This window comes from Pinus tabuliformis, chromosome 5_1 (assembly GCF_031772625.1).
Source record: "Pinus tabuliformis cultivar Carrire ecotype Pingquan chromosome 5_1, CPIR1, whole genome shotgun sequence".
In the NCBI taxonomy this organism is placed as follows: Eukaryota; Viridiplantae; Streptophyta; class Pinopsida; order Pinales; family Pinaceae; genus Pinus; species Pinus tabuliformis.
In genome coordinates, this window is record NC_142305.1 from 228,533,318 (window position 1) to 228,605,406 (window position 72,089).

The window sequence follows — 72,089 nt, forward strand, 5'->3', positions numbered from 1 at the left end:
TTGAGAGCAGTGTGATACAACCAAAGCATTTCTTGACAAAGCAAAACTATAGGGTTGGAGCCCTTGGGGTTGGTGCCTTAGAATTGGAAGGATTGGTGTCCTTGGAGTTGGTGCTCCTAAACACAAGGTTGGTGCCTTGAGAAGATAGGGTTGGAGCCCTAGAGGTTGGAGCCTCACAAATGACCAAGTTGGTGCTTGGCAATAGATTGGAGCCTTATATATATTGTACCTGATTTATTGTAAAGATTATATTAATAAAATCATTTATTCCTATTGCTCATTTTGTGTTCTAAATAGAAATAATTTAACTAGTAAAAATAACAATTGAAAAGATTGATTCATCCCCCTCTTAGTATTTCCAACAATTGGTATCAGAGCCAGCTTCTTCATATCAGCCTAACAGCTAGAAGAAGGATTCTTAGTCACAATGAGAAATCAAGAAGTGTCAGGAAGACCTCCTCTATTCGATGGCACAAATTTTGGTTTTTGGAAAAAAAGAATGTCCTACTACTTAATGTCCCTTGGACCTGAAGTTTGGAATTTGGTTTTAAATGAGTACACAACTCCTTCCACTCTTCCAACAGATCAAGACGAAAGGAAATCTTACATTGCAAATGCAAAAGCCTTAAATTCCATCACTAGTGGAATCACTAATTCTGAATTTACAAAAGTCATGAATTGTGACCCGACCAAAGAAGTATGGGATAAGCAAGTTAGCTTATACAATGGGGACTCCAAAGTTAAGAAGGCGGAGCTTCAAACTCATAGAAGGCAATTTGAAAGTCTGAAAATGGATGATGAAGAAGATATTGCATCATACTTTCTCTGAGTAGCTGAAGTGGTCAACTCTCTTAAAGGATTGGAAGAAAACATTGAAGAAAGCATTATTGTTCAAAAGGTCTTAAGATCTCTCCCAGACAGATTTGACTCCAAAGTAAGTGCTATAGAAGAATGAAGGACCTAGATACTCTCAAGATGGATGAACTTCATGGAATCCTCATTGCCTATGAAATGAGAATCCTCATTGCCTATGTATATCTTTCTCTTGGATCGCCTTTCCATTTTGTAGAGTTGGCCTTCTAGGTTTTTAGATTAGATTTCTATTTTACTTCATGTTTCATGCTTTTATGTAGAAGCCACTTTCACACTCCCACTTTGTGTAGATGTATTTATACCTAAAATTATCCCATTGACCTAGTTTAATGGTCAATTGTTGGATATTAATTCATTTATTCTGTCTAATTTTATCTTATCTAAAAATGCTACAACCTCAAATGTCACACTTATATAAGATAATAGGAATTGCAAAAATGTGAAAAAGGGTTTCCATTCTTCCCCACAACTATAAGTTTAACTAATAAATTATTTTTTTCAACATCAAAACAAAATTTCCACTCTTCATTAATTGGTTCCTCAATGCTTTAGTTCCAATCAAGCTTGTGATGAAGGTCAACTATGAAATACTTGTATGGAGTAATGTCCTCTAAGTTTTTATTGACATACACAAAATTAGTGTAAGTGGTATTTTTGGAGTTGATAATCATAACCTTTGTTTTTCAATGTTTACTATCATGCTGATGATAGAACAAACATCCTAGAGAATTCCTAGTTGCTTGTCAAGATCATAGAGACACATTACCACAATTATTATTAACATCAATGTAAAGAAGAAGTTGTATGCTTAATATTCCAGCTAAAGTAGTGTTGGAAGAACCTTCATCTATTACTATTATTATTTTAGAACTTCCTTTAAAACAACAAAGAGTAAAAATGTTTATTACAATAAAATTAATGGAAAAGTTGATTTTAAAGTTTTGGAAATTAGTTTTGAAGTGAATTTTAATTTTTGAATTTCAATATTCATTTTGATTAAAAATATTTGAGATGTAGGGTGAAAGTTTCACCCTCGTGATACTTTCAACTCGTACCCCCACCCTCATGACACTTTAACTAGTCACTCCAACACTCATGCTTACCCATGGGGGATGAAATTGTGACACATTCACACCTTCACTTCCCACCCCTAATCTCGTGAAAGCATCATACTTTCAGTTACCACTTCCACCTCATGAATGTGTCTCCTTCATAAGGGTGTGGCACACTTTTAACACTTTTACCCCACACCCTAACCCTTGGAAGGGTGGGTGGGGAGTGTGAAACCCATCTCAACCTTCATGAAAGAGTCTCACCCTCATGGGAGGGTGGGATTGTGAGGTGTAAGTGCATAAATTTCACACGAGTTGGATTAGGAGGTGAAATTGTCACACACCCCACCCTTCTAAAAGGTAGAAAGGGATAGGGGGTGAAAGTATTACACACCTTGTGCTTTCATGATGATAGGGGGTGTAACACTTTCACCACCCAACCCAACACACCTTGAAAGCGTCATGAGGATGGGGTGTGTGACACTTTCATCCCTCACCTTTCATAAGGAGGGGCGTGTGATACTTTCACCCCTCACCTTTCATAAGGAGGGGTGTGTGACACTTTCACTTTCCACCTTTCATAAGGAAGGGTGTGTAACACTTTAGTGAGACTAACACTTTCATGTGCATGGGGTGTGTGACATTTTCACCCCTTATCGCCACCCTCATGAAAGTAACTATTGTTCACCATTATGAGCATAAGGTGTGTGGTACCATCACCTACCACCCCTAGACACTTTCATAAAGGTGTATGTGGGAAATAAAAGAGTGAAATTTGTTAACTTTCGTGAAGGTGGGTATGAAGGGTGAAACTATGAAAGTTCATGGAGGTGGGTGGTGAAAGTGCCGCACATCCTCAATAAACATTACACGAATGGAGTGTGAGACACTTTCAACCCCCAACACCATGCACGTTTCACAAGGTTGAGATGTGTTATACTTTTGGGAAGGTGAGGTTTTCATGCAGATGGGGTGTGTGACAATTTCACATCCCACCTACCCTCATAAAAGTTACTACTATCGACTCTCATAAGGGTGATGCTTTCAAGAGGGAAATGTGTGTGATAGTTTCACCTCCTAGTCCCATCCTTATGAAAATGGAAATACGCAATAACATAGATGGATGTGGCGGATGAAAGTGTGAAAGTAGTCAAACTTTCATAGGGGTGGGGATGAGGGGTGAAAATGGGATAGTTCATGGGGGTAGGTGTGCATGGTGAAAGTGTGAACTTTCACATTTTACTCTCATGAACCTTCACATTTTATCCTATATCCCCATGACCATCATGAAGTGGTGAGGGGTCAAAGTGTGAAATTTTGAAGAAAAATTTCAAAATTTTACTCCCCATCCCTCACGAAAGTGAAATGGTGGGGGTGAAGTGTGAAATTTTGAAGATAGTTTTCACACATTCATTTCCTAGCCCACTCTCATGAAAGTGTCACACTTTTAGCTCCCACCCCCATTCTCATGAAAATGTCATCCCCATAAGGCTGTGCCACACTTTAAGAGTTTCACCCTAAACCCTCACCCTTGTTAGGGTGGGTAGGAAAGGTGCCCCACCACCATCCCCACCCTTGTGAAAGGGTGTCACCCTCATAAGGGTGGGTGGTGGTTGTGGGAGTTGAGGGTGTAAGGGTGTTAGGGTGATGCTTTCATGAGGGTGGGGAATGTGGCACCTTTATCCCCACCCTTATGAAAGTGTATTTCACACTCTCAACCCATATCCCCACCCACTCCTCATGAGGATGTGGGGGTGTGGGGTGAAAGTGTGAAAGTTTACAAGTTTCATGAGGATGGAGGTGGGAGATGAATGTGTGAAAGTTCATGAGGGTGTGGATGCAGGATAAACGTGTAAAATTTGAATTTTCACATTTTCATTTCCCACCTTTACCTTCATGAAGGAGTAGGTGGTGAAAGTGAGAAAGTTGTCTAATGCAAAAAAAATTGGGAAATTTTGAAGAGAAATTCACACTTTCACCCCAATCTCCACCTTTGGGAAAGGATGAAAGTGTGACACTTTTACCTCCCACCCTTTTTATATTGTTTTATGTCTTTTTCCTTGTATATATTGTCAATTTCAAAATATCTTTTAAAGGTATCTTGATGCTTTGTGATTCTTTTACATATCATTGTTTTATTTTTACTTTGAACATAGTTGTATATGGTTGTGAAGATAACAAAAAAATTGCAGTAGATTTTCTGAGAAAAGGATAGCCTACAACGTGTTTCTACTTTCTCTGATTTCTGGTTATTGGTAGAAAATGAGAACATTTTGAGAACCAACGTTCTGGTTATAAACATGTTTTTTGGACTCATTCTCTAAGGTCGTTTTGGAAGGAATGATTCATTGTTTTACAAGATTTTTTCAAAGATTGAAGTAAGTGTATGGTTATATCATTCTTTGTGCTTTTTTAGTGATTATTAAATAAAGTAATATATAAAAATTTAAAATTTAAAAAAGGGCGTTGTTAAGGTGTAAGTAAATTTTGTTTTAAAAAGGTGTTATTATTTGTGATTAAGGAAATTAATTATTGAAGTTTTGAAAAATATGTATCTTGGTGGTTGGTATTTAAGGATTCATAAGCTTATTGACAATGCCTAATATATTGGCAGAATCTTATTTACCTGACGCTAACAAGCTAGATGGTGAAAACTATGCAAATTGGAAGTTTAAATTGCATACTTTGATGGAAGGCTACAATATATGGATGACTGTGTCTGGAGCTAAAGTCAAGCCAGTGCCTTGTCAAGCCATAGATGCTGCAATTCAAGATTGGGAGCGACAGGAAAACAAAGAAAATGTTCTTTTGCGGGTGTCCGTTAAGGTCAACATTATTCCACACATTAGAGAGTGCAAAACATCCAAGGAGACATGGGACACTCTCAAAATTTTGTATGAGATGAAGACTACGAATTGAATATTGTATTTAAAGAATAAGCTTATTTCAATTAAGATGGAAGAAAATGAAAGTGTCAGTAATTTTATATCTAGAATTAAGGATCTAAAGGATAAATTAGGTGACATTGGTGAAACAATATCTAGTACAGACTTGGTTACTGTGACATTAAATGGAATGCTTGATGAATATCAAATGTTTATCACTGGTCTTTCAGCTAGAGAGAAGGTTCCTATGTTTGATGAGTTGGCAGGTATACTTATGCAGGAAGAAGAGCAAAGAAGAAGACTTAAACAAAACTCTCCCAATTCAAATTTAGCATTGATGGCTAAAGGGAAGCAATTCTTCAAAGGAAAACAGTGGGAGATAAATAAAGGTAAAACGCCACAGGTAAAATAATTTCAAGGTACACCTTTACCAAGGACAAATTCCAAATCAAGTAGAGATGATGTGTGTTATTACTGTGGAAAACCTGGTCATTTTACTAAGAATTGCATGAAAAGAAGGTTTGATCAATTTAAACAAAGAAGACATTCATGGAATTATGTTGATAGAGATGAAGCAATTAGTCACTTTATCAATCTTAAATTGTTTGCATCCAATGTTGCTTTATCAGCAGAAACTGATGGTGATAAAGCTTGGTTTATAGATTATGGTGCATCAATCCACATGACATGCAAAAGAGATTTGTTTGATACTCATCATGAGGTTAATAATGGTGAACACATCTATTTAGGAGATAATAGATCACATAAAATTAAAGGATATGGTGATATAAGTGTTATGACACCAAATGGACAAGAAAAACAAATTCAAAATGTGGTGTATGTTCCAAGATTAAAGAAGAACTTAATTTTTGTCTCTACTATTACACATTGGCATCTAAAAGTTGAATCTTTTAAATCACATTGTTTGGTAAAGGATGTGCAGGACAACTACAAGGTTGTTGCAAAAGAAATGAGAGTTGGAGGATTATACAAATTGGATGTAATGAAGAATGGGCATCGAGATTTGGCATCAACAAGCATGTTAAATATAGAGCTTTGGCATCAAAGGTATGGACACTTAAATCATAATGACCTAATGTTACTACAAAACAAATTGATGGTAGGTCTTCCAAATATTAAGGGTGAACACTTTGAATGTGAAGGTTGTGCACTAGGAAAACAACATAGGGAATAATTTCATGTGCATGAAAATAGAAGAAAACATGAAATACTTGAACTAGTGCATACTGATGTATGTGGTCCAATGCAAACTAAGTCACTTGGTAGAGCATATTACTTTCTTATATTTATTGATGATAGCACTAGATACACTTGGGTGTACTTTATAAGAAACAAAAGTGTTGTGTTTGAATACTTTAAAGAATTCAAGAGTATGGTTGAAAAGAAAACAAGAAAGAGCATTAAAATTCTTCGATCTAATAAAGGTGGTGAGTACAGTTTAGGAGCTTTTGTCAAGTACTGCAAGCAAAATGGAATTATGCAACAATTTACGGTACCACATACACATCAGCAAAACGGAGTAGCTAAGAGAAAGAATAGAACATTAATTGAATGTGCTCGTAGTATGTTAAAAAGTAAAGGAATTTCTAATAGTTTTTGGGCTGAAGCCAGTAATACAACTGTATATCTTAAATATAGAAGCCCTACTAAGTATCTTGAGCACAAAGCACCATTTGAATCATTTTATGGTTCTAAACCTAAAGTTAGTCATTTAAGGATATTTGGATGCAAGACCTTTGCTCATATTCCTAAAGAGGATAGGAGAAAATTAAATGCCAAAGCTATCAAATGCATTTTTATTGGATATTGTACTGATCAAAAAGCATATAAAATGTATGATCCAATTAGTCACAAGGTCTTTGCAAGTAGAGATGTTATATTTCATGAGCATGCAAATAAACAAATAAAAGAAGATGAACATAATGTATGGCAACCTCCTTGTGACTGCTTTAAGGAAGAAGAATAATTTGTGGAATCATCTCAAGTTCAAGAAAGCATGGACATTCTAGAACACATGTCAAGAAGTCAAATTCCATAAAGAAGTGATGAAGGCACTCCAAAGAGAAGAAGAAGAGGAGGAGGTACTCCACAGTGTAATGAACCTATAAGAAGGTCAACACGATAGATTCAAACCCCTATCAGGTATAAAGATTATGCTTTAATGTCTCAAGTAATGATTGTTTTTAGCCTTTAAATTATGAACAAGCTAAAAATCATAAAGATTGGATGGAAGCCATGAAAGAATAATATGACTCTATGATGAAAAATGAAACTTGGGAATTAACAGAATTACCTAAAAATAAAGTTCCTATAGGATCAAAATGGTTTTATAAGACAAAATTTTATGCAAATGGTAGCATAGACAAATATAAGGCAAGATTGGTTGCAAAAGGTTATTCACAAAAGGAAGGTATAGATTATGAAGAATATCTTTTCTCCGGTTGCAAAAGTTAACACAATCAGAATAATGATAGCATTGGCAACTAAATATGATTGGAAGCTACATCGATTAAGTGTGAAGAGAGACTATTTATCTTGTTCAAATAGACGGATTTGTAAAGAAGGGACAAGAACATCTTGTATGTAAGTTAAAAAAAGGCATTATATGGACTAAAATGGCACCTAGATCTTAGTATGAGAAAATAGATAAATTCTTCTTTCAGCAAGGATTTAATAAAAGAAAAAATTATCCTAATTTGTATGTCAAGACAGATAGAATATAGTATTACTCTCTATATAAGTTGATGATCTAATAATAATGGGTAGTGCTGATAAATTTCTTAAGGATATAAAAAGGAAGTTATCACAGGAATTTGAGATGAAGGATCTTGGACAGATGCACTATTGTCTAGGTCTTGAAGTATGGAGAGATGATGGAAGCACTTTAATCACACAAAGAAAATATACAAATGAGGTACTAAAGAGATTTCATATGAAAGGATGTAAAGCAGTGAGTACACCATTGGAACAAAATATCAAACTGAGAAGTGATGATGGAACAAAAGAAGTGAATGGAACATTGTATCGACAATCAGTGGGATGTCTAAACTATCTCACTACCACTAGACCAGACATTGCTTATGCAGTAAGCATACTTAGTCAATTCATGGCTAAGCCTCATGAAATCCATTGGATAGCTGCAAAAAGGGTCCTTTGATATTTAAAGGGAACTATCAATTTTGGTATTGAATATACTAATGATTGTAATGTTGAATTGACAGGTCATTCTGATTCTAATTGGGCCGGAAATCCACCACTAGATACGTGTTCAATATAGGATCGGGAGCTATATCATGGAGTAGTAAGAAACAACCAACAATTTCCTTGTCATCAACTGAAGCAGAGTATAAAGCATTATGCAGTGCCACTTGTGAAGCTATATGGATCAAAAGGATACTTGAAGATGTTGGTGAAGGTCAACAAGAACCTACAATGATCAGATGTGATAATCAAAGCACCATAAAATTGGTGAACAATCATGTATTTCATGCAAGGTCAAAGCATATAGACACGCAATATCATTTTGTAAGTGAAAAATTCCAATCAAAGGAAATTGACTTAATATATTGTAATACAAATGAGAATGTAGTTCATATATTCACTAAGCCTCTTGGGAAGGCCAAATTTGAGTTTTGTAGAAGTAAATTATGTGTTGTAGAAAATCCAAACTATGTTGTAAGCCTAGCTGAGACTTAGACCAGCAAGCATGACAGAGTATGTTTGTGTCATATGTATTGTGTTATAGGATCTTTTGTGTGTTGGAATTAAGGGGGAGTGTTGGATAAACATTAATTCCAACCAACCAACTTCCGCATTAGCTATGTTAGGTAGGGAGTTTTCTCGAGAGTTCAGGAGATTGTCTCGAGGCTTCTAGAGACTTCAGATAGCTTCCTGAAGAAGCCACCGACAACCAAAATTGAGAAAATTCATCAAGCATGTATAAAAGTCATTTTATGGCAATGTAAAGTTCAAGTTGTGTTGTGTTCAGTTCTGCATTCTCTGATTTAGTTCGCCTCCAATCGTCGTAATATGAATACGATATGGGAAATTAACACAAAATATGGTGAAACATTCACCTGCATTTCAGACATATAGTGGGAGACAATGCCTTTTTTTGGAGGTCTTTTCCAAGTGTGAGAGGAGATTGATGTTGAAAATCAATTGGATTTCATTGATTCATACCCTTTATTATTCTTAGAGGAGGAAAATTTGTTAATTAACAGACCTATTACGATGGAGGAGATCTCTTGTGTCCTTCGGTCCTTTTCCAAGGACAAATTCCCTGGTCCGGATGGATGGACCATTGAGATTTTCACCCACTTTTTGGACATTAACGACCTATTGCATATGACAGAGGAATCTAGATCAGCTAGACAAGTCTATAGAGAGATTAATGTGACATTCATTGCTCTTATACCTAAGTCTTATTGCCTGACTTCTTTTTGGGATTTTTGTCCCATCTCTTTATGTAAAATTACTTATAAATTGATCTCCAAAATTATTGCAAACAAGTTGAAAGAGAATTTATCGCTCATATCTTTGGGGAACAATTCGGCTTCCTTCATAATCGACAAATCCATGATGTTGTTTCCATTGCTCAGGAGTATATCCACTTGATAAAAACTCTGTAAACGGAGGCAATTTCTTTAAAGTTGGACTTTCACAAGGCCTATGACTATGTTGATTGGAAATTCCTTCGTATGATCTTGTTCACGATTAGGATGTCTATTGGTATTTTAGATTGGATTATGGCTCATGTCTCCATGGTAAATTATGTGATTCTAATAAATAGAGTTCCATCACATTAGCCTGTAGGGGACTTAGACAAGGGTGCTCTTTATCTCCATTATTGTTCTTATTGGTAATTGATGGGTTGGGCAGAAAAATATTGGAGGCCAAAGGTGTTGCCAGATTTGATGGCTTACAAATCACTAGGAATGTCTTTTCCACCCATGTAATGTTTGTCAATGATGTGCACTTGTTTGACTAGGTTTCCACGCTCTAATGGAAACAACTTTTCCTCATCATTTCTAAATTTGGAGTGACATCCAGATTATCCATGGATAATCTCAAATCTCTCCTCATACACACTTCTTCCAAACAAGACATTATTTCTAAGATTGCTAATATCTTTGAGGTCAAATCTTCTTTGCTTGAAAAAGGATTTACCTATCTTGGTTTTAATTCGAAGCCTAACAAATATTGCTCTAAGGACTGGCAATGGCTTATCAATAACTTTGAACACAAGTTGACTCATTGGGTTCATAGATGGTTATCCTCTGGTGAGATTGATTCTTGTTCAGTGGGTGCTCTTGAATATTTCGGTATACTGCATGCACTTATATATACTACCCAACCATATCATTATGACGATCAAGGCTATCATTGCAAATTTCATTTGGTCTGGGGCGAAGGGTGGAAAAAGATTTCACTTGGCAAGCCTGGATGATATTACAAAATTAAAGGATTTTGGGAGTGGGGATTAAAGATATGAAGATTTTTGGGTGGGCTCTCATTACAAAGAGTTTTTGGCGCGCCATGTCTAGTGGTGGCATTTGGCATTAAATATTTGAAGTGTAGGTCTTTCTTGGATTGTTTCAGGACTAGCCAATTTCCAACTCGTAATGCCTCATACATATGGAATAGTTTTTTGAAGATAAAACGTGGTTATTTGAAAATCTCCATTGGTAGATTGGGAATGGCTCTCAGGTTTTAGTGGGGATTGATCCCATCCATGGTATGCATGGAGAACATCTACTGTTGGACGCTGTTATAAATTTTTTACATGATAAAAGTTACTTTTTGCGTCGAGAGGTGCATTCTACAGCACAATATGACCCCGATGTCTCAGTGCATTGTATAGCCCAATATGACCTCAATGTGTCAGTATGTCACATCATCAAAAAATAATAAAAATATTTTTTACTAATGTCGGCCAAAACATAAGCTTGAATTTTAAATTATATATAACTTAAATCTTTATATTATATATAACTTTTTAATCTTATTAAAGGACTAAGATTAATTATTAAAATATGACTATGTATTTTATATATATATATATATATTGAATGGATAATATATTATCTCATGCGTTTAATAGCTCTTTTATCATATGTGTGAATTTGAATGGATCATAAATTTACCTTTTAACAAAAAAATTACCATATTAAAATTCCAAATCACGTAAGATATTAAACATGTTTACTCATATTTACTAAAGCTAATACCATCTCTTTAATCAAAAGAAAAAAAGTTAAATCAATACAAAGAATCTAAAATTATTCTCCAAAATCTTTTAATATTTCTTTAATTAAATATTTATAAAATAAATCTTTAAACAGAAAAACCATATCCTATGGATATATTAAAGTCTTTAAATACATGAATATTTCCACATCAAAGTTCTACTATTTGAAGAAAATATTAATTTGATGTAGTTTTATTATAAATTTGTTATCATGCCATAAAAAAAGGGTATTAAATCTAATATTAATATTATTAAATTTAATAACTTTGGATTAATACAATATTAAATTTAATATGATATTCAATTTGTTATATTATAATATATATTGATATATCAAGATATATATTAACTCTCTCTCTCTCTCTCTCTCTCTATATATATATATATATATATGGAGGGAAGAACAAAGGCATAAAGTGATAGAGGTGGAAAGGTAGGGGGGGTGACAAGGGAGAGATGGAGATAAAATGAAAGGCAAGGGGAGAGGAGGAATGAAGAGAGAGAGAGAGAGAGGAGTGAGAAAGGGAGAGAAGGGTAAGAGAGAGAGAGGGAGATAAAAAGATGGAAGGGGGAGAGAGGGACAAGGTTGGACAGAAGAGAGAAAGCAAGAGAGAGGGAGGTAGGAGAGAAAAGGAGAGAGGGGAAGGACTAGAGAGAGTACTTGAGAGAGAGGGGGAGAGAAGTAAGGATGGAGAGAGAGGGACAAAGAGATGGAGTTGGGGTTCGAGAGAGGGAATGAAGAAGAAAGACATAGAGAGAAAAAAGTGGGGAGAGAGAGAGGGAGTGACAAGGGAGATATGGAGAGAAATATTGTATGCTTTAGGGTGAGATAGAAAGACAAATAAGGAGAGATGGAAGGAAAAGGGAAGAGAAGGAGATAGAAGGAGAAATTGAGGGAAATAGTGACAGAGTTGGAGGGTGAAGAGAGAGAGGGGGGTGGGGAGAGAGACAAAGGGAGGTGAGAGAGAAAGGGGGAGAGAGGAAGGAAGAGAGAGAGAACATAAAAGAGAGAAGGAGAGAGGGAGGGAGAGAGAGATGGAGTTGGAGGGAAAGAGAGAGGGAGGTAAGAAGAAATACATAGAGAGAGAAAGGTGGAGAGAGAGAGGGAGGTAAGAATAAATACATAGAGAGAGAAAGGTGGAGAGAGAGAGGGGTAGTGATAATGAAGATAGGGAGAGAGAGAGAGGAAAGCAAGAGGGAGAGAGAGAGAGAGAGAGAGAGAGAGAGAAGGTGAAGAGAGAGGGAGAGGAAGACGGAGGGAGAGCTATATAGATATGGAGAAAGAGTGTGTATGTTTTTGAGGCGATATAGAGAGGCAAAGGGAGATATAGATATAGACGGGAGGCAGAGAGAGGGAAGAAGAGAGAGATAGAGAGAGGGAAGGAGGGAAGGAGAGATTGATAGATATGGAGAGAGGGAGAGAGTGTGTGTGTGTGTGTGTTGAAGGGGGTGAGATAGAGAGAAATAAGGATAGATGGATGGAGATAGAGATATAGATGGAGTGGGTAGAGAGGGAAGAAGATTTCTTGTACTATATCCATTCATTTCAGTGTAGATGATGACTTCTAATCCTATTTGATTACTTGCACTAAATGCATTGATTCCAGTGTAGATATTGATTTCTAATTATATTTTATTGCTTGCACTTGATGCATTGATTTCAGTGTATATGGCAATTTCTAATCCTATTTGATTGTTTGCACTAAATGCATTGATTTCAGTGTAGATGTTGATTTCTAATTATATTTGATTACTTGCATTAGATGCATTGATTTCAGTGTATATGTTGATTTCTAATCTTATTTGATTGCTTGCGTTAGATGCATTTATTTCAGTGTAGATGTTGCTTTCTAATTCTATTTTAGTGCTTGCATTAGATGCGTTTATTTCAATGTAGATGTTTCTTTCTAATTCTATTTTATCGCTTGCATTAGATGGATTAGATTTTGTTAATATTGAGGTTGTAAATTATTAAAAATATTTTTCAAGATAAGATTGAGGGGGGAGAGAGGGAAGAATATTTCTTGCACTAGATGCATTGATTTCATTGTAGATGATTATTTCTAATCCTATTTTATTGCTTGCACTAGATGCGTTCATTTCAGTGCATATGTTGATTTCTAATTATATTTGATTGCTTGCAGTAGATGCATTGGTTAAAGTGTAGATGTTGATTTCTAATCCCATTTGATTACTTGTACTAGATGCATTGATTTTAGTGTAGATGTTGATTTCTAATCCCATTTGATTGTTTGCATTAGATGAATTGATTTTAGTGTAGATGTTGTTTTCTAATCTTATTTGATTGCTTGCATTAGATGCATTAGATGTTGCTACTCTTGAAACTGTAGATTATGAAAAATATATATATTTTTAAGATATATTTAGTAATACCTAAAAGGATGTTATTAAAGAATTAATTAGCTATCAAAAGTTGTGATACCTAAAATTAAAATGAAATAGATGTGCAGAATCAATCCTCCTGCAAAGTGCAAATTAATCCTTGATAAGATCATCTCCTTAATCTTGTCCCGAAGATGAATCACACTGGTTGGTTTGAAACGCGTCGACCAAATATTGGCAATGTGATTTTTTCCAAAAATCTTCATAAATTAAGTAGTTATAGATCACAGAAGCTTGAATTCGAATATCATATCCTTTCTTCATAACCAACTAGTTACTAATAAATAATTACATATATTCAAAATTACTAATAGAAAATTGCATACAACAATGTATTCAAGATATTTATACGAAGAAAAGATATATTTATAAACATTCAAAACAAATCAAAATATTCTTTAAGGAAATAAATTATTCAAACAATAGCAAAGAAACAAATTATTTCAAGAGTAATCTTGACACAATAAATTATTGAAACTACTTTTCCAAATATATTTAGTAATACCTAGAGGGACACTGTTAAGAAGTTATTAGTTTTCAGAAGTTATGATACCTAAAATTAAATGAAATAGATGTGCAGTATCAATCTTCTTGCAAACTATTGAGAACATTGTCTCCTTTCTTCATCACCTACTAATTACTAATAGACAATTATATACACATATAAAAATATAACACAACTATAACATTCACAAACATTACCATCCAAATCCAAATACATAAACAAACAAACCACTCAAAACATCCAAACACAGTTCTACAAACCATTCAAGGCGAGCAACACACACTAAATTCAAAGAAAAAAATGATATGGTCATGCCAAGCAAAAAAACATAATGTGAATTTTGAAGTTAATCTCAAACATATACATAATAATGATAATCTAAAACTGTGACATTGTTTCCGTCAACTAGAACCAACTTAGATCCATCTAACACAAGATCTATCATGCCCGCAGAGGGATCAAATCCTTCGACATGCAAACCTTTCCTTGAGGTCTACACTCCAAAAAGAAGGTTTGCATCTCGATGGATTTGACCCCTCTCGACGCATGATAAATCCGTTGTTAGATGGATCTAAACTGGTTCTTATCCCAAATTTGTGATTCCTATGATTCGTTATAGTACTATCCCATATGAAAGAGCATTTATGCGATAGGCATGTATGGTCTTAGCATTGCATGTTCGAAGCAGTACATAACACAACTTTCGGCGGGAATTACACTTTATAAGGACGACGACACTCTTAGGTGGAATGGAGTCCTCTGCCAGACCAACTTGTGGTTTCGGAGGTGTACAATCATATTTCTCTCTCGTTTGGAAGTGGCATATGCCTCTAAAGATCAAAATCTTCGGTTGGCTTGTTTGGAAAAACAAGTTCTTCACATGGGAAAATATATGCAAGTGAGGTTTTGAAGGGCCAAGAAAATGTTATTTATGTAAAGGCGCCCTTGAAATTGTGCTTCACTTGTTCATACAATGTTTGTGCGCCTCAAACATCTGGGTTCAGGTTCTTCTGATCTTAAATTTGCAAGCTCGATGGCATTTCCATTCTATGGAAGAACGCTGGTTCTTCTGATCTTAAATTTGCAAGCTCGATGGCATTTTCCATTTTAGTTGCTCTCCCTTGTAGTCGAGCCCCTCCGGACCTTATGGTCGAGCAACTAAAGTTCCTCTCCTCTCCTTATCAGTCGAGCCCCATTGCCGGTCCTTATCAATCGAGCAACTAAAGTTCCTCTCCTTGTCAGTCGAGCCCCTGCTGGTGATGGCGGCCTTATCAACCGAGCCCCTGCCGGTCCTCTCCTTATCAGTCGAGCCCCTGCCGGTGATGGCGGCCTTATCAGTCGAGCCCCTGCCGGTCCTCTCCTTATCAGTCGAGCCCCTGCCGGTGATGGCGGCCTTATCAGTTGAGCCCCTCACCATTGGAATAGTGAGTGACTCTGTCCCTCCGGTCCTCTCCTTAGATTGAGAGCCTGCTTGCGCCTCCTCTCCTTATCAGTCGAGCAACTAAAGTTCTTCTCCTTATCAGTCAAGCCCCTCACCATCGGAATAGTGAGTGACTTGGTGCATAAGACTTTACCCTTTCTTATTACTTGGGGTATATGGAAGGGTAGAAAGACTTTACCCTTTCTTATTACTTGGGGTTTATGGAAGGGTAGGAACAAGTTGATCTTGAGGATCGCCCTCTTGATATAGCTTGCATCTGTGATAATATTTGTCTTCCATTGCGAATATGAATGGAAACTTTGAAGGATACAACCTCGTTGATCCTTGATGGGTGATGCAAAAACAACGTTTCCAACAGGTTGCTTCGATGGGGCTGCACAAGGTGGATGCTTCGGTTGTGGTGTGATCGTTGAGATTTCACTAGTTCACCAATATCAATTCTATTGAAACAGTGGAGAAGTGACAAACAATCTGAAGTGGTTGCCTTGTGCAGACTCTTATATTGCACAAAAAAGGCCCTGTATCAATTCTATACACATTTTTGGAGATTCTCAGGTCATTATCGAATGGATAAATAGCAAATCCGTGTTTGCCCCTCCTTTTCTCTCCAACAAGATGTGCAAGATTGATCGATTGAAGACTTCATTTCAATACATCACCTTTGAACATATGTTGTTTACAAGGAATTTAACTCTTCTGCAGATGTACGATCAAAAAAGGGACTTTCTACGTTTCCTGAAAGAATTTTCTTTAGTATTATTCATCACAAGGCGCAAAGGAATGTTAGATCTTTTATGCTTGCTTGATTTTGCAACATGGACTTTGGCTTTTTCTCCACTAAGTAGGTTGTTTTTTAAATGGCTTTTTGTGTTGTCATTTCAAAATATAATATAGGATTTTGCACTAGTTACTATAAAACGGTATAGGTCTTTGTTTTTTATTAGAGGGATAACAAACTATTTAGATAAATCGTTGATGATTGTCTTCATGTTGCCAACCATCTCATGGTGACAATGTTGTATCATCTTTTTATATATATATATATATATAATTTTTTAAATTATTTTTTAAAATAAATTTCAAAATTAAAACGTATAAAACCACGAAAAAAATATCAAATTTTCAGGAATATAATAAATTTTCATAGATATAATAAATTTCCCTATCATTCGTATACAAACTGCTCAAATCTGTTCTTCATTAAATAATTGCATGCCACATAAAGAAAAAATTTGCTGCTTTATTTATCACTGCTTTCCCACAATAAAAACTGCTCAAATCTGTTCTTCATTAAATAATTGCATGCCACATAAAGAAAAAATTTGCTGCTTTATTTATCACTGCTTTCCCACAATAAAAGAACATAATCTTGTGACACAATTTACATTTCCACATGGTCTTCGTGAGAACAGTTCCACAAGACCATGTGATAACACTTCCACATCCTGTCTGCATGGTCTGGGTCATGTACAAAAATGAGAAAGGCCACAGGCAGCCTTTTTTTATTAACTAAATATTATCACAATCAATTCTAAAATTGAAACAAATAAAACTACAGACATAACGACGCTATTGCAACACTATCCATTAAGATCCTATTTCTTCAAAGGGAAAAAAGAGATTGAAATACTTAAATATCATAGATAAGCTGCTCAAATTTGTCCAACTGATGATTTTGGAGGGCAATGTAGATGTTGAGGCCACCGTCGTGTTTTCCATTGGAAAGAAGCAGAACAAACTCCACCATGGCGTTCACAATGGGGCCTGCATATATAGGCTTCCCAAATCCAAAATCAACCAGCTGAAATGGTATTTTCCACCATGCAGACAGAAATATGCCTCCTGGTAATGCTGGAATGGCTTTGTATGTCTCAGTGAAATCCATTGATGACCGAACATAGTCATTTGTGACTCTGGCCACCCCTTCCTGCACTTTCTCTACACAGAATGATAATGGCTTCTCCTTCACTGCCCCTGCTGGTTCGATGCAATATGAGCTGAAAACAGCATTCCCTGATGCAAATTTCAACGTATATAAATCAGACTTGGTGCACCATTGAACTGGATAGTAAAATATCAAATTTGGGTTGGCAACAAATAGCAGTTAGCCTTCTGTTTTCTATGAATGTGACTGGGTTTTAAGATGTCCAATTACCAGTAATTTTGTAAATTTCTTTTCTGGTAAGGAAAAGATGAAGTGTTAGATATTTTACACAAAAAGTTAAAAACAGGGTTGGGCCTGGAGGACTGTAGATTAAGTAGCAAATTTAATTGGTGGTAAATGGATAATTGGGTAGGCAGATTTAGATTTGAAAATATCTTGTGGGATTCCATAGAGATGGTTAATGATGGCCATTGATGGTTTCTTTTCAACAGGCATGGGCCTGGGGGACTGTAGATTAAGTAGAAAATTTAATTGGTGGTAAATGGATAATTGGGTAGTCAGATTTAGATTTGAAAATATCTAGTGGGATGCCAAAGGGATGGTTAATGATGGGCATTGATGGTTTCTCTTACAACGGGGCTGCGGTTAAGCAGTGATCTAAGACCTATGTATTGGCTTCAGAGCACCTCATATCACAGCAACTTAGCCAAATAAAATTGTGCTCACAACAACGTTAGTCAAAGAGAAGTGCATGTGATTTGCTTGTGAACTCTGGGGATCTGTTAGCACTGAAAGGATACTCTAAAGCATAGGTATTGCTTTTTATACTGGATTGGAAGTTTGAACTTGATTTCAAGCTTTTGATCAACCAATAGTGTCTTTCTATGATCAAGTGAATTTGGATAAAGCCCGAACTGCCTTGTTATCAGTCATCAAAAGCTTGTATTGAAGTTCAATTGGCTTCATCTGGCCATTATAGTATGGGAAAATGAAAAGCTTTATAGCTGCTTTGTTATCAGTTGATCAAACGACTATATTGAGGTTCAACTTACCATTTTAGTATAAGCAAAACAGTAGTTTCATAGCTAATACAAATACACAATAGCAGTTGCCATATATAAGAAGAGCACTGAGAAGTAGATTTCTTGGATTGAGTTTGTAAGTCCCACAAGCGAATTTGGTGTCAAATGGAACCATACATAATTATTTATTGACAATTCTTTTACGTATTCGCAACCATCCATAGCATCAGATCAGTATCAAAATCTATAAATCAATGTAGTAATGTGCTCAAGAAAATGCAGGATTCGTTGAAAAGTCTATGATCTACACAGTATATCATTATATGCATACCTGCGAAGCCCTTTGGCAGTGGAGGATCCATTTTTGAACGAAGATCCACAGCAAAAAGCATCTTGGAAGGTACATCAGGAGGCATATCAACAGCCTTTGTTCGAGCCTGCCATACAAGAGCTGCAATGGCATCGAATGAAGAACATTTCGTCAGAGTACCATCCTCCATCGCCTTTTTCTTTAGTTTCTCTACCATCTCCCCACTGAAAGGAAAAGCTTTATAACTATAGTCAGGTGGAAGAGAGATGTTGCTGATTTCTGAATTTGCTACATCGGCAGTTGTGAAGGAATTTCTCATCTCCTGTGGGATATCACTGAATTTCAGTCCCTCCAAATGCTCATATTTGATCTCTGGAATATCCCTTGCTTTGAAACATGTCCGGTCTGGAAGAGGATGAGTGATCAACCCCTTGCCTCGCGCCATAGAGGAGAAGTTCATCATGAATTCCAGTGCTCCAAACCCATCAAACATAGCATGGTTCATAGACATTCCCAGCACTATCCCACCGCACTTGAATCTAGTCACCTGCTTGGCAATAAAAAGAAAAATTCAAATAAACACCTCAACTACTCTTGAGTAAAGTTAAGAGGAAGAAAGCATTAGCCCACGGGGCTTTGGATTGACAGTGAATGTGTGCACTGTAAAGACACTCCATGTAAAAAAGTCACCAATTCAAATCCCCGTGGGTGTTTACCCCAAAAAAAAGTTAACAGGAAGAAAGCACATACTTATAAAAGGGTCACACATACAAAAATTAATTTGTGTAACAGAAACCATAACTTGTTTATCTAGAAAGTATAAATACTAGAAACTGTTTCATGATAATAATAATAATCTAATTTTGAGGTCATAGCCAAGCCAGACTGCAAATTGGTGTATGACACCCCTTGTTTGTGGAACAAGGGACAGATCTCCATGCAGCAATTTTCACTGATAAAGTCTATGGTAGAAACTGTTTCATGATAATAATAATAAACTAATTTTGAGGTCATAGCCAAGCCAGACTCCAAATTGGTGTATGACACCCCTTGTTCGTGAAACAAGGGACCGACCTCCATGCAACAATTTTCACTGATAAAGTCTATGGAGCTGTACATACCCTACCCCTTCTGGATAAATTCTACAGAGGTGTATATACCCTTTCCCCTCTGGATTTGAACGTGTGACCTCTTAGGAGGAAATACATGCCCTTAAAACTGTTAGGGTCACTCAAGTTGTACCTTCTTATCAGCCAAGAAATATATGGATAAGGTTTTCCCTCTCCATAAAAAGCAAATTGGAGAATTCCCCAGGTCAATGAGAACATTCATTGTTACATCAGAAAAACCATCCCAAGCCACAAGAAATTTAAACACCTAATAAGTATGGAGTTACATTTGAACCTTGATTCTCACTAGAAAATAACTATTCAAGTGCATGTGTTTGATATTACACTATTACAGTGATTACTGAAATAAAATAACTACTAGGTCCATATTCTCAAGGGTTGGCTCAATCGGTTGAGCCATCAACCCAAGGCATGTTGCTTACAAAGAAGCCATGGGTCACAAGTTCAAACCCAGTTGAGTCCCTTGAACTGGGGAAGAAGAGATATCCCACAAGACGGTAGTAAAACCCTTAGCTAGTTCCGTTACAAAAAAATAATAAACAGCTCTATTCCGATGAAATCAACTCCTGCTACAGATGATACTTAAGTTAGAACTGGTTATATAGAAAGTTGAAACTAATTCCATAACGTCGTGATGGTCCTACAAAGAAGAAAGAACGTCATATGATGGGGAGACGAGAGAGGCCACAACATCATGTAGCTTAACCAATTACTGGAAGTGTATGCCAAGAACTTAAGTGAATTAACTAGAAAATGATTACATGGAATTTCAAACATCATTAACAGAAGAAACCTCAAAATTTCCTAGCATTCATCTTTTTAATAAAAATTTCACACAAATAGACATAATTTTATCAACCCAGCTATACACAACACTGGTCAATAATTACACTAGGAAAACATTGCACCTTATAACAAAATTCGTAGAGATCAAAATCTCCTCAACAAATTCTCTTAGGTCAAAGGTCTGTCAACATTAAAAAGAAATGAAAAATAAGCAATTCTTCGCTAATTCCAGGGTACCAAATTCTGAACACCAAAGTAGATCGGGGTTATTCAATCAAAACAGGATTAAATACAAAACAAATACTCCCGCAAATTGCAATGTTATTGACAAGGTTATGAGAACACCCTCCTCCTCACCTTGCAGAAACTATGCATAAAAAATAATGCATTTCACAGATCAAGGAAAGCAGACAAGAGAGCAAATCTAGCACGATGAAATCAAAATGGTCCAATAGATCAATATGGTCTAAGTGGACAACAAGGCATCGACTCAACTGTTCATTCACAGCTGAGGTTGACAGGGTGCTAAACCGTCTAAGTGGGTTTCATTCTTGCTGCCCATATGTCTAAATGGCCAACAGGGAATTATTGTTGAGGTTGACAGAATGCTAAGCCATCCAACTTGAATCCAGTCTTGCTGCCAATGTGTCATGGGTTTCAGAGATTGTCAAAGTGTCTTGAATTTCAAAGGGTTTGTCAAAGGGATCATATGTCGTGAGTTAACCCTGAGATCTGCCATCAGCATGGGAGCATGTTCCTTAAAAGATTCAAAAAGAAACAGTCTAAATGGACTAATACATGCAATCAAAACCTACTGAATTAAATATTTACTTTTATGGACACTATAAATAAGGCTAATTACCTGCATCATTAACAGAGGAGGACTAACCCCAAACTTCTTAGCATGAGCTCCTTGGAGCACCAGACTTCTGAAAACAGGATTTGGGTAAGTGATATCACCCAGATCAGATAAAGTCAGATCACAATTAGCTGCTGCAAACAGAGCTCCAGCTCTGTTACAGTCGATCTCCATCCTCCCCTTCTCCAGATTCAATTTCAACCTCCCTGCCATGAAATGGTAGGGCACCAGCACCTTCCCTAGGGCTTCCTTCAACCCCCTACAACTTCAGCAGCATCAACATTTTTGTCTTCTGCATTAGGCGGGTAAAAATACACAGTATCCACAACATAAGCAACTACCTGATCAATATTCGATAGAAAGAGAGAGCATTCCTCAGTGGTTTCAGCCGGTACAACCATCTCAGGCTCCCCTACCTTAACATCTAAATGGGTTATCAAGGCAGACTCAGGTAGTGCTAGAGAACCCATTGTTCTCAGTCAACTTCTAACAGAAAACTCTGCAACAATCTTGCCAAAACAACAATGAATATATGAGTGGAAGACTGGTATGAAGGATCATGTCATATGTATGTGGATTTATAGTCCTCTCACTGCAAGCTGGTGCTCAGTTGGGGCTCGTGGAGGACGTCATGGGACATGTTCCATATCACGGAAAGGATGCGACAGGTTCTATTAACAAATGTGGGACATTGCTCCGAGTCTCGACAAATAAATATATATATATATATAGCACAGCAAAGGGGCAATTCATTATCTTCTCCTTCATACGAATCTGCCATGCAATTTGACTGACCATTATATATTCTGTAATTGACCAGTGGGCCATTTTTAACTGTGTATAGTCGCACATTGTAACTTCAAATGGAATCATTGAACGACGTGCTTCTAGATTAATGGTCGCCCGAAATGCAAATCACAATCCACCGGACAATAATGTGGATGCTGCTACTGTTACTTTTTTCTTTTCTTTAACCATGTTTCTCGTTTTCTTCAAAATATTTTATTCTTCATTGGAACTAAAAGGAATTTTAAAAAATTAAATCACCATGTAATAAGTGTATGATTCACTTATTTATTATATAAAAATAATATTTAATTGATAAAATACGAATTTTTACCGTATGTAGAATTTCTTTGGTAAATTTGTGTAAAATAATTAATCTTTCTATCATTTCCCATGGACACTCCACTTATTATTTTGCTTTCTGATTGTCAATAATAAAATATCCACCCAAAAATAAATTAATAAAATTCAAATAAATTGATGATGATGAAGAATAAGAATAAATTAATAAAATTCAGATAAATTGATGATGATGGTGATGGTGATGGTGATGGTGATGAATAAATTAATAAAATTCAAATAAATTGATGATGATGATGATGATGATGATGATAAATTAATAAAATTCAAATAAATTGATGATGATGATGATGATGATGATAAATTGATGATAATGATGATGATGATGATGATGATGATGAATAAATTAATAAAATTCAAATAAATTGATGATGATGATGATCATCATCATCATCATCATCATCATCCAGTCTTGTAACATGGGTCCTGGTTCATCCATTTGCTTTGTCTGATGCGGGGGTTTGTTTATCCGCCAGCTCCGCTGCCCGGATTCTAGGTTGTGCTTGGGCTTGTCTATCGACTGCTTTAGAATTCTTCAAGTCCCGGAGTTCAACTGCTTGTCCGAGTTTTCATGTTGCTTTCCAATGGTAAGTTCTACTGCTGATTTCACATCTTGCATTCGATTGTTTCAGTTCTTTAGAAGTATTTAATCTAATCGTTGGCTATATGTCTTCCTTGCGAAAGCTCTTTTAGGTGCTAGAAGGTTTAAAGGATACCGAGGGTGAAACCCTCTTGCTAGCTTTGGCTTCTAAGAAGAAGAACTCATCAAGTGTCAGGTATTTAATTCCTAATGCCCATACTTGGTAGGATTCTACGGCCAGAGGGTCGAACCTTTGCTTAGGGTTCTGTTGTTATTTTTTAGGGTTTTGCTTGGCTTAGACAACCTTAAACCCACTGTATATTTGTGTTCTTGACTATGTAATTTCTTTAGCAGTTTTTGGCCATATATTGTAACTCTGGCTTTCACTCAGAGAGCCTTAATGCTTTGAAAACTATCAGAGATATATAGTTCGTGTTATTTACAGTTTTCGGCCTTAAATGTATCTCTGGCTTTATTATTCACAGGTCTTATCGCCTTCGCTTTGAACTTATGAGGAATGTATAGTTGAGTTATTTTACAATTTCAACCATATAATGTATCTCCGATTTCCTTGTTATTCATAAATGCCATAATACAAGGTTTCTGGTTTTGTTATTCAGATATGCTATAATACAAGGTTAAGAATGTATAGATCAAGCCTTTCGGCTTTTATTTCTTCTATTATGCTAAGACTCTATATACGATAGCGTTGCAAATATACTTCTACAGGAATTCTGTAGGATTTAGCATTATTGCAATAGGTCGTATGGAGCGAATGTCGAGTCTCTTTTCTTCAACTATCTCAGATTAAAATGGCGAAGGAAATGAATACTAAATAGTTTAGGTATAGCGGAAATGCCTTATAGCATTTATGGCGAGTCCGGTAATGGTTTAGAAATTCTCTTTTTCATGTTGCAATTTTATTCCATCTCAAGTCTGAATGTTGTTATTACATCTTATTAAAAGTATTGATTTCATATGAATCCCTCTAGGGGTATTAGACATTTAGTAGAGTCCGTGCTATTCTTTATTGCATTCGGTCTAAGGTTTATAACTAGAGAAAGTAGGAATTGTATAAACAACTAGGGTCTCTATTATGAAATTCTTATATAAAAGATTTATTTCATAACCTGCTCATCTTCCCAGGTGGCCTCTTCTGGCCCATAGTGTTGCCCCTGCACTTTAACATGGGTGATAACTCGTTTCCACAGCGTTACTTCTCTCCGATCTAGTATAACCAGAGGTTCAACCAAGAACTCGCCTTCTGGTTCGACCTGAACATAGCAACAAAATGTGTTAAGTCCTTAACCAGTTGATTTAATACATCCTTAAAGAGAAACCATTTGTATATATATACATTACCTGAATGTCTTGCCATTTGATTACATGATTAGAGTCATAAACATATTTCTTAAGTAGAGAAACATGAAAGACATTGTGTACATGAATGTGACTGGGTAAGGCAAGTTGATAAGCCACTGGTCTGATTCGAGCCAGGATTTGAAAAGGTCCGCAAAATCGGGGTGCTAATTTAGCACACCCGGTCCATTGCAAGGTGATTTTTTTGGCTCATACTCAGATGTAGACATGATCCCCTACTTGGAATTCCCGAAAGCTCCTCTTCTAATCAACAAAGTTCTTTCGCCGGTCCTAAGAAACCTTTGAATTGATTCTTACCTTTTTCACCATTTTCTCCATCTCCTCTGACATGTTTGGCCCTGGCAACAGCTTATCCTTCGGTCCACTCCAACTCAAAGGTGTCCTGCACTTGCGCTCGTAAAATACTTCAAAGGGACTCATTTGTAAAGATGCATGGTACCCGTTGTTATAAGCAAACTCCACCAGGTGCAAATAATCTTCCCATTTGGTGGGCTGTTGCATTACATAAATTCGTAGCATGTCTTCAATAACTTGGTTTACTCGCTCAGTCTGCCCATCTGTTTGCAGATGGTAAGCAATACTGAAGTGCAGTTGTGTGCCCAATCCCTCAAAGAGGGCTTTTCACAGTGCTTATATAAATTTTACATCTCGATCAGAAATGATCATCTTGGGAATTCCATGCAGTTTAAAAATGTTTTGCATAAAAATATTAGCAATTTGGACGGCTTTATAAGTTGATTGGACAGGTATAAAATGAGCATATTTTCTTAATTTGTCTACCACCACCATGATAGAGTCATTTTACTTGCTAGGCAACCCGGTAATGAAATCAATAGATATTGTTTCCCATTTCCATTCTGGAATTGGCAGAAGGTGAAGTAACCCTATTGGGTGTTGATGCTCAACTTTCACTTGATGGCATTCCAAGCATTTGGCTAAGTATTCTGCCACCTCCTTCTTCATACCAGGCCAGAAAAATTCCTTCCGCAAGGCAGAAAGCATTTTCTGGTATCCGGGATGGCCTGCATAAGGCATCTTATGGTATTCATCTAAAATGAAATTTTTAAGATGTTGTTGGTTAGGCACATATACCCTTCCTATAAATCAACAAATTTTCTGTACTTACTTCATGACCCATTTGTTGTTCATGACTTTTTGGAATTTTTGCTTGCTGCCATAAATGTTTATATGTTGAATCCTGCATGGCTGATTCTTGAATCTGCCCAAAAAAGGTAGTTCGTGATTCACTAAAAGAAATTTCATATAAACAATTTACCTTCCGACTTAAAGCATCTGCCACCCGATTTTCCTTTCCCTTTAAATGCTTGATTTTGAAATCGAATTCACTCAGGAAATATGCCCATCGAGCTTGCCTGGCATTTAAAGTTGGTTGTTTAAAATAATTAATTAGACTATGGTGGCCAGTCATCAACAAAAATTTCTTACCTAATAGGTAATTCTGCCACATCTTTAAGGCGTGTATGACCATTGTTAGCTCCAAATCATATGCTGAGTACTTTTGTTCATATTCTTTAAGTTTTCTAGATTCATATTCTACCACCCTGCCTTCTTGCATTAGTACTCCACCCACACCTTCCTTACTAGCATCCGTGCAAACCACATATTCCTTGTTGGGATCAACAATGCTCAGAATAGGTGTTGTGGTAAGAAGATGTTTGAGCTTATCGAAGCTCTTTTGACATTCGAAGGTCCACCAGAAATATTTTCATTTCTTTTGTAGAGAGGTAATAAGATATGCCACTCTAGAGAAACCTTCCACAAATCTTCGATAGTATCCAGCTAGGCCCATAAATGATCTTATATCGGCTACATCTTTTGGTATTGGCCACTCCATAATGGTTTGTATTTTCTCTGGATCTACTGCAATTCCGTCCTTGGTGATGACAAGTCCCAAGTATTGAATTTGGTCTTTAAAGAAATCACATTTATTGTACTTGGCATACAGTTGGTGATCTCTTAGGACTTGTAAGACAATACGAAGATGCTCCTTATGCTCCTCCATGTTCCGAGAGTAGATCAATATGTCATCAATGAAGATTAATACAAATTTATCTAATAACTGATGGAATATGTTGTTCATGGGACACATGAAAGTGGTTGCGGCGTTAGTTAGCCCAAAGGTTAAAACCACAAGCTCATAATGTCCATAACGCATCCTGAATGCAATCTTTGCAATATCTTCCTCCTTTATTCTGATCTAATGGTACCTAGAACAGAGGTCGATATTTGAGAAGACGGTTTCACATTTCACTTGGTCAAATAACTCGTCTATACGGGGAAGGGGGTATTTGTTCTTAATGGTTAGCTTGTTTAACTGGTGGTAGTCCATGCACATCCACAGGGTTCCATATTTCTTTTTAACAAATAATACTGGAGCTCCCCAAGGAGACATGCTGGGGCGGATATATTTCTTATCAAGCAACTCTCGGAGTTGCATTTTTAATTCTGTTAGTTCTGGTATGCTCATTCGATAGGGTGCTCGAGAAACAGGGGCAGCTCCCGGAATTAGCTCAATGGTAAAATCTATGTCTCTTTTTGGGGGTAGGCATGGTATTTCTTCCAGAAATATATTTGGAAAGTTTTGTATCACATGTATATCCTCTAGTAATATAGATTTATCTTTAGAGTCAGCATACCCCACCTGGATGGCATAAATTTGACAACCTTTTCTGATGCATTTAGCTAATTGGGAGGCTGTTATAGGCCTTAGTTGCAGAGGTTTTTGCACACCTTGAATTTCCTGTCTCTCTCCTACCTCATCTCAGAAGCTAACAGTCTTTGTATTACAATTTATGAGGTACCAGTGCTTCTCCAACCAGTCCATACCTATAAGGATGTCGTATGACCCCAGTGGCAATACATTCAAATCAGCTATTATAGGTTGACTAGCTAATTTTAAAGGGCAGTTGCTTACTTTAGAAAAAACTCTCCTTTTTGCTCCTGTGGCTAGCTGTACTAGCCATGGATTTTTAAGTTTGACAGCTTGCAATTTACATCGTTCCATTATCCTGGGACTAATGTAATTTATGTTGAAATATGGAAACAAGAATATTCCAATTTAATTTGTCCTTGAATTAAATTGTGAATTAAAATCAAATTTAGTCTTAACAACTACTTGGAAATAATTAATTAATTAATTTTAAATTAATTAGTTGGAGAAATTCAAGTTAGAAGTCTTTCTAAAGTCATGCAAGAATTATCCCTTAAATTAAGGAGATAAGATTGAGTTATATTTGAGTTGTAATTAGTTAACTTAGTTTACTGAGTTAAGTCCAGTTAAATTAGTTCCAAACTGTTTGAGGAACTAATAGTGAGTTAACAGTCAGTTGATGCATTAATGCACTCAACTAGTGCTACTTTAGTTAACTGAAGATTCCCTCATCAGAAACTCATGCATGTCTATTCTGAGAAAGACCCAGTTGAGATTAATGTTCAAGGACAATGTACTATCAGTTGCATGTGTTTTCTCATGGAGAAAACTCATGCATGCAGTCAAGGATTAATCCTTGAGGATTGCGCAGTTTTTGAAGGAAAATCATCCACAAGGAATAACGCAAGGAAATAGGAGCTTGGAGGGTAGAGAGGAAGGCTGGAGAGAAGCCAAGATTGCCTGTGAGCATCTGTGAGGATTGTATTGAGAGCTGGCTAGCTGTGAGAGCTAAGGCTTTGTATAATTCCTATGTATTTCCACCATGTATGATAATACAATAGTGTGGGGTTTTTATCTGAGGATTTCCCCAAAGTATTTTCATGTGTATTGTGCCATTGATTCTTCTTCTTCTGGTTATATTGTTCAGCTCGATCTTTAAGCTTCTGCAAATTGATAGTAGAAGTAGGTTATAGTATTCTTCTTTGATTTATATTGCATTATTGGGTTAACCTATCACAGATTTTCTACATGGTATCAGAGCTATGAATAGTATACTGAGAAGAGAATTTGAAGTTTGAAGTTTTGGGTTGCAGGTGCAAATCGAATTCATATCATACTTCAAGGTTGACCAATGGTGTTTTATGGCTTGAGACTTGAGTATGCCTTGGAAGGTAGCTCAAATTACATATTATGGAAAGATAGAATGGAGGCTATATTAGAAGACAATGGCTTGAAGGAATTCATTGATCAAAAAATTCCAGAGCCAGCTTCAACTAATGCACAAGAGTTCTTTGAGTGGAAGAAGTGTGTGGCGAAGGTGAGGCGGATCATCCTTGAGGGAGTTCGAGACCACATTGTCTTGAGTCTCCATGGGAAGGATACTCCATTTTCAATGTGGAAGACATTGAAGGACCTCTACCAGAATTGTAGCGACTAGAGGAAATTGGCGCTCAAGGATAAGCTTCGAAGAATCAAGATGGAGAAGGGTGATACTATTTCCACATATTTGAACAAGCTCACCATCTGCAGAGATGAGCTTGGCAGTGTGGGAATAACTATTGCCGATGATGATATGGTGAGCCTCGCTCTCCTTGGCCTTCCAAAGAGTTGGAATAGCTACCAGGACTCTGTGAATGGAAGGGAGAAACTACCAGATTGGGAACAACTGTGGTCGGATCTTATGCAGGAGGAGATCAGAAGGAACACACGAGATGATTCTTCATCCAAGAGTGATGATGACGAAAATTTGGCCTTAGCAAGTAAGGCAAGGAAAGGGAAGGGGAAGGCTTCCCATTTCAAATCGAATTCTTCTCATGGAGGGAAGAAGGGTGACATGTCTAAAGTAAGATGTTTTAATTGTCACAAGATGGGACATTATGCGACTAATTTCCCATCGAAGAAGTCCAAAAATGGATCCTCGGAAGGATCAGAAGGTGAGGCATTAGCCTCTCAGTTCAAAATGGACTTTACCCTCATTGCATGCATGGTGTCATCGATTATGGGTTGTGTCTGGTATCTTGACAGTGGAGCCTCATTCCACATGACCGTGATAAAAATTTATTCAGTGTCTTGGAGGAGAAAGACCTCAAGATGCGCATAGAGATGGGTGACGACGGAAGGTAGAGTGTTTCAGGAGTGGGCACGGTTGCTTTTCAGAGGGAGAATGGAGCTCCTCTCACCATGACAGATGTGATGTATGTGCCTGGACTGAAGACTTGGTATAGGTCACGATGTTGGAGGACAAAGGCTATGATGTTGTCTTCAGTAAAGGAAAGGCGTTCCTAAGACACATAGCCACGGGTCAGACCAAGAGGATAGGGATTCGGGTGAAGAATCCCTATAAACTAGAGGTAGATGATTGTGCAGCATTGAGTATGAAAGCAGAATTGGTGCAAAGCCAAGAAATTGGTGAGTTGTGGCGTAGGTGGTTGGGCGATTTGCATCATGGGGCTTTGAAGATAATGTAGCAGATATCTACAGGAATTCCCAAAGGTAAACTTGAGAAAGTTGACACATGCAAAGGTTGTACCTTGGGAAAGTACACCAAGTCTTCCTTTCATGATCAAGACAGTCGAGCAGAGGCTATCTTAGAGCGAGTTCATACTGATTTGTGTGGACCATCCTCGACGACATCCACAGTGAAGCAGAGGTATTATGTGATTTTCATTGATGACTGTTCTCATAAATGATAGATTTAATTCATGCAGAAGAAGGACCAAACTTTCACAAAGTTTTGTAAGTTAAAAGCTTTGGTCGAGAAAGAGTCATGGAAGAAGATCAAGGCCTTAAGAAGCGACAACAGTGGAGAATATGACTCTCAAGAGTTTAAAGACTTCTGTGCAGTGGAAGGAATTAAATGAGAGTTGATGGCACCTCATAACCCACAACAGAATGGGGTGTCCGAGAGGAAGAACAGAACTATTGTAGGGGCAGCACGGGTAATGCTGCATGACCAAGGCCTACCACTTCACTTGTGGGCTTAGGAATGCAACACAGTAGTCTATTTGTAGAATAGAAGCCCGCATCACATACTTGGGATGAAGACACCAGAGGAATATTTCTCTGGTAAGAGACCAGATGTGGGTCACTTCAAGATCTTTGGCTCATCGGTATATTGCCATGTGACAAAGGATGCACGGAAGAAGCTTGAGCCGACAACAGAGTTGGGGATATTTGTGGGGTACAGTGATACACCTCACAACTATCGGGTGTACTTTCCTACCAGTTGGAGGACAATGGTTCACAGAGATCTCAAGTTTGATGAGCAGAAGGCCATGCGAGTTTCCCTTGAGAGGGAGCTCCAACTACAGGATGTGGAGGAACTGTTGGTTCCTAAGGAGGAGGAGCCTTAGACTGATGCGGAGTAGCACATGCAGAAGTTCCAGGAGTGGAGACATCCACTCAAGCAGAGTATTCTAGAGATGGACGAAAGCGCACAAGAGAAGTTGACAGATTGTTGGAGGATGCGAGAGAGAATGTGGGAGCACCATCTTCTTAACGCAGACAAAGGAGGTCACTTGAGAGGTACACTGGATACATGGCCCTTGCTAGGGAATGTGTTGAGACCGAACCATATTCCTTTGAGGAAGCAGTGCAACAACCAATGTGGGTTGATGCTATGGTGGAGGAGTATGACTCCATAGTTCGTAACAGTGTTTGGGACGTGGTTCTGAGACTGGAGAACAAGTCAGTTGTGAGTTCCCGTTGGCTTTACAAGGTAAAGCAAGCTGCTAATGGTAGTGTGGAGAAGCATAAGGCAAGATTTGTTGCCCGTGGCTTTTCACAGGTCGAGGGGATTGACTATGATGAGAATTTTTCTCCTGTCGCAAGGTACTCATCTATCAGATCTATGTTGGCACTATCAGCACAGATGGGTTGGAAGATCCATCAGATGGATGTGAAGACCGCATTCCTCAATGGCGAGATTAAGGAAGAGGCGTACATAGAGCAGTTAGAAGGTTTTGAGACCTAGTCGCATGTGTGCCAACTCAAGAGAGCATTGTACGGGCTGAAGCAAGCACCTCGTGCTTGGTACACCATGATAGACAACTACTTCACCGGGTTGGGCTTCACAAAGAGTGAAGTGGATGCGAACCTGTACAACATCATGGTGAAAGGTAAGTTGTTGATCATTGTACTTCATGTTGATGATCTCATATTGATTGGTAATGATCAGTTGATCGTGTCTTGCAAGTAGGACCTTGCAAGAGAATTCGAGATGAAATACATGGGTCTCATGCATTACTTCCTTGGCATGGAAGTGTGGCAGTAGGATGGGGAGTTGTTTGTGTCTCAGGGCAAGTATGCCAATGTAATACTCAGGAGATTCTAGATGGAGAAGTGCAAACCCATGTAGACTCCTCTAGTAGGTAACTGGAGGAAGGAGGTTGCTACTTCAATAGAAGTGGTGGAGGCTACTGTGTATATGCAACTTGTGGGTTCACCGATGTACTTAATGAACACACGACCAAATTTGTGTTATTCAGTGAACCAGCTGAGTCAAGCGATGGTTCAGCCTACCAAGATGTTTTGGAAGGTGACAAAGCATGTATTGAGATACCTCAGAGGCACATCTCAGTATGGATTATGGTACAGACAGACAGAGGGAGTGAAGCTACAGGGCTTCATTAATGCAGATTGGGCAGGGAGTCCATTAGATCAGAAGAGCACATCAAGAGGGATTTTAAACCTTGGGTCAGCGGCAGTTTCTTGGTACAGCAGGAAACAGAGGTCGGTTGCACTCAACTCGGCAGAGGCAGAATACATGGCTGCAAGTCAGGCAACATGTGAGGCCATCTAGATGCGGAAAATTCTAGTTGGCTTGTTTGATCAAAGGATGGATCCAACTGTGATATATTATGATAATCAGATTTGTATCAAACTCTCTGAGAATCTAGTATTTCATGATAGCTCCAAGCACATCGACATCCAGTATCATCATCTCAGAGACTGTGTAGCGAGGAGGATCATGTTGCTGCAGTATATTTCGACAGAGGAGCAAGATGCTGACATTTTGACAAAGGCATTGTCAAAGTGTAAATTCGAGTTCCATAGAGATAGGATCGGGGTGGCAAATAATCCCTTTCTTGTTGAGAGGGAGTATTGAAATATGGCAACAAGATATTCCAATTTAATTTGTCCTCGAATTAAATTGTGAATTAAAATCGAATTTAGTCTTAACAGCTACTTGGAAATAATTAATTATTTTATTTTAAATTAATTAGATGGATAAATTCAAGTTAGAAGTCTTTCTAAAGTCATGAAAGAGTTATCCCTTAAATTAAGGAGATAAGATTGAGTTATATTTGAGTTGTAATTAGTTAACTCAGTTTATTGAGTTAAGTCCAGTTAAATTAGTTCCAAACTGTTTGAGGAACTAATAGTGAGTTCATAGTCAGTTGATGCATTAATGCACTCAACTAGTGCCACTCCAGTTAATTGAAGAATCCCTCATCAGAAACTAATGCATGTCTATTCTGAGAAAGACCAAGTTGAGATTAATGTTCAAGGATAGTATACTATCAACTGCATGTGTTTTCTCATGGAGAAAAATCATGCATGCAATCAAGGATTAATCCTTGAGGATTGCACAGTTTTTGAAGGAAAATAATCTGCAAGGAACAACGTAAGGAAATAGGAGCTTGGAGGGCAAAGAAGAAGGCTGGAGAGTAGCCAAGATTTCCTGTGAGCATCTGTGAGGATTGTACTAAGAGCTGACTAGTTGTGAGAGCTAAAGCTTTGTATAATTCCTATTTATTTCCACCATGTATGATAATACAATAGTGTGGGGTTTTTATCTGAGGATTTCCCCAAAGTATTTTCATGTGTATTGTGCCATTGATTCTTCTTCTTCTAGTTATATTGTTAAGCTTGATCTTTAAGCTTCCACAAATTGATAATAGAAGTAGGTTATAATATTCTGCTTTGATTTATATTTCATTATTGGGTTAACCTATCACATATTTTCTACAACTTAAAGTAGCTATGGGATCGATTAAAATAGAACAGGTCTAGTAAAAAATAGTACCTTCAAATTCAACCATAGTTGGCTGAAACTCTACATGATTATCCTCAAGTGCTGTGTTAATCTTAGGGATGCTACTTGCCACTTCTCCCACTATATATGCCTCTTGAATTTGCGATATCTGATCTGCTCCCTTGCAGTGGGGACAATTTTTGACATAATGCGGGCCTCCACATCCCCAACACTGTACAGGTGGTTTGTTAATAATTTATGCTTCATTTCTGCCAGCCTGTTCATTCGTCCGAGTTTCACCAGGTATTTTAAATCTGGGTTTATTCATACTTTAGTTATTTTGTCCTTTATATAAGCCTTTGTTGTTGGTGCCCTTATTCCCCTTGTGGCTGGGAATAAATTTGTTTCCTTTCTTATTAACCCACTTTTTGTTCGTATCACCCTTCGGTTTATTTTGCTGGTAGCAGATCTGTGCTTTCCGAATGAATTCGTCCATGGTTTTTGGGTTGTCGAATTCCAGTTGTTCCTTCATGAACAACAGAAGACTGTTGATAAACCACTGTACCTTTGCATTTTCTTCACGAATATAAGGAACGTACCGCAATAATGATGTAAATTTTGTTATAAATTCATCCATGGTCATTTGGCCCAGGCAAAGATCATGAAATTCTTTTGCTTTTTAATCATAAAACCTTTTGATTAGATATTTTTCCTTAAAAAAATTCTGGAATTTCTCCCAAGTTATGGTTTGCTCATTGACCCCACATACTGTTTTTACTTCTTCCGACCACAATGTGGCCTTCCCTGAAGTTGGAAAATGGCCATATGAGACTTCAAATTGTAATCATACTCGTACAACTGGAAATATTTATTCATATTAATTAGCCATGCTTCCACTGCCTCTTCTTGCTCACCATCGAAGAGAGGAGGCTTGATTTTCTAAAACACCCCTTGGAGTTCAATTTTCTGTTTTTTCTGGGTCTTATGATTAGACACGTTATCTAATTCTTCTTCTTGGTTTTCTTCACCTCCTTTTGTTTCCAAATTTTCAGTCCAGAACTCTTGTTCCCCAGTTGTATGGTCGTGCTCTGGGCTGGGAACAAGTGGTCGATGATTCTGTGTATCCAATAGGATTTTTAAAATCTTTTCTTGTTCCTGCATTAATATTTTGTTGTCTGCCCGGATTCGAGCCATTTCACCTTTCAATTCTTGCACAGTTGCCTGAATGTTTGTATTTGGATTCTGTGGCTCATCCCCCAGTTGCACCCAGACCTCAGGATTGCCTTCCTGAAATGGGGTTGGTCATGTTCCCAATATAGAGTTTTGTGACGAATTCCCAATTCGCCTCATACTGACTTTTGTTGCCTCCTACGTGCACAACATCAATTTTTGTTATTCCACATTCCAAAGATCTTAGTTTTGAAAACCTGAGTGCTCTCATACCATATGTAACACATCCATAAAGTTTGTAATATTTGCACACGCATCATTAAATTATTGTTTGCAATCAGTTCTTATTTATTGTATCTGGTACTTATGGGATTTGGGGCATTTAATACATATCTAGCTCGGTCCTTATGATTCCGCCAATTATATGTAGAGTTAATAGGCCTGGCTATTCGTGGCCTAGGTGGCTTGTCATCGTTCATCAAGCTATCCACTTGCTGTTCTACTCTTGGGATCTACCTCCCTCATCGACGACCTCGGTTAACTTGCTTGATCATGCGACATTCATAGGTTTTGACCTTCTCTTCGCAGTGGTTTTGTTTCTGTTCGGTAATGTATGACTCCAAAGCTCTGTTAGACTTCGGCTCCACTCCAGTCTTGTAACTTGGGTCCTGGTTCATCCATTTGCTTTGTCTGATGTGGGGGTTTGTTTATCCGCCAGCTCCGCTGCCCGAATTCTAGGTTGTGATTGGGCTTGTCTATCGACCGCTTTAGAATTCTTCAAGTCCTGGAGTTCAAACTGCTTGTATGAGTTTTTGTGTTGCTTCCCAATGGTAAGTTCTACTGTTGATTTTGCATCTTGCATTCGATTGTTTTAGTTCTTGAGAAGTATTTAATCTAATCGTTGGCTATATGTCTTCCTTGCGGAAGCTCTTGCAGGTGCTACAAGGTTTAAAGGATACCGAGGGTGAAACCATCTTGCTGGCTTCAGCTTCTAAGAAGAAGAACTCATTAGGCGTTGGGTATTTAATTCCTATTGCCCATACTTGGCAAGATTCTGCGGCCAGAGGGCTAGACCTTTGCTTAGGGTTCTATTGTTATTTTTTATGGTTTTGCTCGGCTTAGACAACCTTAAAACCAATATATATTTGCGTTCATGACTATGAAAACTATCAGAGATATATAGTTCATGTTATTTACAGTTTTCAGCCTTAAATGCATCTCTGGCTTTATTATTCACAGGTCTTATCGCCTTCACTTTGAACTTATGAGGAATGTATAGTTGAGTTCTTTTACAATTTTGGCCATATAATGTATTTCCGATTTCCTTGTTATTCAGAAATGCTATAATACAAGGTTAAGAATGCATAAGCTTTTATTTCTTCTATTCTGCTGAGAATCTGTATACGACAACATTGCAAATATACTTATACAGGAATTCTGTAGGATTTAGCATTATTGCAATAGGTCTTATGGAGGGAATGTTGAGTCTCTTTTCTTCAACTATCTCAAATTAAAATGGCGAAGGAAATGAATAATAAATAGTTTAGGTATAGCGGAAATGTCTTATAGCATTTATGCCAAGTCCGGTAATGGTTTAGAAATTCTCTTTGTCGTGTTGCAATTTTATTCCATCTTGAGTCTGAATGTTGTTATTACACCTTATTAAAAGTATTGATTTCGTATGAATCACTCTAGGGGTATCAGACATTTAGTAGAGTCCGTGCTATTATTTATTTCCTTCGGTATAAGGTTTATAACCAGAGAAAGTTGGAATTGTATAAACGGCTAGGGTCTGCATTTTGAAATTCCTATATTAAAGGGAATAGCTATGCTGAGGCGTTTTCATGTTTATTACAACTATTTCACTTAAACCTTGTAGGGTTCTATATATTCAGAATAGAGTCTTTTCTTCCTATGATATATGTTTACCTGAGTTTGGTAGACTTAACTTCTACAACATGAATTCTTTGTAATGCTTTCAATTGAACTTATCTATTACTAGCTTTCTTTTCTTGGACTTAAACTCACTATTGCACCTATTATTACTATAATTCTCATTGAGTAAAGAAAATTGTTTTTTCTTGTAGTTTAGGAAACTTTGAAAAAGAATTCTATCTTTTAGCTAGAAGACCCTTTACATAATTATTACTAGAATCAACAATCCAAGCATTTAAATCAACAAATAGCTCTAATTCATTAAATAACTCATATTAAGGCCTAACTACATAATTTCAAGCTATATCCAAGAATATCACTTATCTGATGGTGTAATTTCCAAACTGAGTTTAACTTATCTGTTGCTGCTTCCAAATCTTTCTTGGTCTATTCATAGACCTACACTTGTTTGCCTCCCTACCGTGAGATTCGCTATGCCAGTGAATCTCCCCCCATGCTATCCCTGAACCAGGGAATTCTTTCTCTCCTTTGAGAGTATGTGTCTATCCAGCTATTTGGTCTCTACTAGACATAGCTTTCACAAACTTTCTGACCTCTCAGCACATTTTCTCCCCTTACTGATCTCAGATACCCAATCCTCTTGATCTTTTTCCCTTCTTAAAATATTTTTCCAAGATTTAGTTTTCTTTATTTTCTTGGAATAGGTAACTATCTCTTTTAACTAACTACTCAAAAGAAAACAACATTTGCTAACAACTGCCAAAAATTCCTTTCCACAACTTAATTTAAAAGTAGTTTAAGTAAAAATAACAATTTGTTTGGCTGCAGTAAAAAACAAATATTTACAATATCAAGGGATGTTACATGTACGAAACACACACACCTTGCACCAAATTGACTCATTCCCTTGCTTGTACCAAACTCACACAAGTTGACCTGTAAGCAAAGCAATTGGTATATGAATTGAGTGTGTGTGCAAGGAACACTCCAACTCGTAATGTATGAGAGGTGGAGCAAAGCACTTGGCATATGAATTGAGTGTCTGTGTGTGTGTGTAAGGAACACTCCAGCTCCAAATGCATGAGAGGTGGATGGGTGGACTTGGGTTAAAGTAGTTGGACAAACTTAACACTTGGCATTCATGTTGGAAATAATGTTAATATTGAGAGGGGGGGTGAATCAGTATTAAGGCTAATTTTCACTTCTATGCCAATTTATCTTTACTCATTCAAATTTGGCATCCATTATATGAGAGCAAGCATTGACAAACCATAAGAGTAGTCGTGTAAATAAATGAAAATACACACATCATGAGTAGCACACATATGCCATGGAGGCTTTACATGGAAACCCTTTCGAGAAAAAACCACCAAAGCTTGTTTTTGTTATTGATGTAAAAATAAGAGCACCTACTCTATTACATCAATCTGTTTGTGAGCCACCACTCACAAGAAGCACCAAATCCCTTTGATTGTTTGCTAGCACCCACTAGCAGGAAGCACCAACTCCCTCCTTTTGTAGACACCTGATCAACTTACCAAAAGCACCATGTGAAGCACCAACTTCATGAATTTGTTGCAAGCACCAACTTGCAGGAGGAACCAACCCCCAAGCTTTCTTCAGACACCCAATAGAGATGGAAGCACAAACTTCCTATATGTAGGCTCCAACCCACATTCAAAAGAAAACTATTGCTCATTGTAATTGGCAGCCACTCTGCCTGATATCAGCTCTATTCTTTCTTCTTCTCTACCCTTCGCCCACACAACACTCTGTCATTTGCACGCTCTGCAGCAACCTGTTGTTCTGCTCGACAATCTATACTGATACACAACACTCTCTGCACTCTTCCCTCTTTGCAACATCATACTCAGTCAGGATCTCTGCTCTCGACCCTCTGCTCTCAACACATATAGTTAGAACTCGACCCCTTCTATTCCATAGGCTCTTCTCGACTTCTTCTATTCATAGGCTTTTCTTGGCCTCTCACATAATAGCACAGGCTCGTAGGGTCTCTTTCCACCACATAGGCACTCTCAACCTCTTCTTTGCAACATAAGATCACTTAACCTTTCCTCAGCAGTGCACTCACACCCAAAGATCTCTCCACACAACTCACTGGAAACTATGTTTCTTCCCCCCATGTTGCTCAAATGAAATCCTGGGTTTTGTTCCTCTCCTGTGCTAGGAACGATGCTCTCTGTCTTGACTATTATCCTTCCTACACACTAACTAAGTGTACCTATGCATGGCACTCCTTCCTATTGTTGCATTAGATGATTGAAATATGTCGCTACATTAAACCAAAGAATGGGCACCAGAGTGTTCCCATGCGGTGACATGCATACTTAGTCAACCTGCACACTCCAACAAGGCTCTTCATGCTTATTCCTCACAAAGCTTGACAGATACTTCGACATGGATTTTATGTTCTTCATTTAATTCAATAAAGAACATAAGCAAGCTCAGGTATGACTTGTCTCAGCTTACTGACAAACTCCATATAAATAATTCTGCACAATTGTGGTCCTCCCTGTCTCTTGACTCAGTGATATCTACAGTCGTTATTTACTCTAACAACCAAACTTACTATTGCACATTTACTCTTTAGTTTATGATCCATTCATCTTCCATACACCTTTGTGCTATTATATCGGATCCCCTTTTTCTTAGCCTTATTTTTATTTTCAACCATAGGACCATGTGTTGTGACCGACAGCTTCATACTCCATTGTATTGGAATTTCAGGGCCTTGTGTAGCGTAACTTTTTATTAAATTGATGTTACAAAATCACGAAATTTCAATCCTAGTCTTTAGCCCTTCTGCTTAGCCCTTATCTCATTTCTACCATATGACGGGGTGCTATGACAGGTAGCATAATACTTAGGTTCTAAGGCCTTCAGGATCTTATTGGGGTCGTACCTCATTGTGTATTTTCTCTTTCCCTTGGTTCTTTGGGTCCCCACGACCAAACACCAATCAACATCGGAAGCTCCCTGTTTCGTAACTTTTCTAAAATTGCATTTATAGCGAAGTTTCGAAATCTCCGACCTCCAAAATACTCATGTGGCATCTCCATATCTCTTAGGTGCTAAGCCTTGCTCTGTTCCTTTTGTTCTTTTGGCTTCCACGACTAAGTGCCAAACACCATTGGAGATTCTTGATATTGGGACTTTCTTAAAAATCAACTATAGAGGAGTTACGAAATCCCGACCTCCAACATTGCATCATGATCTCATCATCATATCCACGTGGTGTCTCCTTAATGGTGACAAATGTCACCTAGATTTTCCCCATTAGGCCACCCAATAGTGTTGATTCTAACTTCCATGTGTCCTCCATATTGCCTAGTCATGGTGATGTCATCTGCCACCATCAACTCTTGAGGGCCAATCACCTGCTGCCATATGTCCTATCAGAGGAGAGAGAAAGGGTCCCTAGTTCTTTGTTTTTGTGAACAAATTCCTTTATAATTCTTGTTCTCTGCAACCCTTGATGCTTTCAATAGAATACAATTAATAAGGAGTTATGAAACTCTGAAATTATGATGTACCAAACATTTGAGGTTCCGATATGTCGATCTTCTCACTTGCTTCGATATTCCGAGGCTTCGACCTTTGAAATTTAGCCTTACGAGATTCATCCCTTCCAACGTCCTAAGGTCTCAAAGTTTGGGGTCCCAATGTTCCAGTTTGCTTCCGATATTCGACCTACTTTGATATTTGGCCTCCAAAATTCAACTTGCTCTTAAGGAATTCAAGGTCCTTTCTTCGGTTATTAATAACTTTTGATCCCAATGGCCATTTATGGGCTTCCACATACCATTGGAAATCTCTCCCTGAGCACTATCAACCTGTGCTAACTCCAGGATTTATTTGAGTTTATCTATTGAGGCAGAATCTCCTCCAAATTTTGGGACTCCCAACCACCATAGTCATCATGTTATGGCTTCTCCAATAGGCCTGCTACCATGGTGATTCTCTACCTAATACTACAATAAACATGGGGCTCCCCTTGAGCTTGACCATCACGCACATCAATGTTATCATCTGCTACCATCACAATTGGCGTGGTGGACATCAATGTTTTCTTGCCTAACATAATGCTAGCACATACATCCATGTTGATCTGGTTGACATCAATGCCAACACACTTGGTAATTGTCAGGCAAAGCCAACTACCCAACTTGATCTCCCAATTGTTGAAATCAATGCCAACACACTTACTTCCACTAGCTAGACAGACAATGCCAACTATCCAACAATTCAAGTAAACAATTTTGTCTCAGACAAGGAAATGACCAAGGAGTTGAATCAACTCATTGGCAAATTGAAATCATGAAGTTTCATTTCAGCGTGGCTAAGATACCAAGGAATGCAATAGTTTGAGGACAGGATAATGACATAGATATATATTGTTCTTGGATGAGTTAGAGGCAAAAACTCAAGTAAGAACCCATACAAGACAATTTGTGCAAGAAAGATACAACATAAGAGTGCATTGGACTTGGAGCTTGGTTGGGAAAACTCGATGGATAAATTTGAATGACCTAGGGAGAAAGTCATGCACAAGATATTGGTGTTTTTGGGTTTGGGCATTGTAGGCTTAGCTAGAATGAAACATATGAGATGGTTCATGTGGGAGCGGGAGAGCATGCAGATGAAATTGTTTGGGCGAGTTGGTGTAACAATTGTGCCTAGGGATAGTTTTGTATGAGCCTTCAACTCACTCTTATAGATATTATAACACTTGTATTAAGTATTATGTAGCATCAAGTGTTAAGCACAATTCATTCCACCTAAGCTCATATTGGTGCATTCCATGATATGTGAATGCTTTGTGTAATTGTTTTAGACTTAACTTGTAAATAGTTGATGACTGCATGCTTAAGTATTGAATTAGTTAATTGTTAAGAGTGATCCTTTTCACACAAAAATAAACTTGGCATGGTTTTGCTTATGGCATAGTAGGGTGTCTGTGTGGAGTATGTTTTAGCTTTGTTAGGTCATCAAAACAAAATTTCTTAGTGTGACACAACCCCAAGTGTGGGGAGATTTGGGTTCTCCCAAATCGTTAATACCCTATGAAAACATGGGGTAAATAACATATTTACCACCATTTACTTCCCGCCTTAATTTAAGCAAGTCTTTGCATATGAATAGTAATAATGTGTAAATAAATATACCTACCTAGAGTTACTTTTCATTATTATTTATGTTTTATGTAGGAGTAAAAATGTAAATGTGTAGATATACTAGTGGTTACTACATCCCAAAATCTATGCAATTCCTTGTGCTTGAGGAGACAATTAATTTATCCACTTCACATCTCAATTTATTAGTTCTTGCAAGAGTAGGCCTATAGGATTCAATTTTCTTATTGCCTTCCATTATTTTAGCATTGACCAATGTAGGTCATAATTTTTTATGCAAATTTTCACAGGGCAAAGTTTCTAACTTGTGTTCTAACTTGAGTGACAAGGACTAAGCTGCCCTGCAACACTTTTCATATAACATTGAAATATTTTACTTGTGGTTGCTAGTAAAATATATTTTGCTTTATTATTTTCTTAAAATATTACATGTAAATTGAAGATATAATGAAATACACATCATGTAGTATCAATAATATTATTTTTTGTCAACTCCATATAAGTAGTGGACAAAGTATATATATGCATCATACTAAAAACTGATTTTTTTCAAATGCTTTATCTTTCTAACAACCCACCCATGGTTCTTTCATAAAATACATTGTAGATATTTCTGCTACATGTGAAATTTAAAAAAAAAAAAATGGGACCGAGTCAAAGGGACATGGATTCCAGAGCTAGGGAGGAGGATTGCTTTCTTGGGATGATGCAGTTTCTTGTGCAAGAAACCATAATTGTTTGGAAAACCATTAAAGGTTGGCTAGTGCATGAATTTAATGAACTGATTCTTGAAATTGAATGGGCTGCCAGAGAAAGTACATAGGGCCATGTTGCTTAAAAAAAACAACAAAAAAAGAGGACAAGCAATCCAACAAAGAGACTGTGTATTGCAGGTCAGCAAGGACACAACAATAAATGCAAAAAAAACCAAAAGATAACAGGAGAATTCATTCAAAGGAGGGGCTAGAAGCATTGAGGGGCATTCGGTCGAGAGAGGAAGAGGCAGACAAATAAGGTAGAAGAGATTCAAGCATCCATTGAGAGAAAATCATCAGGCAACTCTAAAGAGGAGAAGAGAGGAGAAGGGGATTAGTTCTCTGGTTCCCTAGAGGTTGTGGGCTTTTGGCACAGAAATAGAAATAGGGGTAAGACCCCGGGTTTGGGCACAGGGGGCCAATAAGGCTCCGGCGTAGTCTAGCACAATGCTGACATTTTCACCTTACCTAGGATGGGTAAGGAGTCTCACCTGAGACATGCCACAACCTAATTTAGAGGAGGGTTGGAATCTGATACTAGGAAAACCATGTCAAGATATGAATAGAAATGAACAGTAAATTAACATTCAAAGAAACCAAATCGCAATAGTATATGCATGCTATAATAGAGAGGCTACCTAAACAGGCGCATATATAAAATTTTTGAATAGCCAAAATAATACACAATGAACACACTATGATCCCATAGCATTCTTCTTCATTACTATCAAAACAGGCCATTACATAAGTCTCTCAACTTGTTCCTCAACATCAGATCTCCTACATACAGGATATAAAATCATACAAAGATAATCACGAAGTTGTTCTCATGGCTTCACACCACAAGACAAATGGAATTACCAAGAACAAAACATAACCAACCAACCCCTTCTTAGTTCTCCTCTATTTTTTTTTATCTTCCTCTTTCCTTTCCTGCACACCAACCCGAACTTCCAGTTCATTTTCCCCTGCTTGGTTGTATTCATCGTCGGGTTCTCCTGCTCTTTCCTCACTTAGTTATCTCTACTTCTTCCTGCCACTCCTCCACAACTGCCAGTCTTCCGCCAGTATCTTGTCTTTCCTCAGTTGTTAGCTCTGCAACTCCCTAACGTCCGTTTTTGCCACTTGTCACTAGGCTCTTTCTCCATAAAATATCTCAAAATGAAGGCCCCGCCCACAGTTCATCAACTCGTCTTTGAGTACATATTCCTTTAGTGTCATCGTTTTTGTTGATGCTTCTGCTGGCAATGTTGTTGGTGCTTCTGTTTCTGCTGTTGCTAGTGTTGCTGCTGGTTCTTCTACTAGTGCTATTGTTGGTGCTTCCTCTATTGTTGTTGTTGCTTCCTCTTGGCTGAATTCTTTAAACGAAGGCCCCAATTCAGGCACAATCGCAATAGTCTCCTGGCAGAATTGAGTATAGTTATTGACCGTTGCTTTCCAAGTCTCTGTGATCGTAGATGTTTGCGCAAAGAATTAATTTTTTGTGTTGGACATTGATTGTGCTAGTCATACCAATAGTAAGGAAGTCCATTATAATTCCATGTCCTCACTTATCTCTTGCAGGGTGTCTACATGTGCTTGAACTGGGGTCCAAAGATCACAAAGTATATGTTTTGTCTTAGACGAATCATCTTCAATCTATTGGATGCAACCTTCTAGAGTGGTGACCTCTGCTAGGAATTGCTTCCTTTTATCCTTGTCCTTTGTGTTCTTGATAGCAGCGAGGAGCTGATTAAGCCAATTTCAGAGTGGGTAGACCGGTTGATTCTTCTTTTCTAGGCTTCTAGACTAGTCATGAACTTGTTGCAGTAGGGTGTATGGCCTCGACAATAGAGTCCTTGAGAGTAGCTGCAATTGTAACCCTTTGCTCAATCTCGTTGGCATATGTCGTGGCAGGGTCTAGCAATGCACTCCTCATAGTGGCAAGGGTTTTCCTGAGCTCTCAGTTCCAGGTCGTGATTAAATCATTACACATGGTTTAGATATGTTCACAATATTCAACCAGTGTGCAAGATGAGAAGTATTCTGGGGTGTCGGTTACAACATCATAAACGGATGGCCATAGTGTCTGGAATCATGAGGTGATCTACTCGACCTGCTCCTAGAGTTTTGCTTGTCCTGGCCGAGCTAGTCACGTTCAGATGTGAGTGCAACAATTTGTTACTATTGTTATTCATGGTTGCAGTGAGGTCATTATGCAGTTCAACGACCCTCTGTGTGGCTTGTTGAATAAAATGAAATAGTTGGGCTAAGGACCAACCTTGAAGATCATTATGCTGAATGGTTGATGGATAGCGGAACTGACTCTGCAGGGGCTTCTCACTGGCGACGAACTTGTCTAATTGTTCGTGAGGTGAGGTAGCTTTCTACGACGGTTCTACAAATGGAAGAGTTGTTTGGATGGAAACAGGGAGTGATGTAATGGGAGGATTTAAACGAAAGGGTAGTGTGACGGGATAGATAGTGGTAATGAGCGACTATGGAATGATGGGCCCCGTATTCAGTAGTGGAGCCAACTCTAGTAATAATGACATCATGGAGGCAATGGTGACTCCTCCATTAGAGACTGCCATAGTAGACTGAATAACAGAATCAACTTCCATGTTTGTCTCCATGCCCAGTAGTATCCCAAAGGGTATGGTGTCTGAGAGGGTGGTGGATGTAGATGCAGTGTGGGGGGATGGGTTATGCAAGCTAGGCGATGCAACTGATGTGGAAGGTGGAATATCTTCGATGATGGGTGAGGCAGTGTTGTATTGGGGCTCTTCAAGGGTGAGGTCGACAACGTGAGTGGTAGGGGTTGATTTTTGCTTCTTGGCCCCAACAGGAGGTTTGGTGACTTTTTCTTTGCGAGGTTTAGGGATGGTGGGCTTGGATTGCGAATGGGGCCCTACAATTGGCATTGCAAAACCAAGAGGGGCAGTAACTAGAGGATTTTTTTGTATTAAACCTTGAGATTCAGAAGAGTTGGAAACTAAACTTGATGATATGTCTATATTGGCATTGGTCTCCTTTAAGGAGCTCATGTGCTTCTTTAGTTGTGAGATGACTGACTATAGCTCATGTTCAGTTATCCACTTTCTGGACTCTGAAACTGTTTCCCCTAGTAATGGTGGCGACACCATCCCATCAAAGAAATAGAAGTACCTTCCTTTTGTAATTTCCTCTGCGACTCTGGCCACGACCCGACCTCTGTGTGGAAGGCTTCAGTTGATAACACAAATTTCGAAGCCCGCATCTATAAGGGATGAGGGTGAACACAATGCGGCCTCACCCAGGTGCTCCCATGAGAAGCACCAAACCAGATTGTTGTTGAATACTCATCAAGTAGGGACCTAGGGATCTGTTCTACAACTCTAATTACTTCCAACATATTTATGTACTAGCCGTCGAATGAAGCCTCATTTATCTCTTTGTTGCTTGGGTCCCCTGAAGTTCTCCAAGACTCATATTGGAGGGCCAAAGGCTAGTCTTTTGCGATTGGAGCTAAATCTCGGCCCTATGGTGGGCAACACTTCCACATTTCAATGGAACCTACAAGATAACCGTAAATGAAATTGGTGGTCTGCTTGTAGACATCTTCACATGGCAACTTCAAACAATTCTTGGATGAGGAAAGCACACTAGTTCATCTAGGAGCTTGCTTCACAATTCTCTGCGATTGAAATCATATACAATGTGCACTCATTCTTAGAAAAGTGACACATCAACTTCCCTGCAATAATGTGGCAAACAAACTTAATTTTCGAGGAGTTGATCAGGTGTATGTGCACTCCCTTTCCTCTTGTCTTGGTGGCATACTTGGTGTAGTAGTCTGCATAACCCTTGTTTTTCACTCTCTTGGAATTCATTTGGAACACGGTTGAAACTGCATCTCCTATCGGTGATAGACCTGTAAGCCTTTGAATTTCAATTGCATGAATTAGATACTACTTGTTGAGCTATAGTGACCCGTCATGCATTGTGCTAATCAACAACTTAGTGCATTGCATCGCTGATAGAGTTATGCCAAACACGAGAAAACTCCTCAAATTTAATAGGGTGGACAACTCGATTCCTCTGAAGTCAGTCATTACTTTGATAATTGGTGTTCCATCTCCTTTTGTCAGTGACTCTATGTAGACCTCGTGCTTCATGTTTGGGAATTGGAACAAGTCTGATATATCATTATCAACTAGTGTTTCTTTGTCATATTTGCCAGAGAGCAGCTATGTTACTGCAATTATTTCATCCATCCCGTACTCAGGAACAGAGAGAGTTGCCTTCGTCATACTAGAGCTGTGGTCATAAACTAGAATCATGGGGGTTGGTATCTAATACTTGAACGATAACACTTGCATCCATACTATAAATGGAGTGAATCTACCACCTTGGCTTCAAACTTTGAGAAATTCGGCATTGCCATGCAAATTAAGTAGACCAACTCGACACGACGTTTCTAACAAGGCCACCTAACTAATTACTATGACAAATTTCCCTATGTAGACTTGAACATGCTAATCTCATCGTTGACTGAGATGGAACTGACTTGATTGACACAATTCTAAAAAAGGAAAGGTGGAGTTGATGGGTAATTATGTTATTGTAATGGAAGACGTTTAGGAATTAATTATTGCTATAATGGGAAATGTTTTATGAGAATCTTGGTTGACACCAGAATTATTATCTAATTACTACAGAAATGAATCTTAACATGTGTATCTCTCCCCCTGACCACAAACAATTTCGGTATGGTGGAGATACAGTCGAAACTGGGACTGACGTCACAAACCCTTATTTGGAAAAATCAAGGACAAACTTATTAAGGAAGAAGAAAAGAAAAAAATATGATATTGATGCAACAAACGACGACACAACTAATTGACTCCTACTGACTCTTCCTATTCCTACCTATGATCCCCTTTCAGAGATCCAATCAATTTTGAGTAACATATTTGATGTGCGGAAGGGTTTCAGACATGCATCGTTCACCCAACCTCGTAACAATACCCCATCCTGTTGTGCGATCTTGACAGCTCTAGACTCCCTTATCTTTACAACAATGAACGGTCCTAACCATTGCATTTGTAGCTTTCCAGGAAGCTTCAAGAACTTACTGTCATATAACAGAACATGCCCACTGACTGTGAATGATTTCCTCCTCATATGTCAGTCATGCCACACCTTCTTCCTTTGCTTCTCAACCATTTGTCGGAAATTTTCCATAAATCTTGCCTCATCAAGCTCCATGAGTTTGTCTAATCATCTCTAAAGGGATTCCTCCTTTGTCATCCTAGTGGTTTGGGCGATGAAAATAATTGGGATAGAAAACTCAATCAGCACCACGGCTTCTCTTCCACACAAGTTGGAAGGATGTATGCTTCTGTATTCACTTGACCATAGTGTAGTATGCCCATAGGGTCGTTGGCACCCTCTTGTCCCAATCATCTTGGTTGGCTGAACATATCTTAGTCAAGCCCTTTTCTAATATCTTTTTGAAGCCTTCTACGGTACCATTGGCCTGCGGGTGGTACTGATTTCTTTTGTGATGTTGTATCATGAAATTTTGAAGTGGGGAAGAAATTGTCTCATTTATGGGTCCCTTTATCACTAGTTAGATTCCCGGGGCACCAAAATTTGGATATGATGTTCTCAAATATGAATATGGTGGTGGTATTTGATGTATAGTCCTTTACAGGTGCTACTTTGGCCCATCTGGTGAGGTATTTTGTTGTGGTGATTATATACCTAGCATGAGAGTGACGCACCGATAGATTGATTGACCCTATGAAATCGACTGCCCATTTTTAAAAAATATGCAAGGCACATACCAGTTTCAATGGGAGTTCATCTCGATGTGATGACATTCCAACCCTTTGGCACACATCGCGTCCACTGGCATTTTCTTTCGCGTCTTTGAAAGCCATCTGCCACCATATTCCTGCCTGCAACACTTTCCTTGCAGTAGATTTTCCCCCAATATGGCCACCCGCAACTCTTGAATGGCATTCCCATAGCACATTATGTCTCTCATGGTGGAGGATACATCGACGCAACACACAATAAGGGCCCAATTTATACAATTGTCCCAGAATTAGTTGGTAATTGATCGCTTGAATAATCATGTGTCTCCTTTGTGTGGCTATGTATTCCTCTGGACATTTTCCTGTAGCTAAGAAGGTTGCAATGTTTTCCAGGTAATCTGGTATTACTTCAATGTAGAACATGGCGATGTCTGGTAGCTGATCGTCCAAGGATCCTCCACTTTCTCCATATTCTAGTTGCGAGAGGTGATCAGGTCCCACATTTAGTTGGCCAGGTTTAATGATTACCTCGAAAAAATTCCTAAAATAAAAACAACCACCTACAAATTCTTCCCTCTAGCACAGGCTTGTTCACCAGGTACTTCAAAGCATAATGGTCAGTGAAAAACTTAAATGGGCCCCCAAGAAAATAGTGTTTGAATTTTTGGAGTGAATATACCATCGTGAGTGCCTCCCACTCCATCATGGTATAATTATTTTCTACTATAGATAACTTCTTGTTGGCAAAGTAGATGGGGTGGTCGAGTCTCCCTTCCCCCGGATGAGCCAAAACAACCCCTAGAGAAATACCAGATGCATCTATGTGGAAATGAAATTTTTTGTTCTAGTTGGGGTAGACTAGAATTGGCGCACTTACCAGCTTCTCTTTTAGTTTGTTGAGTGCAACTTGACATTCCTCCGTCCACATGAATTGTTCAGCCTTCCTCAATAATTTCTCCATTGGTGTAGTAATGGAGACGTAGTTGCAAATACATATTATGTAGTATTCGGTATGTCCCAAAGTTGATCTGAGTTGTTTTACACTTATGGGTGGGTCCATATTCACTATCGCCACAACCTTGGTAGGATCTATGCATACTCCTTATTTGCATACTATGTGGCCCAAAAGTGTGCCAAACGAGACTACAAATATACATTTCTTCAAGTTCAATGATATCTGTAGTTGTCTACAACGATTAAACATTATCCTAAGCAAACTGATATGTTTCTTCAAAAAACTATAGATAGTCCAGTCATCCATGTAGACCTCTAAGAACTTGTGGATGTAATCCCTAAAGGCTGCAATTACAATTCTCGAGAACATTGCAGGTGCATTCTTGAGACCAAATGGCATAACATGATAGGCGTAGGATCCCCATTCTATAGTGAAGGTAGTTTTCTTCTTATCCTCCTCGGTGATTCTGACTTGGTGATAGCCTGAAAATCCATCTGTAAAGGAGTATGGTTCATTCCCTACTACATTATCGAGAACCTCATAACTGAATGGTGTGGGAAATGGGTCATGTACACAAGCATTGTTCAAACTATGGTAGTCCATGTAGACCCTTATTTTTGTAGCATCTTTCTTGTTTTTTATTACAATCGAACTTACCCACTTTGCCTCATCCACTGGAAAAATAAGCCTTGCTTCTAGCATCTTGTCTATCTCTTTCTTCACTTTCTCTTTAACTCTTGGGTTCAGTTTGTAAGGTCGGTGCTTTACTAGATTTGCATCAGGTTTTAATACAATTTTCATCTTCCCTAGGTCTCTCTTGATCCATTTTAGTTCCACAACTGGCAAAGGAAACAAATCCTCATATTCTCTTAGGAGGTCAAAAATCTATTTTGTAGTTTGTTCATCCCAATAGTCTCCAATCGAGGCTAGATTTGGTTTGTCATCCATCCCGATGTTATGCTTCTACAAATTCATTGGGAGCAAGTGTGGCACATTGGTTATAGGTCCATCCTTGATGCCCCTTTCCCCTTCAGTTTCATGGAATGAAAAATGTCGTAACTCCTCTAGATCATCCTCATCTGGTTCTTTATCCACCTTTCCACAAGACATTTCTTCAGGATATCCTGACTCATAGAGATGTTATAAGGTCCTCTGGTATATTCACCCATCCTTTAGTTGATCCAATGTGATCAGAATCCTCTTGACAACCTGTAATGCCTCAGTCATCCTCCTATCGTTGTTTGAAACAAAGCTATACCGATCTCTTGTTTGTCTCCTTATTTCTTCCTATACATACTAGGATTTTGGAAAGGTTCTCAAGGTATGTATGAACCAATGTACCCATAACTCCTTTGGAACCCCTTCCCAGTTCCATCTATCCTTACAATATTTCAAGTGTTGTTGAGGATCAGAGTCCCCTCTGTACTTTGAAAATTCTTGAGGGTACTCCCCCACCTATATGGACCTTACTTCCATTGCTTTCTTGGTCTTCTCCCAGTCACAGAGGTAGTTGTGGTGAACTCCCCACCATCGTGTTGGTGTCACTTGCATTGTGAAATTTAGTAACAATATTTTATGCTCTTGAATAACATTTTTATCAATCTTGTTCATTAATGAATTTACAGAGCCTATACCATTAAAGATAGGGAAGTACCTTACCTCTGTACCAATCCAGTTGACCCGACATATTGCAGCACAACATCTAGTGTTGATCTCATATGCACTCTGCTACCAATCGTCCCATCCCGCTTCTGAGCCAACCTCTAATGTTTGAATACTTCTCCAACTAACATATCCTTCAGCTGTTGGGTTTATGTATTCCTACATTTTACCTGTTGTCAGCCTGTAAAGTTGATCTAACATCCCTAGATCTTCTCATCATTTGTTGGTCTATGAATCTGGGTCCCTAATACGGGTCTAAAGGTTGAATCAATCTTACTCCTTCTAACTCAAAATTAATTAGTTCCTTCTTTAAGTCGATAATAGCGTAATTTCATATTCCATTTCTATTTCGAGCAGTGCTAGATAAGGATCCTTGTCTCCCATAATATCTATTACTTTGAAATCTACATGGGTTTTTACCCCTGCTACATCCACTTCTACATTCTCCAATCTCCCAATTGGAAGTATACAATACTGATTCGCCTTCCACAACTAGATTGATGAGAATGTCAACTGAGGTTTCCCTAATGCTTCCCATGTTTTCCTTGGTAGGATGTTGACATTGGAGCCAAGATCTAGCATAGTGTCCTTGATCTGAAATCCTGCAATCTGAGCATCAATTCTGAATTCTCTACCTCTTCTCTTCTTGTTCCTTTGTACTCTCCTAGTGTGTCTTTCGGGATAGTTAGCATAGATAACTCCTCCCTCAACCTCCTCCTTTGGGATGGCCGCTTTCATACTTTTCCGCAACTACCCCAACATCTGGTCATCATTCACAATCTGTAGGAATAATCTAAACCATTCCTCGATAGGTCGAACAACTGTGGATTGTGGAAGGTCTAGGCTCTTAGCTTTATGAGACTTTGTCTGCTCATTTTGTAGTCTTGTGCCTTTAGCCAAATTGTCAAAAAAGTTGTTGCCTCCTTGTAATATTACTTCTGTTGCTGTAAGTCATATGAGTGCTTTGGGGAGGCCAGTTTGATGATTGTGGGTTGGTTCGTGGTTTCTTGATCAGCCCCAACTTCTTTGCCTCCACGTGTGACTATATTAATATTCGATAGGGGAGCTACCTCCATTACTCTTGGCTCTGCGTTAATCAAGTTTGCTCCCCTCTTCCGGTTCTACTCCTCCCATCTTGCAATTAGCTCTGGGAAATCCTATGTTGTGTGTGAATTGACCCTACACTGAGATCACCAGGGCCTCCTTGGTAGCGGGAAATCCTGTGCAACATGTCTGTCTTGGTCACAATTGTAACAACGAACTGAGCCTCTACCTCCTTCTCTTCTGCCCCTTGTTTCTCCTCTTCGCCCTCCTCGAGTTGTCTCATTGACTCAGAAGCTTGAGTGGTCTAACCTATCTGCTAGAGCATTTAACTCTCTACATTGGCTAGTGTGGTGAGTTGTTGAAGCACATAACTCACAATAATTTTTATTTGGAACATTTGAGTACTTTTGTAATATCGGGCACAAACACGGAGAGTGTCCATACCCCCTGCATACTTCACAGTACTCTGGTTAGTTGCGGTCAGGATACAACCCTTGTGATCCTATCTGCATGACTCTCGCTATGGGTGTAGGCCTAGGTGGTCCCCCTAGAGTAGATGTGGTACCTTTTCCCTGCAACACTAAGATTCTATGGCAACATGACCTTCCACCAAGCAATTTGTGCACCACACGTTCAATCTTGTTGGGCAGGTTGGTTGTAGATCCTTCAACTTCTCTGTTAGACTTGCAATTTGATGTTGAAGACCCAATATAGATGGATCATACTATGTTCCCCCCTCCCCCCCCTTGGTATTCGTATGGGTACCTTGCCATAGCTTCTATTTGAGTTGCTTGCTTGAGAGCATCCTGCAGCGTGTCATTCTTCTGTTGCCTTAATGGTGTACAGGTGAGGGGTAATAGTGCTTTGATAAACCAATGTCTTTGGTGATTTGGGTCTATTGGGGAACTAAGTTTACCGATTGCATCCTTAAATATTTGCATCAGTTACCATGCATCTCTCCCTCTCACTAATTTATCTCCCACAGCTCTGACAACCCTTGCTGATCAGTTTGGGGAAGTTTTGAATTCTTGTACAAATTCTCTTTTAACATCATCCACAATTGGGTTTGGTTTAACTCTGAACATTTTATGAACCACCTCAAGGCCCTTTCCATGAGAGTGGTATGAAATTAGATTAACTTCACATTATCAGATGTCTAGCAGGATCTTTAGATGGCATAGCACAGATACCAATGTTGTTCTATGTCTTCATTTCCCTTGCCGGAGAACTCAGGATACCTTGTGAATGATCCTGCCATTTTTTACTAAGTTCGTGCTAAAATCACAAATCCTTGTCATCCTAGTTGTAGAGATCCTTGCAAGCCTGTATTTCTTCTACTATTTCCACCGCTACTAGTACTAGCTTTATAATTAACATTCACACTATAAACTATTATAGTTTTGATAAACTTCAAAAGGAATTTGTTAGGATTGTTATACAGTACTAGGGGAGACACTACTTAAGCTTTAGGGGGGGTGGATCGTTGATTCTTCTAGACACATCATCTTTAACAAATAGTCTTTGTATAATAAAACACATATCATCTTCTAGGCCTTCCTCCGGGACGACACGACCTTTTCCATCCAACCTCTCCCTCTCCACTAGTGAGGGAAGGCCCCTATCGCCTTTTGAACCCACATCGGTTACGACTGTCTCTATTCGCTTCACCAAGATTTCTTTCATCCTGTCTCCTTCCTTTGGACTCCTCAACGCTGCTCCTGCTTGGTGCAATCCCTCTTGTTTCCTTTTAATCGTTTGCATAGCCCTTTCCTACCATATCTTCATTATCCTCGCTCTCCTTTGTGCTCTTAGATGCCTGGTCTTTCGTGAATCATTTGTGTCCATCCTCCTAATAGCTTCATAGTTCCCCTCTCGTTAGCATCCATCTGTTTAGGTCCTTACCCCAGTAATAGGTGTTTATGCTACCATGCTTGAACTTTGGAATACTAGTAAGCCCTCTTCCACCATTAAGACCTTGATCCAAAGGGTTACTCGTTTTAGTAGCTTCCCTCACAACCCTGCTCGAAACACAACTTCAGCCTTTGAAAAGGACTGATAGATTTTTGCCGCAAACTCGACAATATACCCTTCTAGTGTGGTCTATACCCACTAATCTATGACCCTTGTCAGATTTGTGTCAAGACGATGTAGTGCATTGAGATCTACTTGAGTCCAGTTGCAATGAGACAACTTTTTTGCACTAGACCTCCCTTTCACCTACAATCTCTACAACCAGTTGTAAATTTCTTGAAATTTTCACCAGAATATCTCGTACTTATCACTCACAGGTTCCAAAAATAGGATTTCATCCTTCAGTTTCCCCAACAGTTCGACGACGGAGTTGAGCTTGCTGAGAAACAAATTGTTCCACTTTCTCATCCCACCACTTCCATAGTTCTTTCTTAAAGATCCTCGATACGATATTCCAAACCCTATTTTGAATTTCGAGTCCCAGAAACAAAACCATTTTTTGGCACATAAATAGCAATAGGATTAAGACCCCGGGTTCAGGCACAAGGGGCCAACAAGGCTCTGGTGTAGTCTAGCACAACGTGGACATTTTCACCTTACTCGGGATGGGTAAGTAGTCTCATCTGAGGCATGTCACAACCTAAGTTAGAGGAGGGTTGGAATTTGATACCAGGGAAACAATGCCAATATATAGAGAGCAAGGGACAATAACTTAAACCAGATTCAACATTCTATGCATGTTATAACAAAGATACTACCTAAACTACATATATAAAAATTTTGAATAACCAAAATAATACAAAATGAACACACTATGATCCCATAACAGTCTTGTTCATTAATATAAAAATAGGTACATTACATAAGGCTCTCAACTTGTTCCTCAACATCAGAACTCTTACAGACGGGATATAAACTCATGCAAAGATAATCACGAAGCTGTTCGCATAGCTCCGCAACACAGACAAATGGAATTACCAAGAACACAACATAACCAACCAACCCCTTCTAGGTTCTCCCCTCTAATTTTTATCTTCTTCTTTCCTTTCCTACACACCAAGCTGAACTCCCAGTTCCTTTTCCCCTACTTAGATGTCTTCATCCTCGACTTCTCATGCTCTTTCCTCACTCAGCTCTCTTTATTTCTTCCTACCACTCCTCCGTAACTGCCAGTCTTCCGCCAGTCTCTTGTCTTTCCTCAACTGTTACCTCTGCAACTTCCCAATGACCATTTCTACCACTTGTCACTAGCCTCTTTCTCCACATAATATCACAAAAAAAGGCCTTAACATGGGTTGAGCTACTAGTTTTTGGAGCCCTGTAACAACTTGGTGTCCCTGGAGGTTGTGGGTTGAGATAATATCCCTGGAGCCCTATAACATCTTGGGTCCCTGGAGGTTGTGGGTTGAGATAAAGGTCTTTGGAGCCTTGTAACATCGTAGGTGTGTGGAGGTTGTGGGTTAGGATGGAATATTTGGAGCATTGTAAAAGCTTGGGTCCCCTGAAGGCTATGGGTTGAGATAGTAGACTTTGGATTCTTGTAACAACTTGGGAAGAGGCCATCCTAAAGCAAAATCAAGGAAGACATGATTGAAGACTTTTGGTTATTGCACTATTGTAACAGTTGATTCTAGACTCCCTAGAAGGGGGCGAATACCTATGTGAGCACTTAGGGTGAGGTGGAGTTCCTCTGGACTCCTTGTAATATTGAAGGAAGCATTGGTCAGCTGGTGGGATCGAGGAAGGAGGTAATTTGGAGCCCCTGTTTTAGTTGGCAGTTGGTGTTTTAATACTTAAGAAAGCATCCCACTTAGACTCTGGAATCTAGCTCGGGGGTGATAGCTCCAAGTAAGTGTGGTTGTTATTGTCTAAGGTTGGGTGGAGATTCCTTTTCCTAGACTCGTTTCCCTACAAGTTAAAATATAAGTATCTTCTTATACTTGTTTGTTGATGAATGTCATTTCTGATTGTAATGGTTTTGGAATTTTGGGATTGCAATTGTGTTATTAATGCTTGAACATGTGGTTACCCCTCTGTGTGAGATGTCAATGCTGGACATTTCTAACACATTTGCGTGTGTGTCACTTCTTTGAAATGAATGACACTAATGATGAGCTATGTAAGCATGAGATTTTGAATCTGGAAATAAAATGTTGTGTGATTAAGGTTAATGATGTTGAACACAAAAAGTTTAATGCACAAATTGTGTAAATAACCACATGATAATAAGGACTATGCTATATCATTGAGTTGAGAATTACTTTGAATAAATGTTTAACTATGTAGTAAGTTGTGTTATGTTGAATTTACGATTGCAGACATAAGTATCTTCCCTAGACCTTGTGGACTAGTCTAGAACAACAAAAAGCAAAGAATATAGAGTTTCCCTTAGATAAATTGAAGAATGGGAAAGAGGCTTACATGGAATCCATCGCAAGATTTACTTTCCTCCTGGATTGTAAGCTCCAGTAATATCTCCAAATAATATAATTAGAACCCGCACAAACTATTATTCAGAATTTACGATTGCAAACATAAGTATCTTCCCTAGACCTAGTGGCATGGTCCAGAATATAAAAAATCAAAGAATATAAAGTTCCCCTTAGAGAAATTGAATAATGTAAATATGCTTACTTGTGATCTATCACAAGCTCTTCTATCCTCTCAACTTGTAAGCTCTGATCATAGCTCCGATTTCTATAATTAGAACCTGCACATCCAATCAACACAAGCCAAAGATCTACGACATCTATGTAGCATTATCCAATCACTTTGTTCAATGGATCAGGATAGCATTAAACTATATGAATGTAAACATAACATAACACATATAGGAAAACAATATACTTTATGAATTTAGGCTTATGCAATCCATATTATAATTGTTGAGCTATCTTTCGGTGAAAATCACATGAGAAACCTTTTGTCGATGTGTTTCGAACTATCTAGTGTGGTTCATCATTAGGACAATATGGAGATTCAGATCATGGCACCAAATTAAATAGAGAGATCAATGTAGAGACATTTAATATTTTTAACAGTTAAAAATATTAAATGTATCTACATTGATCTCTCTATTTAATCTGGTGCCATGATCTGAATCTCCATCTTGTCTAGACGATGAACCAAACTAGATGGTTCAAAACGCGTCGAGAAAAAGTTTCTCATGTGATTTTCATTGAAAGATAGCTCAACAAAAAAATATACTCTTTGTATTAATATGAAAAGGAGAGAGTTTACAACCAAAAATGGAAGTTAATCTTGTAGATATCTCCCCAAGTTGACTTATCCTTCCTTGTCACAAAGCACACCTCAATGTCACCCTAATGCATGGAAATGATAACTCTCTTAGGTTCAAAGAAACAACATGAGGGTATGATTAGTCTCCAAAAGCCAACCCCAATGTTGTAGATGGTTGTAGATTTATAGGAGAGTGTGGTAGTTTAGGAATTCTTATCCATTTGCCAATCTAGGCTTGAGATCCTGTTATAGCTCCAAATCTCACCCTTGATATTTGTGATGCTGCATTTATGGCCTAGGGCAACCCCTCCTTCCAGACTTGGTCCAAATACTTAAAAAACAATGTTTTACTCCCTATACGCAACATTGCCCTGAGATAAACGCGTGTGTACGTGGGTCTGTGTATACCCAACCTGCGTATATGTCTTAAAACACTTTAAAAAATTAAATCTCCTTAATTTCGGGCAGAGATCATAGGTTTTACCTGTTGATTACCTATTAGTGCCCGTGGCCAAACTGTTCCCAACGAATTCCCAAATAAAAAACTATTTTGGGAGAAGTATAAAAGAGCTTCAATGGGAAGGCCTTAAGGAGGAGAGAAGAGAGATAATTACTCTGCTGAGATTATCCCTGATCAAGTCTGAAGATCCCTGTGCTTCCAACACTTCCCCCACTACAGGAAACCCTTGTTTCCTTGAGTTATGATATCATTTCACTAGTTGAGATATCCTTGTGTGAGTCATGGAAGGAGCCTTTTGAAGACTTGGGATTGGACAGACCCAGAGGATGGTTCCGCTTGGAGCCAACAAGAGGAAGATTCAGGTGATATCATTCCTTGCTTTGTTTTAGTTATCTGCAATAAAGAAAAACTTGTCTTGTTCCCGTAATCAATATTCTTTATGCATATGATGTTATTGTTATGGTTTACATACGAATAATTGTTTCAATGTATAATTAACATCTTTCAATAAGTTATGAAGTTGATTTCTATATGATACTTTGTCCATATATTGATATGCTTCTTTGAATTGGCTGTTTTGCAGGTTCAAGGATCGAGAGGAACTCCAGGAGGGTTTGGACCCTAGCTGGATCTACCCGAAAGAAGCACCCTCTTCGCGTAGTTTTCTTATTTAAGTATCATGGCTATGTGGAATGCTTGTTTTTTACTGTAGATAACCCCCGCTCTGCTAGGGTGTTGACCCAAAACCCTAGGGGACTTTGTCCCTCAACAGAATTGGTGACTCCGCTGGGGAAAACAGTATTGTTGTTCCTAGTTTGGGTTAATTTAAGCCAATCAGGGCTCAGCCGTTGGTTTTCTTTCTATAACTGATTTGTCTGTTCCTATAGGAACTCAGACTTTAAGTCTGAGCAGTTTCTTCAGACCTTCTTTTTGTTTTTCTTGTGAACTGTTATATACGCAGTTTTGTCATGTTACAGTAGCATATGTATGCAAGTTTCCCCATATTAACCCGTGTATACGCAGGTTTCTTTGGGCTAAATCGCGTATACATGCAATTGTGTATTGACATAATCACATATACCCTAATTTTCCAAGATTTTTTCAAGTCTTTCTATCTCAGAAGATTTGTTTGCTGGTCTGAGTATTTCCTGAGCAGTCATTTTTTGTTGTTAGTCTTTGGTTTTGCAGCAAGTTCACGATTTCGAATTTGCTCCTGTTGTGGAAAGTGTTGGTCTTGTTTTTTTTGTTGCAAGTGTCATCATTTGTGTTTGAGCACACCAGATTTCTTTCCGAGAATCTTGTCTGTTCTTGTCTTCCAGAGCAGAAATATTGGTTTAAATCTTTGTGACAAACTTTATCTTTGTGATCTTCTTGCTTTGTGTCAAAACTGCATCTTGGGGCCATTTTCTTTTCTCGCTTTTTGAAAGTTGTTGATTGACGATTTTGAAAGTTATCTTTCTTGGTCTTTTGATCATTGTACCCAAGCTCTTTTTTCTACTTTTCGGTCGTTCAGGGCATCTTGAAACACCTATTTTGTTGAGTTTTTGCCCATATTGAGTTGATAACTTGCAAAGTGTTTTGTTGCCTATTTTTCGGTCTTAAAGTCTTCAATAGTATTTGGAGCACTTTTGAAAAGTTGTGTTTTGCTTTTGTGAAAAAGAAAACTTCTTAAAAACTTGGTTTTTGCTTTCTTTTGCCTTGTTTTGATTTGGTTTCTTTTTGCGAGTGAGAGTGCATTTTGTTTGTCTTAAGATTTGCTTTTAGTGTTTGGACGAAAATTAGCATTAGGAACTTATATTCTATCTGAACATCTAAGGTGGCTAATTAGAAGCGATAAACAATTTGCTTTCATTCTTTGCTTTAGAGTAATCTTAAGTTTTTGCATCAGCATATACTCATTGCATTAGGGTAGTTTGTGCATCTTTTAGGGCATCCGATAGTTTTTGTTAGTTTTTGTGAGTGTGAAGCTTGTTGAAAGAAAAGAAAAGAGAAATTTATTGCTTTATTAGAAGTTCCTTAGAACCTGGTAGAAATTTCTTTTCATCGAAGAACGAAACAAGTGCATTTGCATATAGTTTGGTTTTTATTAATTTATTTTGCATCAAAAAACACCACAAGTTTCATTTCCGTTTATCCCTTGACTTAAGAACAACCCATTTAAAAACAAGAGCTAAATAAAATATACTAGAACTTTTTTATATTGTCAATTTAGACACACCAACAAGTTTTAGGATATTTTAGGGCCTTGGATTAGGCGAGTGGAGAGAAAACTCTCCAAGCCACTTTAAACTGTCAAACATAGAAGTCTGAATAAAGAGTGTAAATCCAATAGCATTAGGGAGACCAAGAAAGCTCCGGATCTGGGAGTTAAGCACGAGGGTTTTTGAAGATAAGGAAGAGAGATACCCCCTCTCCTACTTGTCGGATCTTACCTCAAGACTGTTCCGCCTGGCTTCTGACACGAGTTGGTAACCTTAGTTGCTTATCCTAGGGATCTACACAGGTGGCTACAGAGGGGAATCTCGTGGCACCTGAGGTTGACGTTGTATCACTCTCAGCAGTACTTCTGGAGGGCACCCTTGCGAAGCTCGGGGGCTTGCACCGACACATGCTATTGATTCGAGGTCAGTGTAACTTCCTCTAATACCTTTGCTGGTAGGCCTAGGTTGTCATTATCCCAGACTATCTTCGGAAGGCCCCTACTTTACTTTCTTGTATTTTGGTGTCCGGTCCTCATCACCTGGAGCGGAAATACTTGAAAGTTGTTTAACTAGCTGATATCTTTTAGGGACATTTTTAGTGTGTGCTCTGTGCTCCTAGTTAGCTTAGCTTTCATTTTTCTTAAGTCTTTAATTATATCTTAATAAAAATTCAAAGTGGCTGACCGATTGCCTAGATGGTCTTGAAGACTTCGTGGTCTTTCACCACCAAGTTCAGAGCCTTCTCCTAGAAGGCGCAGAGGTAATACTGCCAGTGGTTTTCACCCCGTGGCAGCCGACGCATTGGAGATTGATCCTCTGCTCGGGGGCATTAGTGTTCAGGATAGGCCTGGTACTTCCATAGAGCTAGAGAGGAACACCCCAGTTCTTTCTCGAGTTCTCTTCCAGTCAGAAGATAACATTGAGGTAGAAGAAATCTCAGAGTTGTTACCGGCTCCAAATTCTCCTCTACCTTTTGATCATATAGAAGTATTATTATACGTTGGGGCTCAGATGCATAGACCATCAAGTCCAGGTTATTTCACACACTTACCTTTGATGACCACAACTGGAAGCATGGAATCTACCACGAGTGCTACAACCATGCAGACTCCAACATCAGTACAAGGGGGAGGAACTATTTCCATCCCCTCTGCATCCTTATTTGGGTATATTGTTAGCACATCCTTAGTTGGGTCTACCTCCACTTCGTCTATGAGTGGAAATTCCCAAGCCAATGCATCTAGTTCTGGATTTTTCCCATTTGGCACCCATTCTCAGGGTATTCCGTCAGCTCCATTTAATGCCTCCACATCCATGATGAGTGGATCGACTTCATTTCAGGGTTTTCCTTTTGGAAGTGGTCATATACCACATTCCAACTTGACGATAGGATCTATGCCTTTCTCTTCTACAAGTCAAGGCAGTAATCCCTTTCAAGGTTGGACTAACCCTACTGTTAGTGGCATAAGAACTGGGAATCCGTTTTTTAGCCAACAAGGGAATAGGCTGTACTCCACATTTAGTTCATTTCGAAGTATTCCTCCCTTAGCTACCGCTTGGAATCCTTATCAGGGGTTATCAGCTCCTTATAATTCTTTAGGAGGGAAATTCGTTGGTTATGGAGGCTTTTCGGCTGGATTTGGTTAGACTTCGAATTTGGCTGGACCACAGGGATCACCTTTTGGTTCAATGGGTTCTGCTAGTTACTTTGGGCATCTGGTACCTTTCAAAATCCAGGCCAATCTTTTCAGAACTTTGGGAACTCTGCCCAATCTAGGTGGAATCCCCAAGGTCCTCCCAGGCTTCCTTTTCTGGCAACGCTAAATTTGCCAAATCTCACAAAATTGACAAATGATCCAATCAAATACAATCTGGCCTGGCCTCTGGTCCCAACCAAACTCCCATCGAATATTCCAAAGTTCAAGGGGAAGGGCGGTGAAGACCCAGGCGACCATGTAACCACATTCCATTTGTGGTGCTCATCAAACTCCCTCATTGATGACTCGATTAGGTTGAGACTTTTTCAACGCACCTTAACTGGCAATGCGGCTAAATGGTATATAGAGTTGCCAGGGGGCAACTTTACATCTTTCGCCGATTTGGCTAACATTTTCCTAAACCATTTCTAGTTGCCCATCCGTTATGATGCCGAAACTGAACTTCTGGCCAATTTCTGTCAGGATACGACAACTCACATCTTTGATCATATTCAGGAATGGAGATGAAGAAAGAGGCTCATTAAAGTCGAAATTCCTCTTGAAAACTGTCTCGAATGGTTTTTGAAATTGTTACAACCTGAGATCTCCAAGGATGTCTCTCTGTTCAGAATTTATTCTGAAGAGCAAGTGTTAGGTTCCTATAATACTAGTGATTACCCCATTACTATTGTAGTTGTATCCATTATTGATATTTTTGTGCCCCTGTTGTCCCCATATTGTTATTACTATGCCCCATAGAATCCCTCTATTGTTATTTTTGTGCGTTTATATTATTATTGTTAGGTCGGCTGGGTTATATTGTGACTCCTTAGACTCCTATATATAGAAAGGAGGTTTTGTCATTTGAATCATCAAAGAATCATTCATTTGTGTGATGTAAAGTAGGTTTCCCCCTCGAAGAGGCTAAATTCTAAGGCGTTGATCTATCTTTTCTATCTTTTTGTGAGCTAGTTTCATAACATTTGGTATCAGAGCTTTGAATTTTAGGGTTTCGTAGCTCCAAACAGGTCATTGTGGCATTTGCACTATAACTTTTTTCTGCGACGTTTTAGATGCTAAAAAAAAACCCATTTGGGTCGAAATCGTTTTGAAAACAGGTATGAATTTCAGAGATTTTCGCGCTATATTTGCAGAGATATGATTTGAGGAAGTTGGCATTTTTGCAGACTCCTGAATTACATTCCAAACAGGTGACCTGGGGAAAATAGTCATAACTTTTGTTTTGAGCATCAGATTGAAATTTCGTAAGAAGTTATAGAAATAGGATGGACTGTAGTTTCCTGTGTATATTTTTCAGATCCTAAGGTCAAAACAGTGACACGTGGCACTTCCTACAAGTTCGCTCTTCTGAAAAGGTCTATAATTAGGTCATCTTGGGAGATTGTGCATAACTCTGCCTTGGAGAATCTAAATTCAATCAGACTGGTGGCATTGGAAAGAGGACACAAAGGGCTACTGCAGGTCATAATTTCAGAACTGGATGATTTGAAATTACAGAGATACATCAGAGGCAATATCGAGCTCCTACAAAGTGAAAAAAGCTGTGTAGATTTTTTAAAATTTTTGTTTAAGCTTGGTTTGAAAAATTATTTTGAAGGAATTCAAAGGGCATAGTAGAGCATTATTATCGATAACTGATGCCTTGAGGAAAGAAAATGCAAACACCTAGTAAGCAACATGAAATCTCTAGCATGACTTATGAAGAAGAGGAAGAAATGCAACATGATATATCAAAATTACGAGACCAAGTGCAACAAATGTCACTTGCACAAAAAGTAACAGAATCTAAGATGGATGGTTTAAAGAAAGATGTAGAAGCTAAGATGAATGATGTGGAAGCTAAGATGGATGATTTGAAGATAGATTTGAAGACAGATTTGAAGACAAGCATGGCAGATTTGAAGACAGATTTGACAAATTTTCTACAAGAAATACTTACTAATGGTGAAAGGGTAGTAAAGGAAACTCATTATGAGAACAAAAGAAATGTTAATCATGATTTCATAGACTCTAATGTTGGATCGAAGACCCATCATATTCCAATCGATATGAGGAAGTTTGATGGCAAGGATCCCGCAACATGGATATTACAGATGGAGCAATTTTTCGATCTCAATAATGTGCAAAACACAAAAAAGGTACGTATTGCAACTTTATATTTGGAACCATATTAGTTTGTATGGTATCAATGGCTTTTTTCTCGTAAACAAATTATCACTTGGGCAATTTTTATAGAAGAATTGATAGCACATTATGAGGATACAAAAAGCAACGCTTTTTTTAGCCAATTGATAAGTTTCAAAGAAAAGGGTTCAATAATGGAGCACATTGAGGAGTTCCAAAAATTGAACATAAGGGTAAAAAATATTCCAGAGGAGCATAGGATTGATGTGTTCACAGGGATTTTAAAGGATAATATCCAACATAATATTCGCCTTTGGGAACCTGATTCATTAAAGAAGGCATTCAGATTAGAAAGAAAAATGGAAAGCAACATTATGGCAACTAGGAAGCATACCACTCACAACTATAAAGATGGAAGTTTTGTTGTCCCTAGCCTTCCAGAGCTTATAAGGTTGACACCACAACAATTGTAAGAAAAAAAAGCAAAAGAGCTTTGTTATAGTTGTGATAGAAAATACACTAAAGGTCATAAAGTGTGCTGAGAAGAAATTATTCTACATAGATTGTGAAGAGGAATAAGAAAAGGAGCAAGAAAGGTCAAAAGAAGAGGATATACTCCAGGAACAAAGCCTAGATAAAGAAGAAACGAATTCGACCATATCTTGTAATGCATTGGCTGGAATTACCACTCCTCAAACCATCAAGATAGAAGGAAAAATCAAGAAGAAAAAGGTAATAGTGTTGATTGATTCAGGAAGTACCCCAATTTTATTGCTTCCTATATCCAGCACCAGAGTGTCAAGTGATGGTTGCAAATGAAGGAACGATAAATTGCTCTGGAAAGTGCCATAATATCAAGCTATCCATGGGAGAATATGTATTGACTAGCCTAATGCTTTCCATTCTAATGGGAGGTGCTGATGTTGTACTAGGAGTCCAATGGCTACAATCCTTGGGTACAATAGCTTTTAATTTTAAATAACTTTTCATGAAATTTTCTATGGAAGGAAAGGAAGTTGAATTAAGGGGTATTGCAGGGAAACCAGGAAAGATAATAAGCTCTAACGGTATGACAAAGTTTCTAAAAAAGGAATAAAGAGGTGTAATTGCACAATTATGTTTGCTAGATGTTTCCACATCGAATCATCTATTTCTCCAGATCTCCAAAAAGTCTTGCACAATCATTCCAAGGTATTTGAGACTCCCAAAGGTCTCCCACCTATTTGTGGTCATGATCATGCTATTCATCTGATTCCAGGAAGTGTTCCTCCAAACATCAGGCCGTACAGATATCCCTATGCCCAAAAGAGTGAAATTGAACGTATGGTTGCAGAAATGCTAGAGGCGGGTATAATTCAACCTAGTCAAAGTTCTTTCTCTTCTCCAGTAGTATTGGTGCACAAGAAGGATGGATCATGGCGCATGTGTTCGGATTATAGGGAGCTCAACAAGCTCACTATTAAAGATAAGTTTCCAATTCCTGTCATTGATGAATTACTGTATGAATTGCATGGATCAATTTACTTCACCAAGTTGGATCTTCGTTCAGGATATCATCAAATCAAAATGAAGACTGAAGACATTCCAAAAACAACATTTAGAACTCATAAGGGTCATTATGAATTTTTGGTCATGCCTTTTGGCCTTACCAATGCACCTTCTACATTTCAAGGTTTGATGAATTCCATTTTCAAACCCTTAGAAAATTTTTGTTAGTATTTTTTGATGATATACTAATCTACAGCAAGTCTTGGAAGGAACATGTTGAACATGTTGACAGGGTGCTACAACTATTGGAGGAGAAACAATTATATGCAAAAAGATCCAAATGTTTCTTTGGATACAAGAGGTGGAATATCTGGGTCATATTGTATCTCATGAAGGAGTTAAGGTAGACCCTAGCAAAATTAAAGCCATTAAGGAATGGAAAATCCCCACATCCATAAAGCATCTGTGAGGATTTCTCAGGTTGATAGGGTAGTATTGCAAGTTTGTTAAGAATTATAGGAGAATAGCAACACCTCTAACAACATTATTGAAGAAAGATGCATTTTCATGGACTCCAAAAGCAACAAAGGCCTTCAAACATCTTAAAGAGGCAATGTGCCAAGCACCGGTCTTAGCTACACTAGACTTCACAAAAACCTTTATTGTGGAATGTGATGCTTCAGGAAATGGAATTGGTGCTGTTTTAATGCAAGATGATAGACCCATTTCTTTTGAAAGCTATCCAATCAAGGGAAAGTTTTTACACAAAGCTATTTATGAGAAGGAAATGTTGGCAATACTACATGCACTTAAGAAATGGTGACCCTACCTAATGGGAAGACACTTCAAGGTAAAAATGGATCATGATAGCCTTAAATACTTTTTAGAACAAAGATTATCCTCTAAAAAGCAACAAAAGTGGGTCACAAAGATGTTGGGTTATGATTTTGAAATCATCTACAAAAAAGGGAAGCAAAATGTGGTGGCAGATGCACTCTCAAGAAAGGATGAGGATGTGGAAGCATTGTTGTGCGCCATTTCTATTATCCAACCAGTTTGGATAAACGAAGCAAGGGAGGAATGGAAGAATGATGAAGAAGTGTGGGCACTTATTCGAAAGTTACAACAAGATTCTGGTACATCTGATACATTTAGCTGGAAAAATGATTCGTTATGGTACAAATATCGGTTATACCTCTGTAAGAATTCCCAACTCAAACAAAATATTCTTATGGAATTGCACAATTTTCCCTTAGGAGGGCCCTCAGGATTTTTAAAAACTTACCACATGGTTAAGAAGGAATTTTTTTGGGATGGCCTTAAATCGGATATTCAAAAGTTTGTGGCAGAATGTTTGGTTTTCCAACAAAATAAAGTTGAAAAAATTAAGACCCCAGGTCTATTACAACCTTTATCCATTCCAAGCCAACGTTGGGAGGAGGTTTCAATGGATTTTATCACAGGTTTACCCAAGTCTAAGGGAAAGAGTGTCATCATGGTGGTAGTTGACAGACTTACCAAGTATGCACACTTTTGTGCATTATCACATCCATTTAAATCCAATGCAGTTTCTACTGCATTTCTGGAAACAATTCAAAAGCTACATGGAAACCCAAAGATTATTGTAAGTGAAAGAGATCCCATTTTCACTGGAAATTTTTGGACAGAATTATTTTCTTGTCTTGGTACTCAGTTAGCTCATAGCTCATCTTATCATCCTCAATCTGATGGGCAAACTGAGATAGTAAACAAATGTTTGGAAGGATATCTTCGTTGTTTTGTATTTGATAAACGGACACAATGGGTCAAATGGTTGCCTCTGGATGAATGGTGGTAAAACACTTCCTTCCACACAATTACAAAAATGACCCCATTTATGGCACTTTATGGATATCAGCCACCATCCATCACATCATATTTAAGAGAAAATTTTAAGGTTCAAGCGGTGGAACATCACATGGAGCATCAACAACAAGTCCTTCAACTCTTAAAGGATAACCTCGTGTTGGTGCAGAATAGAATGAAACAACAGGAAGATCAACATCACAGTGAAAAAAGTTTTGATGTAGGTGATTGGGTATTCCTACGGCTACAACCATATAAACAAATGTCCCTCAAGCAAGCTAAGAAGGATAATAAATTATCACAAAAATATTATGGTCTGTACAAGGTGTTGCAAAAGATTGGTACTATGGCATACAAATTGTAGCTTCCTGCAGCTTCTCGAGTGCACCTAGTTTTCCATGTTTCATGTTTAAAGAACGTTATAGGCGACAAGCTCCCAGTTCAAACAACATTGCCAGAACTTGACGAGGAAGGAAAAATTATATTGGAACCGGAAGCAGTCACAGAAACAAGAACTTGATAGCTATGAGATCGAACAATATCGAAGTATCTCATCAAGTGGAAGAACTTTTCCGCTGAAGATTCTGGGAGGATGAGAATTTTATACAGAAGCATCCAGAACTACTCAAGCATTAAGGACAACACTTTTTTTAAGGAGAGGGGCATGTTAGGTCCCTATAATACTAGTGATTACCCCATTACTATTGTAGTTGTATCGCTTATTAATATTGTTGTGCCCCTCTTGTCCCCATATTGTTATTATTGTGCCCCATAGAATCCCTCTATTGTTATTTTTGTGCCTTTATATTATTATTGTTAGGTCGGTTGGGTTATATTGTGACTCCTTAGACTCCTATATATAGAAAGGAGGTTTTGTCTTTTGAATCATCAAAGAATCATTCATTTGTGTAATGTAAAGGAGGTTTCCCCCTCGAAGAGGATTAATTCTAAGGCGTTGATCTATCTTTTCTGTCTTTTGTGAGCTAGTTTCATAATAGCAAGATATTTTTTGGGCCCAGCAGTTAGAATTGATTTACTCTAAGTCTAGGATTCTTCAAAAAATCTTGCCTGATTCTCCTAGGACTAAGGTTGATATAGCCAAATCTAAGCTAGGTCCCCATGCGGATGGTATTGTTGGATCAATTGATGCGAATGCGGTGAACCTTCTGAGCCAACTGTAGGAGTTGTCTATACAGACTGCTTCTTCCAATCAGGCTACACCATATACTACTCCATCTTCTCAACCTTCTTATGTAAACGTCGTCCAGGCTTCTAACCCGAAAGGAAATCAAAATTCTGATGGGAAGAAGGGACGAGGTAGAAAGAAGAATCAGGATGGGAAGGGTGATGCGAATAAGCCCAGAAATAATGCTAGTGAGGGTGGAAATGAGTCCAAAAATAAAGTTAAGTTTCCATGCAATTTATGCAATGGATACCATTTGACTCATCTTTTCCCAAAAATTCAAGATGCTCAGCACTTGTTAGTGCAGCAAGGAACTTCTAGCTCTCAAGCTGTGTTAACCAACCCTTTTCCCCAAGGGCAACAACTGCTTGCTGGCGCGAATTCAAATCCTGGTACCTTTGCAGGGGGCAACCAGGAGGGGGACCATTCCTCAAATGTTTTCATGATGGGTTCTCACGTTAATGTGGCCACTCGGTCACGTGATTATGGTGAAGCTGAAACATCCAAGGAAAAATCTGTTCTCGGAACTATGGACCCACTTCATATTGAGCGACCCTCTGTTGAGCCTATACCTCTGATACCGAAAGGTTTTGCCAAATGTGCAACTATCAACCCTAATGCTAGGGCAACCCAGAACTACTCCATTGTAGAAGATCTGGCTCAGAGTTCTTGTGCAATGTCTACTTTAGAGGTACTCCAGTCACGTCCTGCTCAAAAAAGTGCCTTGCTTTCAGCAATGGGGGTAGTGGATCCAAATAATTCTTTAGCTCTCACTTTTGATCTGAATAATTTCAAAAAGAGACTTCCTCATCATATGGATTTTCAGATAAAGTCTACTTACCAGAAAACGAATATTTTTTAGACGGTTATAGATGAGGGAGCTTCCACGTGTGTCATGTCTATGTCATGTTGGAAGACAATTGGATCGCCTTCAGCTGTTCCTTCACCCACCCTCCTGACAACATTTGATGGTCACTCTCATAGGTTGTACGGGATTATCTCAGCCTTTCCTATATGTATTGGAGGAAAGGTTGTTAATGTGAAAGTAGACATTGTTGATGCCAACCTCGATTACAATCTCCTCTTAGGGCGGAACCGGATTTATGAAATGGAAGCCGTAGTTTCGACTCTGTTTCGCGTCCTTTGTTTTCCTCACGAGGGGAGAATTGTTAAAATTGATCAATTAGATTATTCTCTAGGTGATCCTCGGGCAACTTCTGATTCTACCGTTCCCTTGGTAGATAATCCTGGTCAACCTATCAAGAATCTAGGAGTCGGGATGTACTCTTCCTTGATGGGTTTATTTGATCTCCCCCTCCTACAGCTAGAATATATACAATTTCATCCTCCAAGGAGCCTATACGGAAAGAGTTTGTTTGAACTCACTATTTTTCAGATCCTGGGACCTTACCTTCATCTGCAACCACATCAGATGAAGGGAAGGTGGGTGGAATAGAATCTCCTATGTCTACAACAGATCTTAGATATGAATTTATCAATAAGTCTACAGACGACCATCTCACTCCTTCTTTGGAAAAAGAGTTGGATGGTGATGTGGCTCATACTTGGACTCTTGATTCCACTTTTGCTTTGGATTGCTTGGATATTGTTTTTCCATCTGATGAAGTGATATTAAAAGCAAATGACAGCTATAGATCGACCATTGGATCATCGTTCATATTTCTGTCCTCCTTTGCATGAAGTCAAGTCTAGGTCCTCCAATCTCCCTACTAGCGATGTTTGTACAGTTCCTTTGGCTCCAACACAGTTTTATGCTGAAGGTAATATATTGATTGGCTCAATGACTGTACCTATAAACATCTCTAGGAGCAAGCTGGCAGAGCCCCCTGATGGGCTCTACCTCGAAAGTACTTTTCTTAGGTAGTAGCTAGGCAATGGATTCTTTGTATATTTTGTATTTTTGTACATATCTTATCAGGAGTTTTCATGATATCGACATTTTTTTATCTTCTTTGGCAGGTGTTGATGGATGACTTAGTCTATTTTAGATTCACTGATGGTGCTAGTCGGCACACTCGGAACCTCGCTTTCGCAACTTGGGTGATCTACTATCCAACTGGTTAGTTGATGGTGTCAAGGGGAGTATGCATTGGTCCTGCATCAAATAATATGGCTGAGTATACTTCCGTTATTAATCTACTATCTGAAGCTATTTCTTATGGAATTGATTCATTAGTAGTGTATCTTGATTCACAGCTGATAGTGTCTCAATTAAATAACATTTATCAGGTTAGGGATCCATGTTTATATCGCCAATATTTGAGAGTGAGGGTGTTGCAAAGATCATTTTTTTTTATTACTTATTTGCACATTCCATGATCTAATAATTCATTAGCAGATTTTATCGCTAATCAAGCTTTAGATTGGCACATCATTCATTCATCATGATAAAATCAAACATCAAAAGTCGGAACTGTATATATATATATATATATATATATATATATATATATATATATATAGATATATATAATAAAATCGCCTATGTGTACATAAATGTGTCCAAAATAATATACAAAAATTGGGACTAAAATGCCCATAATCATGTCCAGACTATCTATGACCCGGCTCAGGATGAGCGGCCAAGTATGTGACTACAACGTTAGCCACACGCCTAAGAGTCCGAACCCAGTCCCGTGGCATTCCAACCATGCGACGCTGCATCTCCTCAGGGAGATCCTCTACCGCCACCATCGGTACTCGGTGAGTCAATCTCACCAAGTTCCGCTGAACTGTGTATAGGACCCACTCTGTATTGACAGCCGCCTCTTCGGCACCTCGGCCACAACGTCCATGCCGTGGGAAACCATCTGGTCATACTGGCCCAATGTCTGGAATATGATCATTACATTAGTCATTTGAATCCCATCAAAAATATTTTTAAGTTCATTTTCATATTTGAAAAATCATAAAAATCATAAAATCAATAAAATATTTTTTACCTATATCTCCCCATGCCACGCCTGGTGGTAATGCCAGATCATGATCTCCCTGGATGTCTAAGCTGACGTAGGGGTAATCATCCACTGCGATGATTTGTTACTCCCACCAGGAGAAGAAATCATCATCAAAAGCTGTCTGTGGTATGTCCCCACCTCCTAGATGTTTCATCAGATCGGCCCACCTGCCCATTCGTGGATCTCGCGGGTTGCTGCTCAAAATTGGTACTCTAGGGCGTAGCAGTGGGACCTTCTCGAAAAAGAAGGAGCACAAAATAGTCCCATACTCAAAGTTTTTGGTCTGTCCCTTTTTGATAGATGATAGTTGGCTCTTCAAGTTGGTGAGAAGAGGTGTACACCAATCAAATACTATGGTGAGACAGTCTACAGCCAAGCTCATGGCAAGTCATGAAGCCTGGTGTAAGGAGGCTGATCCATTCACTCCGGCTATAGTGAATGTGATGATCCTGAATGAAAAACTCTCTATGTGTTTGATTGGAATCTGGCTTCCAATTTTTTCTGAATGGCCCAGGTAGTATATATGTACATAGTCCTCTATAGAAAGGCTACCTCATGAATGACTCGTAGAATGTACTACCTCTCCCCTTCGGGAAAGGCTTGTAATAAAATAGACATCCTCAATCTCTATCCTCAGTGGCATGCTCCCTTTCCCTCGAGGTGATTGTCATCCTGAGAAAAAACAAGTTTGGACCATTAGTGTTTTGTTTTGAAATCAAAAGGGCATATGCGCGGGTCTATTTTATACTCAGTTGCGTCTAGGGCCTGCGTATACATAGGTTGCATACAGCCAACCTGCGTATACGTCGCGACAAATTTTTTTGACATAAATTCAATGGTGAAACCTTAATTAAAATTCTTAAAAACAATCACAAATTGATGAAAGCTAAGTTTCGGGGTTACCTGATGATTTTGAGAAGATTTGAATGGTCAGATTTAGCAAAAGGAAAGATTGCTTCTTTTTCTCCACAACTTTTTCTCTCGGCACAAATGGTAACAATGGTGAGTCAAAAAACTATTTTATAAGCTTTGAAAATGTCAAATTTTTTCAAAAATTGATTTTTTTTT

General features: G+C 38.4%; 1 pseudogene across 1 annotated transcript; it reads right to left on the minus strand.

Moving 5' to 3' along the window:
* Window positions 1-16,740: 16,740 nt before the first annotated feature.
* Window positions 16,741-21,998, minus strand: LOC149164238 (omega-hydroxypalmitate O-feruloyl transferase-like; annotated as a pseudogene). Its single transcript, XR_016260678.1, has 3 exons — window positions 21,426-21,998; window positions 18,669-19,194; window positions 16,741-17,443 (listed from the first exon to the last, which is right to left on the minus strand). The product of XR_016260678.1 is annotated as an omega-hydroxypalmitate O-feruloyl transferase-like (transcript).
* Between the last annotated feature and the right edge of the window lie 50,091 nt (window positions 21,999-72,089).